General features: G+C 44.0%; 3 protein-coding genes and 1 pseudogene across 4 annotated transcripts in view; 2 read left to right on the top strand and 2 right to left on the bottom strand.

Moving 5' to 3' along the window:
• Positions 1-8,023, top strand: part of LEPROTL1 (leptin receptor overlapping transcript like 1) — a 21,613-nt gene extending 13,590 nt beyond the window's left edge. The window contains exons 4-5 of the mRNA XM_044681117.1: positions 4,642-4,828; positions 6,511-8,023. Coding sequence (XP_044537052.1) covers positions 4,642-4,828; positions 6,511-6,627 — 304 coding nt within the window. The 3' untranslated portion in view covers positions 6,628-8,023. The remainder of the gene's footprint in view (positions 1-4,641; positions 4,829-6,510) is intronic.
• Positions 8,024-11,716: 3,693 nt separating this feature from the next.
• Positions 11,717-21,895, bottom strand: MBOAT4 (membrane bound O-acyltransferase domain containing 4). Its single transcript, XM_044681512.1, has 3 exons — positions 21,777-21,895; positions 14,242-14,466; positions 11,717-12,677 (listed from the first exon to the last, which is right to left on the bottom strand). Exons 1-3 carry the CDS (start codon positions 21,893-21,895, stop codon positions 11,717-11,719), a joined length of 1,305 nt encoding a protein of 434 aa, XP_044537447.1.
• A 2,009-nt stretch (positions 21,896-23,904) lies between these two features.
• Positions 23,905-43,139, top strand: DCTN6 (dynactin subunit 6). Of its 2 annotated transcripts, none has more exons than XM_044680140.1 (7): positions 23,905-23,989; positions 26,089-26,153; positions 36,699-36,804; positions 39,676-39,764; positions 40,462-40,509; positions 42,249-42,391; positions 42,670-43,139. In XM_044680140.1, the coding sequence occupies exons 1-7, from the start codon at positions 23,967-23,969 to the stop codon at positions 42,766-42,768; spliced, it is 573 nt and encodes a 190-aa protein (XP_044536075.1). In that variant the 5' UTR covers positions 23,905-23,966; the 3' UTR covers positions 42,769-43,139. The 2 variants fall into 2 exon arrangements, with proteins under 2 accessions (XP_044536075.1, XP_044536076.1); XM_044680141.1 differs by lacking the exon at positions 23,905-23,989 and adding an exon at positions 24,048-24,183.
• An 11,979-nt stretch (positions 43,140-55,118) lies between these two features.
• Positions 55,119-55,386, bottom strand: LOC123252989 (annotated as a pseudogene).
• Positions 55,387-71,078: the final 15,692 nt, after the last annotated feature.

Raw genomic sequence — 71,078 nt, 5'->3', positions numbered from 1 at the left:
TCTCCAGGATCAAGAGGCATGTGCATAGGGAGGCGGAAAGGTTAGAGGTACATCCCCAATAAGTGGCTATCCAGGCTTGTCTTAAAGAACAGAATGATGAGGAAACCACCACCTCCTGAGACAGCCCTTCTGCTTTTAGGCAACTCTTTGTTGTTCAGAAAGTTTTCTTGATTTTGATAAAGGCATAGGTGGCATGTTAGTCAGATCTGCTTATGACACAAAGCTGAGTGGGAGAGCTGATATATTGGAGAACAGAGGCAACCTGAAATCAGCCTCTGCAGCTAATATCCATTGTTCCTAGTTCTTCCATAAAGCACAAAGCAGAACAAGTCGAATCACTCTTCCATGTGACATCCCTTTGCCAGATACTTGGAAGAGAGCCATCCCTCTGAGCTTTCTCTTAATTGTGCCCAGCATCTCTAGTTCTTTAGCCTGTCCTGATTTGGGAAACTTGTCTTCTCTTCATCCCTGACTGAACTCTTCCCTAAAATGTGAGATCAGGCTGAAACATAGCATTCTACAGATGAGCTGCCTAGGCTCAAGGGCAAAGACAGTCACCACTGCTGACATTTTGGATGTGATGTTTCTCGTTGTGGCCAGAAATCCATCAACTTGTGGGTCATATGTCATTAAGTTTATAGGCCACTAAAACCCCCAAATCTATTTTCATACAGAATGTACAAGAAATTTTTTAAATCTAAATGTCTTTACATTTATCCCCATTAAAGATGCATTGTATCTTTAATGAAGCACATCAATAAAGCTACCTGGATTCTTTGAGAGCCTGCCTCTTTCTCCAGCACTCCTACTCAGGCATACTTAAATGTGCCAGCCATGCCTTTGTGTAATTCATTAATAATAGTGACGAGAATAGGACCCAAAACAGATTTCTGGAGTGCTTAAAAGTGGGAATTCCCAGTTTGACTTTGATCATTACTCTTTGGGTCTACCCAATAAGCCATTCTCAAAACCAAAGATGGGTTGGTGGCATATAAAGAGAGGGCTATTGGAATTCTTTTTGAAGATGGCCAGTGAAGAGTAGAAATGGGAGATCATGAAGAGAGGTTGTTTGATTGCTAGAAGATGGTCCTAGAGAGGAGGGAGGAGAGAATGTAGTCTGAGGCCCAAGTAGAGGGATTATCCCTGGTGGATTCCAAGCGAAGATTGGGTGATAACTTGTGGGGGAGGGAGGCTGGAGGATGGAACAGATAGTTGCTGAGGTCCTTTCTAACTCAGAAACCCAGGGGTTCTGTGGAGGGTGAAGTGTTTGGATGGGTGGGACAAAGTGGAGATGATAGAAGAAAATGTTTCCAACAATTTCTCTGGGAAAGAAAGGAGTGGTTAGGGGTAGACCAGAGGGCTCAGCAGGGAACAGGGAGTGCCTCAGGTAATCTGCAGCTGGTTTCCCAGGCATGTGGACTCAGATCCTGCATAAATTGATAGCAGATCAGGGGCCCGAGAGAGTCCATGGGGTCCAGTACCAACTGCTATCACTATGTAAGGTATTAGACCAACTGAGGCCCACAAATGGTGAGTCAGCCTCATGGAACCAGAGAGGGACTTCAGGAGAATCTGAACATAATGATTTTTCCATCAGTGAATTCTTCAACTGAAATGAGGTATCCCCTGTCTTCAGCATCTTACTTGCTCAATTCAGATATTGACTGGGATGGAAGTGACATTTTGATGTTGAGGGCGGGGCAAGGTTGGAAGGGCACACCTTATTCACATAGGAATTCCCAGGGATTGGCAGGTACTTGGTGCTAAGGGAGATACTGTTGGGGGCTAGACCTGTTCATTGCTATAGCGCAGTGATGGCCAACATTTTAGAGACGGAGTGCTGTGCCCTGCCCCACCCACCCCCAGGCTGAGTGCCCTGCCTGACCCCCCACCTCGACCCTTGCCCTCCCCTTACCCCACAAGGAGAGGAAGGAAGCACTCCCATTGACTGCTGGGCAGAGGGGTGGGGAATAGCTCCACCCAGAGTCCCTCTGGCTTTCTGGTAAAGAACTCTGGGGGGCAACAGCAGGCGTGCCTAGACAGAGGGTTCTGTGTGCCCTCTCTGGCACACATGCCATAGGTTTGCCATCATGGCTATAGGGAATTCCCAGCAAGGATCTCTGTCCACTGATACAGTTTGGCACCTGCTTCAGGACCTAGTCTGAGGTATCCAGAGGTGAAATGACCATCCAGGGTCACACAGCTGGAAGTGAAATTTAGACCCAGGTTTTCTGGGCCCCCACTCTCACCCCAGCCAGCAATCTGTCTATTGCTTCAAGGGGACGGCAGAAAATAAAATAGGATTAACACTGTCCAGCCTCATAGTCTATTGGGTAGATTGTACATGGGACACTTTTTGCCTGTCTCCTGAGATGCATATTAGCAACAGTGTTTGGAAAGGGAAGCTCTCCCTGGGTACCTGAGAAGTTAGTAAATCTTTGTAGAAAGAGAACTGAGAGAGCCCTAATTCTAAATGAAGAATCAGAAGAGACAGGAGTGGGGAGGGGGGAGACACAAGGAGCATCACAGATAGAGGAACAACCTAAATACAGAAGCTTGGTGTTGAGGGGGCTGTCTGGGGAGCAAAGGAAGGAGATCATTCAGCCCAGAACAGGAAGTGGTGGCCAGATCCAAGAGAGTTTCTACTTGATGTGGCAGGAAGCCCTGGGGTCCTGTTGTTGAGTATAAGACTGAAGTGAAAATGAGTCTGACTCCAGGATGTCATCTGTAGAAGAGGCTTGACTTAGGGAAGCCAGATGAGAGATTTGTCCAACATCCTCTCCTGAGATGAGAAAGGCAGACTTGCCTGGTGGGGGAAAGTGCTGACTTTCAGGTCTAGAGATCTGGAGTCTAATGCTACAGCAAACATTTGGGAGCTATGAGGCTATAGGCCTCAGTTTCCTCATCTGTAAGATCTAATTAATACCTGCCACATTGCCGCTCCCATAGAATTCATGGTAGAGAACTTTATGAACCTTAAAAGTGTAGTATAAGGGCAGAGTGGTCGCTCACTGGATAGAGAGAGCCAGACCTGGAGACAGGAGGTCCTGGGTTCAAAGCTGACCTCAAACACTTCCAAGCCGTTTGACCCTAGATAAGTTACTTAACCCCATTGCCCAGCCCTTAACTGCTCTTCTTGGAACCAATACTCAGTATTGATTCTAAGACAGAAAGTAAGAGGTTTAATTTTTTTTTTTTTACGCTAAGAATGCAAACCATTTGTTAGAAGGATCTAGGCCAGAGGGGTCATTTGAGAGAAAGAAGAAGGAAACAATGAAAAAACCAAGTTCCTCAAAACTCCAAGAAGAGTGCACAGAGGACATCCCCTAGAATGGTTAATTAGGGCCTGGAGATGAGGCCGATGATAATCCATGGAGAGAACTTCAAGTCTTTAGCAAAAAGGAGAACTGTAGGGGCAAGGATTCCCATGGGGCTGCAAACTTAGGTTTGCATTGGGTTTTTAATGTTTTGAGAATGATATTTCATTACATTTCCTTTGTTATTGTGTGTGTTTTATTTTATATGTTTAAGACAACATTCTGAGAAGGGATCCATCCATAGGCTTTATTGTCTGATATTGCCTGCCTAGGGGGTTCATGAAAAACAAAAAAGATTAAGAATCAACCTCTGGGAAGGCCTGAGTATTCAAACACTTCCTCAAGTACTAGGTACCTTGGTGAGTCAGTTTCTCAGAGCCTCAAACCTTGTCCTACTGGATCCCATAGGATTGTTCATAGGAAAGCACCTTACAAATCCTCAAGCATTTTCCAAGTGTGGCTTTTTCCCATTAAAGTATTTGCAAGACCTCAGAGAATAGACTTGGAAGCAATGACTGTATGAAGGAGGTTTCTTGCACCTTGGTGAGGACTGGGAAGAATCACAGCCCGGGATGTTCACTTGCTCTTTTGTTGTTATTATTATTATTTTTTAAAACCCTTGTACTTCGGTGTATTGTCTCATAGGTGGAAGAGTGGTAAGGGTGGGCAATGGGGGTCAAGTGACTTGCCCAGGGTCACACAGCTGGGAAGTGGCTGAGGCCGGGTTTGAACCTAGGACCTCCTGTCTCTAGGCCTGACTCTCACTCCACTGAGCTACCCAGCTGCCCCCTATTGTTATTATTTTTTAAAACCTTTGCCTTCCATCTTAGAATCCATATTAAGTATTGGTTCTAAGGCAAAAGAGCAGTAAGGGCTAAACTTATTATTATACTTATCTTATTAAGTGACTTATCCAGGGTCAAACAGCTAGGAAGTGTTTGGCTAGATTTGTCTCTAGGCCTGACTCTATCCACTGAGCCACCTCATTGCCTTTGCTCTATCATTATTTTTTAAATTCCCTTGCCTTTTGGAACTTATATGTAATTTAACACGGAGGATAAAGATAGAGATCTTGGTCATTGAGATCCTAAAGCCTCACTATTTTAGCATTAAAGCAAGAAGTCTTCTCCTGGGTGCAAGGCTTTGGAAAGGCCAAGCAGGCCTCACCTAGAACATGCAGAGAGAGGCCTCTACTAAGCCCTGAAAGGCATTGCCCTGGTTCTTTGAGAGCATCAATGGTATTACAATACCTCTACAAAGGTAGAGGAATGAATGACTTGGATCATAGAACCTTGTGTGATTTTCTCATTCTCTTTCTTTGCAGCCAATACTGGCCCCTGTTTGTTCTGTTTTTTTATATCCTCTCTCCCATTCCATACTGCATTGCAAGAAGATTAGTGGATGACACAGATGCTATGAGCAATGCTTGTAAGGAACTTGCCATATTTCTCACAACTGGTATCGTTGTCTCTGCTTTTGGACTTCCTATAGTATTTGCCAGGGCACATCTGGTAAGTAAGTGTGTAATAGCTTTTGGGACATAGCTTCAGTGTATGATGGTTAAATTAGGATTTTGACTAAATAAGAGAATTATAAAAAGTGGTCACCAATTATTATCCCTTGAGTCATGAAAAAACTATTAGCAGCCTTTAACAATTTTGTTTAATTAGAATATTAGTAAAAAGAGGGAAATGTGGAAGGGAAAGAGGTAAGGAAACTGTCTAGCCTACCCTAAGTGCTGATCCGGTGAAATGAAGCTTGCTCCCAACAGAGTTCCAGTCTCCACATGGGAATCCTAGTCACTCACCAGCAAGCCAGGCAGGATCCAAACAAGGTCCCAATGCAGAAAAACCCTTGTGAACTAGCTCACTGGGGCAGCAGTGAACCCAACAAGAAAGTCTCCAACTCCAAGAAGCTCCAAAGCTTCCAGTCAAAAGGTCTAAGGCTCCAAGTCAAAGTCTAAAAGCCCCAAGGAGCCATCCTCCAAAGGAGAAGATCCCAAGGAGTGGAGATTCCAAAGAAGAACCCACAAGAAGTCCTTTGGACAGGAAGTTCAGGACTTTTTATAGTCCTTTTTCCATATCACTTCCTCTCCTTTCCCCTCTTTACGAAAACCAAGCTGCAGTCTTTCAATTTGCCTAGCACCCACTCTAGCAAGTGACTTGTGAATTCTCATACTTAGTGACTGGTAAGATACTAAGCAGGGGTACTTAAATTTTTTATTGATTAACTTAAAAGTTGCTGATTGATAGACAAAGAGAGTTTGATTCCTTCTTCACAAGTGTATAGGGGGAGGAGGGGGGGAGAGAGCGGGAGAGGGAGAGATGAAATAGGAGAGAGATGGATGGATGCATGCCCAATATTCCTAGGTTGCCACAACCAGAGGCTTCTTCCCTCTGGGACTAGCCTACTACTAATGTTGAACCTGTTGCCAGGACCATCCTGTTCAGTAAGACCCAGAACTCCTGCCCCGTTAGCACAGCATTTGAAAGCCCAGGGTGCCCTCTCTACCCTGAGGAGGCATCAGAGAAGAATGTGGTGGAGGAGAGGCCATCTTTCATGGACAACTGATTTCCATTATCAGTGTCCCCATTAATGCCATCCAAGGATAGCCCTTTTTTCCTTTCTCCTCCCAGCTGACATTTTCCCAATGAACTTTCACAGCATGATCACTTGTTATGATCACATAACCTTCTTATAAGATAGGAAATGCAGATACTATTCTCTCCATTTTATAGGCTGAAGAAATTAAAGTTGGGAGAGGTCCTATAAGGTCACTCACTTAAGAAAGGTCAGCAGAATTTGAACTCGGATCTCTCTTGACTCCCAAAACAAGCAGGTTTTCCATTACACATTCCTTGTCCCAACCACACCAGCTTCTCTCTTTTGTTCTTATTTAAGCCTTGAATAGAGTGTGAGAAGTCTGTCCACAAATGTGGTTTTTCAAGCAAATACCCTTAGAAGCAGAAATAGGGGGTAGGGTTGTTTCTGCTTGTCCCATATGTCATCACTGAGCTCATTTGCCTCTGAGGGACCAAAACTAAACCAGGTTCTCTCATTTCTCATACTGCTGAAGTATACTTCTCTGTCTGTTTGTCTGTCTGACATGGCAGGGTCTGCAGTGCCTGGGGCAGGTGTCAAAGCTTCCTGGCTTCATGAATGAAGTAACTGTGCTCTTTTCTTATCTCCCTAGATTGAGTGGGGAGCTTGTGCCCTGGTTCTCACAGGCAACACCGTCATCTTTGCAACAATCCTAGGGTTTTTCTTGGTCTTTGGCAGCAACGATGACTTCAGCTGGCAGCAGTGGTAAAAAGGAACTCAGTTACCAAACTCTCCTAACCTGGACCTCTTGTCATTCAGTGGCCATCCATGCCAATTAGAGGCTGGACCAGAAGAGGAAGTGGTCAAGCAGGCCCCTGGGCGGCTGGTCTTCTGGGGATAGACTCTCTTCTCATCACTGCCGAGTGGGAGAGCATTTCCACAGGGACTTGCTAAAGGGTTCACAAACTTTTATTTTTTCAAAGCTAGGGTTGACTCCTTGCTTGTCTGCTGAATTGGGATGTCTTAAATGTCGTCCCTGCTCAGTGTTTGCTCCTTAGGCCATGCCCCTCTTTTAATGGAATAAGTACCACTTGAGAAAGCCAAGTTTAGCACTGTACTCAAACAGGCCAAAGTCCTGGGCTCAAGGTCCAGTTTATCCTCCAGAAATCATCTCTGATTCCCACTATGACTCCTGCGTTTGTTCAGATAGGATGTGTTTTTTCCGATAGGATGACATTTCCCATTTCCAGATCGGCATGTCATGGAAGAATCTGCAGCTAGCCATACCTCGACAGGATTCCTAAGTCCTAGTGCCCAGTCCCAGGGTGGAGATTTTACCCATGGGCAGGTGTTTTAAGTCATGAAAAATTATTTTTGGAGTTATTCGAAGGAGTGTTTGTTTCTCCTCTTGATTGTTTCATTGTTGAACTTCTGATCTGGGGTTGGACGAAGATCTTTTATGCCTGGTTTTTATTTGTGTTTCTTGTGGTTATAAATCGATTGATTGAGCTACATTGTGGGGAGCAACTGATGTTGCAATTCCATTTTTAAAGGCCTGTTTCTATTTATACGTAAGAGTTTTGATATTGCCAGCTGCCTTTCATGTTTTACTCCAGGTAAGATGGACATACATGGCACTACTGATGAAAGTTTTATGTTTGCAGCATTTAGAAAGCCCTCCCGCCCCTGTGTCCCTTTTAAAGTTTATTTTATACATAGTATATCTTCACTAAAATAACTTTTCAAATGTAGTTTAATAATACTAGACCACCACCAAGATTGCTATCCTGTGCAGTCAAAGCATTACATTTTTACTCTTTGCAAGTCCTGAAATGATTTCTTAAGTGATTTGTCAGTCTTGCAACTCTTGCGTTGATAATTTTATTGTTTAGTTGATGACAGTTAGAGTTAGTGTTCTGTAAGGTTAGGCCACATGTAACTTAATATTTAAGACAAGTTTCCCGCATACCTCTCAGAGGTCTGATTGCCATCCTGTCAGACATGGGATTTCCTTAGGCATTCATTTCGATGTGTATTCAATTCATGTAAAGTCAATTGGCTGGCTGAATGGCAGTTTTAGACACAAATTTGACCCACAAAATGCTTAGCTGCATCTCTCTTTACTGAGCGTGATCAGACTGTGTGTGAGTGTGAGTGTGAGAGTGTGTGTGTGTGTGTGTGTGTGTGTGTGTGAGAGAGAGAGAGAGAGAGAGATTGATTTACACCATATGATATATTCGATGCCTTGGATGTAGTAGGTGCATCATAACTGTTCAATCGAACTCTCAAAAGCTAGTTTTGATAGAGTTCAAGTTCAACTGACTATTGTGTTAGGCCTTCTTGTTTTGTTTCTTCGTTGTATTGATGTATATACAGAAAAATGGGTTCATTCTTAGACTGAGGTGAATGATCATGATTGTTACTATTTACTTTTTATCAAGTTTATTCCTGAAGGAAATGGGAACAGATGTTGGACACGTTCCGCTTATTCCCATAGATGCATAAAATCATCCTGCATGGTTTTTGCGGCTAGGAAGTGAGCACCCAGGCCATAGGGACAGCTGTCGGACAGTAGACTATGCACCTAGCGACTTCTCGTGTGGCTCCCCTCCCCCACGGATTGGACTCTTAGGACGTCCTTGATCCATGCCAGCCCGAGGATGCCGAGTGCATCTGCATTCGCCAGCGGTGGGGTCTATCTGCTGGAGACCTCACCATGCTCGTGGCCCGCCCAGGCTTTAGTAGAGGACTCCCAGTCCCTAGCCCTTCCCTATTTTCTGTTGTTCTTCCTCCTCCCAGATGATGTCAAGGCAGCATAGCGCTCCCTCCTGTTCATTCACTTGGCCATACTGTCTTTTTTCTACGTATACTAACTGCAGCGGCAACACCATGTCTCAGGGCTTGCCCACTAGGCTTGACATTGTGCTGTCTCTGGTTTCTAGGCTAAGATATTTAACATATGGCTTTTCCATAGAATATGCACTGATAGAGCATTGCTGCCCCAGAGGGAAAACTTTTGATGACAAAACAATAAAGATTTTAAGTACTCATTCTTGTTTGGGGGTCTTCTCTTTTTTAGCAAACATACGACACTGTGGTCTTCATTTCTGCCCTGCTTCTAGTCTTGAGCAAATTAAAGTGTTAAAGAAGCACATGACCCATTGATAAAGAGGCTTCCTAGCTAATGGTAACCTTGCAGCTCAGCTTTGTTTCCCAAATTAAAACGGAAACCATGGTAACAAATGTCTTTGTGGCGGAGACTCCTGATGTGAAGCATTAGTCAGTCCATGGGGGCTGATGAGATTGGGAAATGACATTTTACCGAAGGGAGGCCACAGATGAGTCACAAAAAGCAATTCTCAGAATTAAGCTCAAGGCCTTTTGCTGAAAACTTGCTGAAAATATTTCCTGCTTATATTTTTATGCCGCAGTGCTACACAGGTCTGTCATGTCTTTTGGCTTTGTTTAAGCAAACATCAAAGGACCATTTCTCTGTTTATGCTGAAAAATGTCTTGGCATCACAAATATCAGTCCTGTACTCAGGCCAAGTATGCATTTTTCTTGCCAAATAATCTATAATACATGAAATTCTACATTTTCAAAACTACAGTTGTTTTCTTTTGGGGAATATTCAGACTGTAACAATCAAATCTTTGTGTTCACCTAGAGAAGCCCTGGACGAAAAGGTCTGACCAGGTAACTTTTGCAGGCCATCTTAATTTAGCACCTAGTCTTTATGTTGTCATACAAAGAATCCCAGAACACTCTTAAACCAAACACGAGAAAAGCAGTAATAATGTTGGATGAAAATTGATGTCTTCCCTTGAAAAACAACAAAACAAATTTTAATCATCTAACAAAGATTTTAAGAGGGAGAAAAATAGGTCAGCAATAACAACCAATATTACTGAACATATCTCGACCTTCCATCTTTGCAATGAAAGGAGGAAAGTTGATTTTATTAACTTTCTTGTGTAGTGGGCTTCATCCTTATAATTAAAACAGGATTCATTCTTTTGTTCTTTCCATTTATTTTTTTGTCTTTTTTTTAAACCTTTTCTTTTAAACCCTTACCTTCAATATTATGTATTGGTTCTAAGGCAGAAGAGCTGTAAGGGCTAGGCAGTGGGGGTTACATGACTTGCCCAGGGTCACACAGCTAGGAAGTGTCCTGTCTGGGCCTGGCTCTCAATTCACTGAGCCACCTAGCTGCTCCCTAAAACCTATTTTTTAATATGTTAAACATTTCCCCATTACATGTAAAGAAATTTTCAACAACCATTAAAAAAAATGTTTCAAATTCTTTCCCTCCTGCCCTTTCTTGATATCTGTTATACCTGAGAAGTCACATAAAACATTTCCATATTACAAGTTGCAAAAGTAAATGCAGACCAAAAGAAAAGTTCAAGAAATATAAAAAATATGTGCTTCAATTTGCCTTCAGACTCCTTCAATTCTCTCTGGAAGCATTTTTCATCATGGGTCTTTTGGAATTGTTCCTTTTGCTATGGACAATGTTCTCCTGGTTCTGCTCACTTCACTTTGCATCAGTTCATAGAACTCTTCCCAAGACTTTCTGAAACCATCTTGCTCATTATGCTGTCTTTGTGTATAATGTTTCCTTCCAACTATGTGGCTGCTTTAGTACAGATAAATCTCAGGCTTCTCTGAATTCTTCATATCATTGTTTCTTATAGCAGAGTAATATTCCATTATATTTGTGTACCGTAATTTATTGAGACCTTCCTTTTAAAAAGACTCCCAGAAATGAAAGTTTCCAAAATGGGAGCCAGTAGGCCCCAAGTTATGAAAGAATTATTTCAAGATAAAGTGGAATGTTTGGAGTTGTTACACATCATACAGCATAGCATCAACATTACCAGTGACAGTCAGGTTCTCAGACCAGCCCCAGTGAGCTCATTTAACCTGTCATATCACCAAACAGTATTATTACTGGCGTTTATAACTTCTCTTTTGTGTATGTGAAAATACTCTCAGACTCCTGAACTGATGAAATCATGGGTTCTGGAATGATGAAGCACATTAGGAAACACTACTGATTTTGTTTTTAAAAATATCATCTCATATTTTGTTTCAAGTCACATATTCAGTCTTGAGTCATTATAAAAATTAGATATGGAAACATCCTTAGAGATCACCGAGTCAGAAACTACAAACTACACCAACTCAGGTCAAGGAAATGTTCAGGCCTTTATCTGTGAGAAAAGGTTGGGTTAGGAGGGCTTCCTGCTTCTCCGATCTCCACTCCAAGGACAGTCAGACCCTGGGGTGGTCCCAGCTTGGTCTTTGTATTCCTACTGAAGCTCACCATCCCCACATGTTGGGAAGATCAACAGTGCAGCTTTGGAAGCTGCCCAAGATGGTGGCAGGAGATGAGGAGAGAAGGAAGACGAAGGAGGAGCTGAAGTTAGTGAGGAAGGTAGGGGAGGGTCCGACAGGCCATGAGATTGGGGCGAAGACTCGATACTCCCACCACACCCTAACCAGATAACCTTTCAGTGGCAAGACCACCATGATCTTGGGAAGCTCCACCTCCCCTATGGGCATCTTCTCCAACTCGGCCTGCCTACACGTTGTTTCCCAAGCCACACAGCATGCTTGCCCACCCCGACTCTGTTCCCAGACCTATGTTTTTGCCCTTCTGTTTATTTCAGTGCTACTACCTCACTTTCTTGCTTCCAGGTCTGCCTTCAGTCCCCCGCTCTCAATCCACAGGGTAGCTCCCTCTTCAACACTTTGTCTTGTCACTTATTGTGGAACAGAATGTCCTATCTGGTCCCCAGCTGGGCCACAATGCCCCTTAGGGTTGGGATACCAGCACCAGGTCAAGGCCTGTTTAGTCGGTCAAAGTGGCTAGGGAGGCTTCTGCTTGCTTTTTTCTCCTTGTTAACAGGACTAGGGAAATACAGTAGACCAGAGGGAAGAGGCTGTTGTAGGAAGCCCCCAGGAGCCTGAGCGTAGAGATGCTTCTGAGCTCCACGGCCAGCAGGATGTAAGCGATGATGAGCTGTGTATGGGCCCAGGTGATGGCCCTGTAGAGCAGCCTTCCCAGCCAGGATCTGAGCAGCACGCTGGCATAGCCATGAATCAGGTAGTCAGCTTCCACCATCAGCGCCCAGCACAGGAAGCCAAAGACCTGGCCAGGATGGAGCCCGTGCCACCAGGCGGAAAAGGCAAACGTCTGCAACAGCGGCCAGGCCTTGGCCCGTTCAAATACAAGCCTTCGGAGCCACTTCGCAGTGCTCTGGTTCCAGGTCCTGGTGAACAAGGAAAGCTTGTGAGTTGTCTCCAGGGTCCAGATGTCTGCATCCAAGACATCTCCTTCCCCATGGACAGAAGGTCTGGAGTCCAGCCCGAAGCCTGCCGCCCAGAGGAGAAATTCATCCAGGATCCAGTGAGAGTAATAGGTCAGTTTGAAGAGCATGGCGGTGGTCCACATGACATAGACACAGCCAAATCGATGGCAGCTGGTCAAGCTGGCACTGGCCTGGAGCATCCCCCTCACCAAGGTTTTCAGCAGCTCCAGGCCCAGGAGTAGCAGGCCCCTCCTGGCGGCAGGGCGGAAGGACAGCGGCCTCCACAGTGGGTCTGGCCTGCTCACTTGAGCCTGAAATCTCCTGAAGGAACACAGAGGGCCACCCAGAAGTGCCGGGAAGAAGAGGAGGTAGCTACAAAATGACAGCATGCAGTGGCTTCTCCATGCTTCCTTCACCATCACTTTCCCCTCAGAGATGTCTAGAGAGAGCCAAGTAACCCTCTGGCTCAGGAGCATGAGGGAGGAAAGGGTGATGCAGAACCTAAAGGAGAGGGAGAAATCAGACCCAGGAAAACTCTCGCCCCTCGTTCTTCTCACTGCCTCCAAGTACAGACTGGTCATCTCCAAAGAGGCAGGATGAGGCCAGCAGGCTGAGTGACACAGACCAAACTGTCTGATCCACTGCGAACAGCAGACCCAGCTGAAAGCACGCTGGTCATCTGAAACTCGGAGCTTCATCCATTAGCTGTTCATTAGCATGGCAAACCTTCAACAACCAGAGGCTGAAAGATAGCCCACTCTCCCTCTAGAATAACAGCCTCCCTATGCAGTTAGCATCTCTAGAATTTAGGGCCCGAAGGTGGCTGGCAAGACCAGGAAGAAGTGACTCCCTCTCTTGTCAGTCGGGCCTTTGGAGTGTACAGCCCAGCACCCGACATGAGAAAGAAAACCGCTCTATTCCTTTGTGTCCAGATTTTCCCCCTGTGTATTTTTCTGGATTTTGGTAACCACCGATATTTAGAAATAACTTCTATTTTGAACATTTAGAAAGATACTTCTAAACAAAAGTAAAACCATCAGTGAGTAAACAACTTGGGTAGAAGCTGGATTATCCCCCAAAGAAACACTGGCTTTGGTCAATAAAAACAGTGTGCCCCCTTCCAAGCTGGCATCCCAGGAACAAAGATATGGTTAAAAATTGGCTAACCATGCTTTCCTATGAAGTCTGCAGGACTGTATCATCTGTTTCAGGATTTACTTCTGATATTCTAGCACAGTGCCAGGCACGTAAGGCACATAGTGGGCTTCTGATAAATGCTTGTGGGTTGACTGAGTGCTTCTATACTGGCAGATTCAGTGGACTGAGCTTTCTAGAGGCTCTAGACCTGTGAGTCTAACCACTAGTCAGTGGGCCTGTGACTGAGCTCTTCCCATTATCCTTTCCTAATCTGTAGACTAGTGTGCCATCCGTTGCTGTTTTCTTCATCTTCCCACATCAACCCCAACTCCAACCTCCAGCCCTGGTCCTTCCTGTTTAGTTTGTTTTTCTGCCTCCTACTCAGCTCATTCTTCTGACACACTCTCCTCCTCCCCCTCCCTGCAGTCATTATATAGTACTTCCTTCCCAGAACCATAACTAGGGCAGGGCAGTGTGGTCTTTGTCCCAAGGTCCTGGGAATGATGACAGCTCCAGGTGCTTTCTTCTCCCCACCACAATCACATGCCTGGCTTCTAACCTACCTTCTTTGCACTGTGCCTTCCCCTCAGCCCCCTGCCAGCCCTTCACTAGCAGAGGAACCTTATTGGGTCTTAGAATAGACTTCTTTCACTTTCTCCCCACTAGTCTTTCAGTAGCAGAGAAACCTCAAGAGATCCTGGGACAGACTTCATTCACTTTCTCCCCCTCAAAAACTTCCCTCCTGGTTTCTCCTGCCCCCATCCAGGGAAATAATCCCTAGTTATGCCTCCATTCTCTCCCACTGCCAATCCCAGGTAGGTGTGCTAACCTGACCTCCCAGGAATATTGGCTGGGAAATAGGCAAAAAAACAAAAACAAAAACAAAAAAACTGAACAGATGGGCTGGGGGCAGCGGGGCCCTCTTTACCTCATGCAGGGAGGTTCTTGAAGGTAGTACTCAGTATAGTGGAGGCCCAGGTGGCAAAGGGTTTGCCAAGTCATCTGGAAAGAGAATGCCCAGCGGTGAACCTTTTCTGGGCCGACAGACTGGAAGAGAGCCACAGCACAGAAAGCAGGGATGAAGATCAGCATGGCATACTGGGCCATAGCCAACCAGGCAAGCAGACAGCCTCCCAGGAGAAGGAAGATGTGTCTGGAACAAGAAAGGGATCCCTGGCTCATTGGTCTGCAGAAACCTCTGGTGGGAAGGGCCTAGAACTCTATTCAAGACAGGCACTCCTTAGATAGGTTCCTAAGTGGCACAATGGATGTTAGAGGCAGGAAGACAAAAGTTCAAATCCTGCCTTTGACACCAGTTGTATGGCCCTGAACAAATCATTTAATAATAATTTTTAAAACAGCATTGAGGCAGCAAGGTAGCTCAATGGATTAAGAGCTAAGCCTAGAGATGGGAGGCTCTGGGTTCAAATCTAGCCTCAAATATTTCCTAGTTGTATGACAAGTCACTGAACTCCCATTGCCTAGTCCTTACAACTCTTCTGCCTTGAAACCAATACAAAGTGTTGATTTTGTGGATGAAGATGAGGGTTTTTTTTAATAGCACATATACAGCACTTTACAATTTGCAAAGCACTCTACAAATATATCATTTGCTCCTCATAACTCCAGAAGTAGGCACTATTATTCCAAGTTTACAGATAAAAAAACTGAGGCAGAAAGGAGTTTAAATTACTTGCCCAATTCTGAGGGTCTTATGAGAAAGAACACTATCCACATCCAGAGAAAGAACTGTGGGAGCAGAAACACAGAAGAAAAACATATGATTGGTCATATGAGTCGATGGGGATATGATTGGGGATGCAGACTCTAAACAATCACCCTAGTGCAATTATCAATAATATGGGAATAGGTCATGTAAAACCCAAAGGAATTGCTCATTGGCTCTGGGAATGGGGGGGGGAGGGAAAGAACATAAATCATGTAACCATGGGAAAATATTCCAAATTAATTAAATAAAAAATTTAAGTATAAAAAAATAAATACATAAATTAAAACGAGATAAACATAAAAAAGTTAGGAAGGCTGCAAACTTTATTTCTTTTTTTCTTCACCAATAAATACTTATAAATTAGAAAAAAATTACTTGCACAGTGTTACACAGGGTTACATCAGAGGCAGAATGTGAATTCAAATCTTCCTGACTCCAACTCTAATGTAATGTAATGTAGTAGAGTACACTGTGCCCCTAGTTGCTTTAACTTCTCTCTGCCTCAGTTTCATCATCTGTAAAATGGGAATAATAGCACTTATGTCCCAGAGGGATCCATCGAGCTCAAATGTGTAAAATGCTTTGCAAACCTTAAAGCACATAATAAATATTAGTTATCATTATTATTGGAGTACTACTTACATTAACACACATGTATGAAATAGCTACTATGTGCCAAGTACTAGACTAGATGCTGGGGATATAAAAACAAAAACATCCCTTTCCTCAAAGGACTTCCTTTCTACATGGGCAGGTTACAAACTGCTCTTTCTCTAACAACCCTTCCAATTAGGTAGCGTATCATTCTCTCCAGATAATAGAAGAGGCTCATCCTAGGAAGCATTTGAACTTAGACTTGAATCCACACCTCCTGCCTCCAGATCAAGGGCCTTCCCCCTAAATTGCTGATGCCTTGATATCTGGAGAATCCCCTTTTTATTTGCTCTAACTGAAAACCTCTTCATTTCCCGTAAGGATTTTGAAATACGCTGTTCAATACGAGGGCAGGGACAAATTCATAGTTTGTCTTCACTAAATGTTCCAAATCCTGCTTCCACAATACCCCATTGCTTCCCCTTTTCTTCCCACATGCTGAGAGAAACTGAAAATGTCTTGAGGTCCTAATCCTCCCCGTCATGCCTTTTAGCAGCAGATGGCCAACCACCACCAGGTTTGGGGAAGTTTTCTAGGCAGTTTATCAAGCAGAAAAGAGAAGGCGTGTCATCTGGCTCTCAGGGGATTAGAAAGGTGCTCTATGTAGACAGTATTCCTAGATTAGAGCTAGACCTGTGACAAAATCACTCATGCTAAATCACTGAAAGACAAGATGGAGAGACCCTGCTTGGTGATGGTTGTTAGGTGGATTTGGAATAATAAGTCCTAGGGGGTCATGCCAACTTAGAAGGAGGGCCCATGGGATCTGTCCTCGGCTCTTTACTATTTCAGTGACTTCAACAAGGCATGAATACCATACTTATTAATTGGCATAAGATGCAAGCCAGGGGTACAGGGTGTGTGGAGAGTCAATACATTAGAAAACATTCTAAGTTTCCAAAAAGAGAGTGACAGGCACAAACTTGGGGTTAATTCAAAGATAGTGTCTACCAATAGATGTACACATGCTGTTGGAAAAGGTCTAATTCACTAGGGCAAGATGAAAGAAGTGTGACTAAAGAACAATAAATCATAGTAGAGTGCCTACTATGTGCCAGGCACTGCGCTAGGTGCCGGGGATACAAAAACCAAAGCCAAATTAGTCCCTGCTCTCAAGGAACTTGCATATCTAGCATGGAGGACAGCTTGTGAATAGCCAGGAAAGGAGAGGGGGGAGCACCTTGTGCAAGAAACCTCAAGGAGGCTAGTTTGGTGGGGCCGTTGAGTGCATATACCTGGAAAGTAGATTGGAGTCTGAATGAGACAGGCTCTAAGTGTCAAAAAGAGACAGGGGGGGCAGCTGGGTAGCTCAGTGGAGTGAGAGTCAGGCCTAGAGACAGGAGGTCCTAGGTTCAAACCCGGCCTCAGCTACTTCCAGCTGTGTGACCCTGGGCAAGTCACTTGACCCCCTTTGCCCACCCTTACCACTCTTCCACCTATGAGAAAATACACCAAAGTACAAGGGTTTAAAAAAAAAAGAGACAGTTATATTTGATTCTGGAGGTCCTAAGGGTCTTTGTTGTTCAGTTGTGTCTGACTCTTTGTGACCCCTTTGGGGCTTTTCTTGGCAGAGATACTGGGTTTGCCATTTCCTTCTCCAGTCATTTTACAGATGAGGAAACTGAGGCAAACAGGGTTAAGTGACTTGGTCAGTATCACATTAAGCGTCTGAGGCCAGATTTGAACTCATGAAGATGAGTCTTTCTAACTCTAGGCCTAGTACCCTATCCATCATGCCACATAACTGTCCCTCTAAAGATCTCCAGGAGTTTGGGTGCTTTTCTTTTTTATAGTTTTAAAGCTTAATAGTTACTCGCTACATTTATTGCCAAGTGTCCAGAGGTAAGCTTTTCTTGGTTAGTTTTTTTATCTAAGTTTAAATTAAATTTAAATTTTGTTTGTTACCTTAAAATATAGTTTACTCCCCTTCTCCTCCCCTCCATCAGAGAAGGCATCATTTGATAAAAAGATATACGTGTATATATAAAACTATGTCTTCCTTATTTCTGTTTATCAGCTCTTTCTCTGAGGTAGACACACAAGTCATTCTTCAGACAATATTTCTATGGCTTTACATAATGTTCTCTTGAAGTTTTTACGGTAATGATATAATCAGACCTGTGCTTTAGGAAAAATCCATGACTGTAATGGAAAAGAGCAACTGGAGCAAGGCTGGGAGACCAAGACAAAGGCTAGCGCAGTAGTCCAAGGCAGACTCATGGAGGCTGTGGGATAGGCAGAAGGGGATGGATACCTAAGATGTATAGTGGAAATAAACTATGACCTGGCAACTGATTGCATATGTGGGATTGAGGGAGAGTGAAGAGTCAATAATATCTGAGGTTCCAAACCTAGGCGACACAAACAATGGAGTTGCCCTTGAAAGAAATAGGGTGGTTTAGAGAAGCGGTGGGCTTGGGGGAAAAGACGAGTTCTCTTTTGAGCATGTTTTATTTGAAATTTCAACAGAACACACAAATCACTAGCATGTATATAGCACTTTTAGGTTTATAAAGTGCTCTACAAATATTACTTAATCATCACAACAACCTTGAGAAGTAGGGGCTATTATCCTCATTTTATAGATGAGGAAACTGAGGAAGACAGAGTTTAAGGAATCTATCCAGAATCCTACAGTTAGGGCTTGAGGCCAGATAGGAAATGTCTAACAGGCAACTAGAAACATGAACTTAGAATTCAGAGAGCTTTTGTGAATCAATAGTGTGATAATGGCAGTCAAGAATCTTTAGCTACACTGAGCAACAATGTATTAATCAACAAGCATTTTAGTACCTTCTATGTACCCAGTAGGGGATACAAAGAATGAAACAATTTCTCTTTGTAAGGCGCTTATATGTATTATAAACAAGTTAGAGGAACAAGAAAGAAAATACCTTTCACGACTATGGACAGGAGAAGAAGTCTTGACCAAACAAGACACAGAACAGATCACAGGGGATAAAATAGTTATTACATCAAATTGAAAAGTTTTTGTACAAACAGAATGCAGCTAGAAGAGAAGCAGAGGGCTCAGGAAAAATTTTTTGCTGTATATTTTCTTCAATAAAGGACTTCTATCCAAGGTATGTAAGGAAATGAAATACATAAAAATAAGAGCCATTCACTAATAGAGAAATGGTCTAAGGAGATGAATAATAGTTCTCAAAAGAAGAAATAAAAGCTATCAACAACTATATGAAAAATGCTCATTAAAAATAAAGAAATGCAAATTAAAATAACTTGGAGCTTCCACCTCATAACCACCATATTGGCAAAGATGAGAATAAAAAGGGAAATGGCATTTGAGGGAAATAGGTACATTGATGGACAGTTAGTGAGAGTTGTCTAGCCATTGTGGAAAGCAATTTTAAAGTATGTTCCCAAAATCACTAAACTATGCATCCTCCTTAACCCAACCATGACACTAGATTAATACCTCCAAAAGGATAAAAGAACCTATTTTGCAAAAATAATTATAGTATTCTTTGTTATTGCAAAGAAACAAAGTTGGTGCCCATCAAATGAGGAAGACTGAACAAATTATATGAATTGAGTAATGAGTTGAGGGTATAGAGAGGTGGCATTGGGCTATTATTAAATGGGAGAGACTAATAATTAGAAGTATCCCAAAATGGAACTGGGAAATATAAGAAAATATGTAGGGGAATATAGGCAATCAGGAAATATAGGATGTAATGACTTTCCATTCACTAGAGGTCGTCAACTACCACAATGGATTGCTTCGAGATTAGATAACTTTTAGGGGTCAGACCAGGTTCTCCCTCAAGTTCTTCAGGTCTGTGCTTTACAACTTATAAAAATATGCCCTCATATCCTGTGTGATTCCAAGAAATATTATCTAACTCCTGGGAGTCAGGCATCTACCTGTAAGTCACCATGTCACTCCTCCAAGTGCTTCCTTTGACTAAACCCATAACTGATTGTCTGCTATCCTGGTGTTTATTGCCTGGGAATGTCTCCACATTCCCCACACTCCTATGGGGAATAAGCTTTTACTTCTTTGTTTCCATGGTGACTGGGAGGGAACCCTGCAAGAACAATAATTTATCTACACAGTTACTGAGGCAGAACCTTACCAGGTTCTTTCTTTTTTGGGTGCTAAGGAAGAGCTTCAGAAGGCAGCCAAGTACCACCACAGTGCCTAGCATATTGGGCCTGGCATCAGAAAGTCCCAGGTTCAAATCAAGCCTCAGACACTTCCTAGCTGGGAGGTTGTTGGCTAGTCACTTTATCTCTGTCTGCCTTGGTTTCCTGGTCTATAAAATGGGAGTAATCATAGTACTTGCCTCCCAGGATTGTTGTGAGGATAAAGTGAATATATATACATACACATACATGTATGTTTATACATAAATGTATACATACACTGAGAGCACACTTTGCAAACCTTGACTGGCTAGTTAGATGCTATTGTTATCATTTCCCTCCATCAATTATCACCCTTAAACCTCTGAAAAACAAAAGGGCATCCCTAGCACAGGTCAGAGATGGGTTGTTTCCTGTGCAGAAGGAGAAGGCTTGGATGGTCAGTGCAAACTGCCACACCATCATCTCTCTAATCCTGATAGACTTGGAGAGTCAGTCATGGCACCCTTCCCCCTTCCTTCTGAGCTGGCTGCAAAAAGTGGTCTTTAATCCCAGTTGGATGTGGTAAGTCTTGTGCTGGGTCTTCTTTCTCCTTCTCAGTGCATATGCTGGTGTACCACTCGATCACTCACTCAGACAGGCCTTTCTTTGTCTTCAAATTGGAAGAGTTGGAAAAGGATGGGAGAAACTGATGAAGGCTCATGTTAGAGCTCCCAGGGCCTTGAACAAAGAGCCCATGTAAGCACTGCTGTTGGGAGTGGTCCCAATCACTGGGGTGGGGAGTTGCTGAGTCATAGGGAGCCACAACAGCTCTCAAAGACTGTCTCCTAAAGTTGTCAGAGGGAGGGAGGGAGTCACTTGTCTAGACAAAACAGTCCTGGGCCCTCAGAGTCAGAGGCAACTGGCTGGGAAGTGACAGTGAGCCAGAGGATCTCTCAGAAAACCTGATAGCCAAAGGTCCTGACTCCCCAAAGAGATCAAGTACAGAGAGTAGTTCTGTAGAGCAAAGAGGCTGTGGGCTTTGTGGGGGAATCCATCACAGCTCCATGAAGTCTGTCTAAATGATTCTCCAATTTAGAAAAACAATTTACAAGAAATTGGTGGTGTGTGTGGCGGGTGCATTTGCACCTCATAAAGGTTCCCTTTCTTGGCATTCCTCAACTATCATCTTGTCACTCATGGCCTCGAGCAAGAAAGGTTGTCTCTCTGGGCCTCAGCTTGCTCATCTCTAAAATGAGGGCAGGGAGGATTGCACTGAATGGCCTCCGAGATTGCTTTCAATTCTTAAGTCTCAAATCTAGTGATCTTTTCCCCAAGTGTGTTCAACAAGCCAACAGACACTTCTGAAGCACTTAACTAGGCTCAGTGCCAGGAATAGCAAAGAAAGGGAAAATAGTCCCTGCTCTCATGGAACTCACATCTAATAATGTTCTTAGATCTTCTGCTAACAGCACTCATGGCAATTCAATTCAGTATCCATACCTGAAATCACCCACTGTGGGCAAGCAACTAGATGGATGAAAAAACACCCATTGTCTAGACTCTGATGGACAGCTGGAGGGCCAGTGCATTGAGTTAGAGCATCCACATGGGACAGGCCCTTTAAATGACAATCAGTTGGGCCCAGAATGGTGTGGGAGGAAGAAGGCAGGCAGGGTGGCATTTAGAAAATCATGCAATGAGTAGAATGTTCCCCATCTGCTACAAAAGTTTGCCAGCTTCCTTGTCAACACAGATGTTCTCCTGCTGTTGCTGCTGTGTGATTCCAAGCCACAAAACTCCACCATCTACTTTATAGGTCACAGAGGTAAAGCTGAAAGAAACCTAAGAGGTTGCCTAGTTCAAATTTCTTATTTAACAGAGGAGGAAATTGAGGCTCAAGGGAAAATGATTCACCCAAGGACACACAGCAAGGTGACACCCAAGGTGGCAGCCTTCACAAACATGAAAGGAAAAGAAACTTCCAAACTTACCTGGCAGTAATGGAGAAAAAATCCATGGCACAGAGAAAATTAAAGAGAAGAGCAAAGGGAAAAGCCACCCCTTGGTAAAGGGTTACAGGGTGAAAATAAAACAGTGGCAGTCCATCCATTAGGAATTGAGGAAATGGTCTAGTCCTTCTTGAGGTCTTTTCCTCTTACCTCTCCACAATGGAGACACCCCTAGTTTGGGTCTCAGGGCTTTTTATATGGTTCAGGTAGCCAGGCTGGAATACTAGAAATAATCAAGATCAGTAGGATTTTCTGTACTGGGGAGCCTAGAACATTTGAGGAATTTCACTGCTTAGCAATGGAAGGGGGAAAAACAGCTGGCTAGTTTCAGCAGCTGCCAGCTGGGCTCATTGCAAACACTGCTTTATTTACCTTTCCTGTAAGCACACTGCCATATTTCCTTCACTAGGCTGACATAAAATTGTAACCAAAAACTTCATGTAGGGACACAACTCATAATATGTGGAGTTGAAGCAGTAACTGAGCATCTTCTTAGAAGGAAGGCAGACAGGGAGGGAAGAGAGGCAAGGAGGTGGAGTGAGGGTGCGTCAGGAGAAATATGAAGATCCCTAGTTCCTGATGAACTCTTGGCAAGAACCTTTCTGTGTCTGGACTTGAGTTTCTCATTGGTAAAATAAAGTTCTCTCTGACTCTGGTATCCTGTGACTGGGTAGCCATGGGGAAGTTAGGGATATGGCATGAATAAGAAACCCAGAGGTAGGGTCAGAAATGTAGTATCAGGACCTAGGACAGCGCTACCCTGGCAAGATGGAGAATGAAACTCTTAAAGAGAAGGGGTCTTGTCAGGATCACCTCGAGAGCAAAGACACTAACCAGAATTTAAACCCCAGACCTGAGTCTAGGTCCAAGGCTGCTAACTTAATTGAAACTGCCAGACAGAGTAGTGACAGCTCCTTCTACAGGCAAACAGTTCAGCTGAAATTTGGAGGATGTTGTGGGTAACCAAGAAGCTCCCACTTCCCCTTAGCTCCACCTGGGCATGGGAGCTGCCTGAATCTATTTCCCTACGCAGGGGAAGGAGGTAGGATGGAGTAACCCCAACAATCAAGAATTTTTAGCTCAGTCCTACCTATCGACAGGATTAATATTAAAGCAACTGGCCAAAGCACTGAAAACTAAGGTTTCTTTGACTACCAGCCCTTGGTCCTTCTCAAAGGCAGAAAACCTTTTGATGTCTGCTTCCTTTCCAGCTGAGGGCTGGATGAGAGGAGAGCAGGAATCAGCCTTTGCTCATGACTTCCAGCAGAGCTGACAGTGTATACAAGCTGCTTCACTCAGCTGGGTTAGAGAATCAGTGATACATGAGTGCACCTGTTTGCAGACCCATGACCAAGCAGAACAGGTGTTCTACAGGGAGATCCTGAGCTATCAATCCATTCATCCATCACTTCCAGACTGGGAAGCCACTGGAGGGGTTTCTTCAACGGGAAGCAGGGTGAAACCTGCCCTAGGGGCATGAGATAATGGGATCCCCAGACCCAGAGCTGGAAGGGGGCTCAGAGGCTGACTAGCCAAGCCCTTCATTTGACCCAGGAGGAAGCCTAGTGGTGGGGCAGAGGCTTGGTCCAGGGACTCCTGGGGGAGGGAGTGGCTGGCAGGAAGAGGAATCTTCTACTCCTGGGACGGAGGGGGAACTGAGGCAGAGATCAGGCCCTGGGGCCTCCCAAGGATCTCCAGAAGCGAGCCAGTAGGCAAGGAGAGGAGAGGAATCGCAGGGACCCTCACAGCTCTCTAGGTGGATCTCAGGGATGGAGAAAAGAGGGAACCCGAGGCACTGTGAGGGGCAGCACCCCGGAGTCACATGGGCATTTGACTGGCCATCAGAGCCTTCTGAGGTTCGAGACAAGAGTCAGAGGGAACTCGAGCTGCTGCAGCAGGAAGGAAACTGAGGTAAGGGAAATACATCAGCTAAACCTTCGGCTGGAATTGTCTGCGCATGCGCACTTCCCCGCGCACAATGTAACGGAGAACTCGCTCCGCCCCCACGAGGCCGGCGCCCTAGATCACACCGCCAGCCAGGCTGAACAATAGAGCCCGGAGTTCACCACCGCGCACGCGCCCTCCTCTCCGACCCAGCAGACTAATCGAGTGCAGAGCGGGCCCCGCCCCGACTGGACGCGACGGTTGCATCTGCCCCAGGAGTAAGGGAAGATGACGGAGAAGATCTCGAAGGGGTGAGTCCTTCCAGCGTAGGCCACCCGCCCCACTCAACTCTCCACCAGGTGCCCCACGGGTTGTAGCGGAGCCAGACGGAAGATAGGGCCGAGTCCCCACTAAGACCCTACCCTTCCGCGGACCAGGAAAGCTGTGGGTAGGGGTTTGTCTCCGAACAGGGCGGGGTCTCAGCAATGCGCATGCGCCTTCCCAGGTAGGCTGACTTAAGTATGTATGCATGGTCAGGGGCGGACCCCTAGGAAGGGAGTTGCCCCGGGGCCCACCCCCATCCCATCAAGCTCCTCCCTTGGGAATGGGGCAATATGTGAGGACTGGGAGATAGGGCCGAGGAGAGACCACGGGAAAGGGAAACTCGGGTACCCTCAGCTGTTACCCTCTTCGGATCTCTGATCTAAGGAGACTGAACCAGGCAAATAAGAGCTTGCACTTAGTAAGCGCCTGCTGAGTGCCGGGCCTCTGGCACTTCCCTAGCTAGGAACCCTGCTGGCCGAGCCATTTTTACTGGCTTGCTTCAGTTTCTTCATCCTGAGGGAGACTGTCCTTGCGCTTGGTACCCGCTGGTGAGCAACACTACTCTCGTTGCCCCCCACTCCGAAGCCCTCCCGAGAGTTACCACTTTCAGTGAAATCGCTGGCCCTAACCTTAGCTCTGGCCTTGGTTCCATTTGACAGATGTTGAGACTGAGGCTCAAAGAGTTCCCAGCTTCCCAGGACCCCAGAGTTGGTAAATGCCCGAGGCTTCAGCACTCCCCTCCAGGAGAAGTCAGATGGGGCTTTATCCATCTAGCTTACAGGGGCAAAGGGAGGCACTGCTAGAAGGCTTGGCTCTCTTGCCGAGGATTCCTTCTGATGTGCTTTCCATGCTGCCCTCCTGGGCACAGAGTCATTGTGAAAGGGCTTGGGACTGGGGAGCTGAGATCCAAACTAAGCAGCCCCTGCCCTCAACAGCCTCTTTCTCAGAGAGAGGAAGGGATGGGGAGAGCTTGGGGACATTTGCCTGGGCCCTGAAAGAGGCAGAGGAGCTAAAGGGGACATTCAGGCCAAACCTGGGACGCTACTTGGGTAGATACCTGGAGGTGAGATGTGAAAGTTGAATTTAGGGGACAGCCCAGGGCTTCTTATTTAAGATGAAAGTATGCAAAACAGTGAAAAAACTGACACCTTGACAAAGTACTGAAGTGGTTTTCTATTAAAAAAAAAAAAAAAGAATAAATGTGAGATTTTGTGATTATCCTTAAAAATATTAAGCATGTGGGGCAGCTGGGTAGCTCAGTGGTTTGAGAGTCAGGCCTGGAGATGGGAGGTCCTAGGTTCAAATCTGGCCTCAAATGCTTCCCAACTGTGTGACCCTGGGCAAGTCACTTGACCCCCATTGCCCACCCTTACCACTCTTCCACCTATGAGCCAATACACAGAAGTTAAGGGTTTTGTTTTGTTTTTTTAAACCCTTACCTTCTGTCTTGGAGTCAATACTGTGTATTGGCTCCAAGGCAGAAGAGTGGTAAGGGTAGGCAAAGGGGGTCAAGTGACTTGCCCAGGGTCACATAGCTGAGTAAGTGTCTGAGGCCAGATTTGAACCTAGGACCTCCTATCTCTAGGCCTGGCTCTCAAACCACTGAGCTACTCAGCTGCCCCCGAAGTTAAGGGTTTAAAAAAAAAATATCAAGCATTAGAAATTCAAACTTGCCACTTTCTTTTCAGAGGTAGATACTACCTCAGGTATGATTGGGCCTGAAACCTCAATTAAGTTGATATAGAACAGAAAGGAACCTTAGGTTTCCAACCCACCCTCTTCTGAAGCTCTTCCAGATTGGTCATTATGGTCAGCCCTCACAGAATGGGCCCCCAGAGTCCCAGGGCTGCCAGGTCTGGGGTATACTTACTGTGGATCTGCTCCTCTATGGCATTTGGATTGTGTATCCCTGCCCCAGCTGTGCATAGCTCTCTTGGCTGAGGCTGGCAGAGTAGGAGGGTGGGTGATGAATGGGGGATCCATCCCAGAGAGCCCAGACCCTTAAAGCTTGGGTCAGTTTGCTCATTTCCTTTTTTTCATTTTTCTTCTGATTTGGCACGAGTCTGACCTGATATCTCTTTTTCAGTGTGAAGATTGCACCGGGGGCAGTTGTGTGTGTGGAGAGTGAGATCAAGGGAGATGTCACTATAGGTAAGAGGCCAGTGTGTGGCTGTTGGGGCATTTGGCTGGTCCTGTTCTCTGGCACTGAGGATGCCAGTGTGCTGGCTTTGGGCTGGAGGGAGCTCAGAAGTTGGCAGATGCAGTCCCTTTCAGGGATGAGGAGGACACTGAAGCCTGGGAGGGAGAGTGACTCAGGTCACAGTTGGCAGTGCCAGGATGGAGGCCCTGGGTCTTCTGACTCCAAAGCCAGCCAGCACCAGATGGTGATTCAGATCTCTTTCTGGCAGGGGAGCCTCAGAACTCATTCAGCATCCTTGCTAGGAGGAAGTGATCCCTTTACCTGATGAAATGAGCTGCTGTGGGGAAGACCCTTCTCTTTATTGACCCTTTTTCCACTGCAGGGCATCATTTGATGTTCTAATAGGTCAGGTTGGAGCTGTCCTCATTATCCACAGCACCTTTATACCTTTTCCTTCTTTGGTCTTGATATTGACCTTTGCTGTCAACATTATCAGATGGTCCTATCACCTCCAGTTTCTCCTGACTACACTCAGTTTCAGACCCATAGGAGTGGTGTGCTGTCAGGGAGAGGCATACTACCTATGTCCAGCTCTCACGGGGACTCTGCAACAACTCCAGCCCATGCTTCTCCTGCCTGCCTGTCCCTCTGCCCCCATGAGCCATGGGTGCCCAAGACAATGAATAGGCCCAGTGCTTTAAAGTTCTCCTCATTGGGTATTCTGGTGTAGGAAGGAGTCTGTTTGGCTTCACTTCAAATGAGTTTGCTATACAAAGCCAGAAACTGTTAGTGTAGAGTTTGCAACAAGAAGCATCCAGAATGGAACAGCTAGATAACTCACTGGTTAGAGAGCCAGGCCAAGGGTCCTGGGTTCCAATCTGGCCTCAGACATTTCCTAGCTGTGTGATCCTGGGCAAGTCACTTAACCTCAGTTGTCTAGCTCTTACTGCTTTTCTGCCTTGGAATCTGTACTCACTATCAATTCTAAGATAAAAGGTAAAGAGTTAAAAAACAAAAACAAAAACGAAGATACAGTAGCATCATGCAGGCTGCTGAGAAGCCAAGAAAGGCCCAGAGAAGGGACATGGGATATATTAGTGTAGGACCTGGAGTAGGTGACTCCTGGAGACATTGCTAAACACTTTACCTCGGGCTCTGTGAAAGGACAAGAGCCCCAAGAGTGATTGCTGGCACCAACAAGCAGCCCCTCCAGGTGAGACAGGAACATTGCAAACCAGAAAGATGAGACACTTATTGCCTGTCAGGGAGCCAGGCCCTCTCTGACTCCCCCTGGTTCTGAAGGTGAGACAGGATAAAGAAGGTGTGGGCAGGTTGGCAGGCAAGCTCTCCTCATCACCCCCAGGAGGCAGTGGCTAGTCCATCCCCAGGTTGGAGATTTAATTTCTAATTCTTGTGGTCATCTTTAGTTACATTTCATCACTACTTCCGAATTATTTCATGTCTTAAGTCTTTCTATTTATTTGCAATTTTTTAAAACCCTCATATATATGTACATATATATAAATATAATATATCTCTACATAGAATATATAATAATCCCTTCAAACATTTTGCTCCCAAGCAGGTTATAAGCCATTTATTCTCTTCCCTGCAGGGCAATGTCACTCCAGATCTAAAAATTGTCCCATAGCAGAGAGTAGAATTGGAAAAACTTCAGAAATGGCCATTGTTTGAAGACAGTTTCTAAAATGCCCAAATAGAATGGTTTTACTTGATGGGGGAAGGAGGAAAACCCCCAACTTTTCCTGACCCCAGGATTCATTTTGTTGATTTTGGTCGCCCTGGGATTGGGGTGGGTGGTTAGGCAAAGGATGAACTTCCTCTGCAGTGATCCTTGGCCCCGAGAGCTGTGGACAAGGAGGCCTTTTCACCATCCTCGAGCAGGCAGCACTGAAGACTTTGGCAACAAATAACCTATATGGTGCTGGGAGGTCTGGGTGATACTGGCTGCATCACACTGAGAAAATCTCTTCACTGCCCTCAGCCTCAGTTTTCTTGTCTGAAAACTGAGGATGATATTAGCACCTACCTCCAAAGGTTATTATGAGGATCGCACAAGATATTTGGAAAGCATCTGACATGTGGTAGGTGCTCAAGGGATGCTTTTCTTCCCTTTACCTTGAATGGAAGGCCAGCTGTTATCATTATTTAGCTTAGGGTGCATTTGTTTCTGACCTATTGTTAGAAAAATAACAGAAATACTTTGCCTTGTTCTCTATGTGGAAGAACACACATTCTTTTTTCCCCCTTTTTCTTTCTTTAAAACCTTACCTTCTGTCTTAGAATCAATATTAAGTATTGGTTCCAAGGCAGAAGAGCAACAAAGGTTAGGCAATGAGGGTTAAGTGTCTTGCCCATGGTCACACAGCTAGGAAGTGTCTGAGGCCAGATTTTAACACAGGATCTCCCATCTCCAGGCCCGGCTCTATCCACTAAACCACTTAGTTGCCCCCAACAGATTCTTTTTAAGGAGGAGAAAGAGGCCGCCACAGTGTAGCCTGGATGGAGCTGCTTGAAGATCCCTAGGGACTGGCCCAGAGGGAGTGCTTTAGTCAGTGCTGATTGGGCTCTGTCATCTCTGTACACTGGTACTAGCTAGACCCAAAGTCATGGTAACATGCTGGGTCATTCCTGGCACTCTTGGCATTTGGTTGGTATCTAGACAACTGAGAAAACCTTTCCACTGTGTGTGATTAGTTTGTTTGGAAAAAAAGATTTGTTTCTAGTGTTGCTTGGCATCATAGTACTTGGCCTACTGTGGCCAGCTGTTTGCTGCCAGAAGATAGTCAGAAACGTAAATTACAATCTTTTTGTATTTTTTCATGAAGCAGAGCTGCCAGGGATATTGAGAGTCTTCTAGCCTTGTCTAAGTATTTGACTAATAAAGAAATGAAGGCCCATAATGGCCTCAGCCAGGGTCAAGCAGCTAGTAAATGACAGTATTAGAACCCAGGTGTTCAGAGACTCCCCCACTCTACCCTGTGAAATGGTATTTTCAAAATTATTATTTAAAGTATCCCTTTAATTAGGAACCTTACAGCATGGAATTACTAGCAAACAAAAACCAGAAATGAAGCAGTGGCCTTCTGTTACACACAGCCAGGTTGGTTATTTCATCGTGGTTTTTAGGCTCTCAGAGAGTTGTTGCTTTCTGTTTGACCCCTTTTCATGGAGTCTAGCTCTTGGACGTAGCCTTTCTCTTTCCATCCCAAGTCATTAATGCTCCTCACCAGCCTACCTTCCCAGCCATCCTTCCATTTGGAGTCACATTTCTGTTTGTTTGGCTTCATTTCCACCAAGTTCTCTTACATTGATGCTTTTCAAGGTACACTATGACATTGTGGCCCCAACAGAAAGGAGACCTGCTCTTTACCTAATAAGGGTGATGTGGAGTCAGCTGTCAGGAATGCCTGTCCTGGACCAAGGCCTGCCAGCCCTGGAATAAGCAAGTGCCAGCCCGACACATTTCTCCAGCAAGAGAGAAGCCCAGTGGCATTTCAGCATATCGGAGAAGAAAATTGACCCCCTGCCTGTGAGCAGCCATGGGGGCTCACCTACAACAAACTCAGGAAACTGTCTGGGGCTAGACTTTCCTGGAGCTCCCCAGCACCCATCCCTGCTCTCAAAGCATGCTTTTCGCCTTCCCTTATTGGGATCTGGACCAGAGCTGAGTCAGCACAGACTCTGCTCTAGGGCCTGTAAACCTTTTAGAAATAGTTGTATAACTATTTCAATACTGTTGGTCTCCCCCAGCAATTCTTTCTATTTTATTCATTTAAAAACAGGATTCTGAAAAAGCATCACCAGGCCTCACCAGAACACCAGTGGGGTCCAGGATTGAGGAAAGATTAAGAATTGTTATCCAGTGCCAGTCAGGACTGATGTCCTTCTGACCTCTCTGGGGCCAAGGAAACATGTATCCACCATGCCACTAACACCCACCCACAGAGAGCTGAAAATCAGGGATGGGGCATGGTGGTGAGCCCAGGCAGGCACCACTTACCCATATATTTGCCAATTGTCTGTACCCATCTTCTGATCCCCCCAAGGCCAGCCCCCTCCTCCCATAGCATTCAGGTGTCCCTGGACAAAGAAGGCCCTGGCACTGTCCCCCCCCAACTCTGAACCAGGCTGGCACAGTGTGTCCAGAGGAAAACGGCAGCATTGGGAGCTGGCAGTGAGATAGGAGTGTACAGGTTTAGAAGGCCCTTTGTTTTGCAGTGAGATGATTCCTGATCCTTTGTCTTTCCATCTCTCTACCTCCTCAAGAGAGCCATCCCTTGGAGAAAAGACCCTTTCCCAGAACCAGTTGTCATGACTACCAGCCCTGACATCACCAGCTCCTTCCTTCCTTCCCACAGCATTTACTTGGGAGATTTCAAGGCGCCTTGGGGCTGTGCCTTCTTAGGGTTGTGGTTGTGGCGTATAGGAGAGTGTGTGTGTGTTATCTCCTTTCAAACAGAATTAGCTTTAGAATGCCACAGCTGCTCCCACATCTGAGGCTGCCTCTCAGCCCCTTCTGTCCTTTCTCTGCTCCAGGAGCAGGAGATCTCTTTCCCCTCCCAGCAGGGCTGCTCAAGCTGGACACAGGGAATCCCTGAACTTACCTTGCCAACCTTCCTTTGATCCAAGCTCTCATTTCCTTTCCTCCCTGGAGCATCCTCCTTCTCCGCTGCAGTGGGGAACCCCAGAGAAGCCCCTGGGTCTAGTCTCCTTATTCTGCAGGAGGCATTTCCTGCCCCTGAAGGAAGGAAGGAAGGTCAGAGCCCTTTTTATTTCCAGGCCAGGGCTCAGGAACCAAGGGACCTTTGCTCCAGGTAGCAACTTCCCAGAGACAGGGAATGAATGAATGAGGCGTTTTAAGGCCTTCTGAGCTTCCTGGCTATTTGTGTCTGACCTGCAGTAGAGTCTTCTGGGTTCATATTGATCAGCCACAGTTGGACACACTATCCACTGCTGACATCATGGTGGCATTTTGGTCCTCTTCCAGTGTGGGGGCAACAACTACTAGCCTACTGTGAGTGAACCCCTCGGTAAGGGCTAGAAGTATAAGTAGCAGAGGGAGACTGGCTCTGCTCTCAAGGGCTCACTTTATCATGGGAAATGGAGATTTAGGGCACAAATGGATGTAGTCCTACTCATTCCAGATAGATCCTCACACCCAAGACTCCCACTGTCCAAATACATCCCCCTTCCCCTCCCCCCCAAACTCTACTTGTCCCTGGTAACAAAGAAAAAAACTAAAAGTAGAAAAACCAGGTCAGCAGAACCAGCTAAAGATCAGTCTCTGCCAAAGGCGAGGCAGTATTCCATGCTGTATTCCATTGTCCCCCACCTCTGCCAAAAACAAAAGAAAGAGTATTCAGGGGGTTGCTTGTTCTTTCTGTTGACATTGTTTGTCTCGTGGTCTCTGGGTTTGCCTGGATCTGTGTCAGTCCATACAACTTTCTAAGGGATGTGCTTAAAACCTGGGTTTAAACTGGTTTTGTTACTCTGCTCATATGTGCCCTTTGGAAGCCTCTCTGTGACTTGGGGACAGACAAAAGTGACTCTGGTCTCCCGCTCCCCAGCCCAGCTAGGGGGATGCATTGGGAGGACCTTCCCTTTCACTAAGGATGCTTGCCAAGGCCCAGAAGCCTCTGTGGGACACCCACAGCTGAAGTCAGCAGTGGGTTCACAAGGCCACATACATCAAAGCTCCACTCTTCTTAGTTGGTCCTATGGGCATCTGGGCAGAGAAGGTTGTGGCTTCAAGGGTAAGATCTTCTTATGGCCTTAGGAAGAAATGCCCCTTGAAGAGGCAGGAGGGCGCACCCACACCCTGCCTTGACCTTCGGCCTGCTGTAGCCTGCTTTTCCCCTGCCCTGTGATCTGTACACCTGGCTCCTGTTGGGAGAGCTGCGTCTACTCTCTTCCTCCAGGTTTACTAGGGGAGGGACCAACCTGATTCAACTCTTGGGTTTGAGATTGTTAGAATTTTATTTTATCTTTTTTTCCAGACTTAACAAGTTAGACAAGCATTTTCATTTGCACAGTAGATCAGGAGAATTATACATGAAACTATTAAACTCTTATTATGGACATCCTGCCCTTTAAAATATGTAGTAATGCCAATGTGTAACTTTTTTTTTAAACCCTTACCTTCTGCCTTAGAATCTATACTAAGTGTTGGTTCCAAGATCATAGATCAGTAAAGGCTAGGGAATTGGAGCTAAGTGACTTGCCCAGGGTCACATAACTAGGGAATATCTAAAGCCAGATTTGAACCCAGGTCCTTCCAACTCCAGGGCTTGCTCTCTAGTCACTGAGCCACCCATCTGCCCCACAACATGTAACTTTCAAAGCTGCTGATCTGTGGTTCTTTCTGGCCTTCCTTCTGTTTTTCTCCTGTGCATTAAAAAACCCTCTAATAATGACCTTTTTTTCCCTTTTCTGTTTTTTATTTTATTTTTATTTTACTTAATTGATTAATTAAGAAAATTTTTACATGGTTACCTGATTCATGTTCTTTAGTGATTGTTTAGAGCAGTGGTTCCCAAACTTTTTTGGCCTACCGCCCCCTTTCCAGAAAAAATATTACTTAGTGCCCCCTGGAAATTATGAAACTATTTATTAAACTCAGAATAGAATGTAATACAAAAAAAAAGTGTGGCCATCACCGCCTTCCTGGATCGCTGCAGCACCCACTAGGGGACAGTAGTGCCACTTTGGGAATCACTGGTATAGAGTCTACATCCCCAATCATATCCCCATCGACCCATGTCATCAAGCAGGTGTTTTTCTTCTGTGTTTCTGCTCCCACATTCTTCCTCTGGATGTGGATAGCTTTCTTTCTCATAAGTTCCTCAGAATTGTCCTGGATCATTGCATTGTTGCTAGTAGAGAAGTCCATTATATTCTATTGTGCTACAGTGTATCTGTCTCTGTATAAGGTTCTCTTGGTTCTGCTCCTTTCACTCTGCATCACTTCCTGGAGGTCATTCCAGTTCACATGGAATTCCTCCAGTTCATTATTCCTTTTCCAGCAGACACCACAATTTGTTCAGCCATTCCTCAAATGAAGAGCATACCCTCATTTTCCAATTTCTTGCCACCACAAAGAGCATGGCTATAAATATTTTTGTACAAGTCTTTTTCCTTATTATCTCTTTGGGGTATAAACCCAGCAGTGATATGGCTGGATCAAAGGGCAGTCAGTCTTTTAAAGCCCTTTGGGCATAGTTCCAAATTGCCTCCCCGCAATGAAAAAGCTCCTATGCCAGGCACAGTCAAGCACAACAAAGTCTCATGTCACAAATCCAAAAATGTCTGCCCATCAGGCCCCTGGAGTCCCTCCCTTCTCGGTCAGGGGTGGGCACCCTGGTTCCTTAGGATGTATTGATCTGAGGGCTTAAGACTTTCAGAGGAGTCATACTGTTGTTGTGGTTCTCCTGGTTCTGCTCAAAGCCTCCCAGTTTCCCTGAACCCCCTCCCTTTTGTTATTTCTTAGGGTGCAGGATTATCTCCACATTCAACCTTAACCAGTCAGTCAACAAGCATTTATTATGGCCTTACTATGTGCCAGACTTTGTATTAGAGCTGGGAATACAAATATCAATAGACAGAGATGGCCCCTGTTCTCAAAGAACTTCCCTTCAAATGAACAAGATGACCCACAAAAGGAAATGCAAAGTGGAGATGGGGTGGGGAAGGGAGCTGGAGGCCCCCAGTGACTGGCCTGGGAGAGAAAGTTAGGAACAAGGCCTGAAGGGGAAAGAGGCCTTCAGTGGAGGAGACAGTCAGAGAGGGGGCCATGGGAGTTTGGGAATTCCAGGGCTGGAGGGATCTTCCAGCAGGAAGAGGAATCTGGGCCTGTGGTGGAGAATATCCCTGGGAGAGCAGCCTGAGGAGGAATGAAGGTAGCTCATTTGAATTCAAGGAACCACATGTGGTGCTGAGGACACCAAAAACATGGAAACATTTTCTACTTCTTCATTCACCAAAGGACTCTCATAAGTAAAAATACTATCTCAAATGCAAAGACAGCTGCTGGTGCCAAGTGGAGAGAGTACTGGGCCTTGAGTTCAAATCCAGCCTCGGACACTTTCTAGTTGTGGGACCCTTGGCAAGTCCTTGAACCTCTGTCTGCCTCAGACTCTCTTCTGTAAAATGGAGATCATAATAGTACACACACACACACACACACACACACACACACACACACCGTATTTGGAAAGTACTTTGTAAGCCTCCAAGTGCTATAGAAAAACACCAACTTATACCCCTGTGACAGTAGAAAGGTCTTGGATTCAGAAAACCTGACTATGTAGAAAGAGTGCAGAATTAGGAATCAGGCAGTTAAGGAAAATAATAAATGGAGGGGATATGGCAAAACTGGTACACTAATGGAGTTGTAAATTGCTCCAACTATACTGGAAAGCAATTTGGAATTATGCCGAAAGGGCTTTAAAAGATTGCCTGCCCTTTGATCCAGCCATACCACTGCTGGGTTTGTATCCCAAAGAGATTTTTAAAAATGGGAAAGGCTCTGTTTGTACAAAGATATTTATAACCACGCTCTTTGTGGTGGCAAAGAATTGGAAACTAAAGGGATGTCCCTTGATTAGAGAATGGCTGAACAAATTGTGGCATATGATGGTGATGGAATACTATTGTTGCATAAGGAATGATGAACAGGAGGATTTCTTTAAGAACTGGAAGGACCTCCATGAACTGATGCAGAGTGAAATGTGAAACACTGTGGAATGATCCAATTTAATAGACTTTGCTACTAGTAGCAATGCAAAGATCTAGGACAATCCCGAGGACCTGTGAGAAAGAACACTATTCACAGCTAGGGAAAAAACTGTAGAAGTAGAAATGCAGAAGAAAACAATTTGATTCATCACTTGTTTATTTAGGTATATGATTTGAGGTTTTGGTTTTAAAAGATTACTCTATTACAAAAATGAATAATATGGAAATAGGATTTGAGTGATCATACATGTATAGCCCAGTGAATGCTTGTCAACTCCAGGAGGTGGGAGGGAAGATGGGAGGGAGACAACAAGAATTATGACCATGGGAAAATTTTTTAAAATAAAATTATTAATGGGGGCAGCTGGGTAGCTCAGTGGAGTGAGAGTCAGGCCTAGGGACGGGAGGTTCTAGGTTCAAACCCGGCCTCAGCCACTTCCCAGCTGTGTGACCCTGGGCAGGTCACTTGACCCCCATTGCCCACCCTTACCAATCTTCCACCTATGAGACAATACACCGAAGTACAAGGGTTTAAAAAAATAAATAAAATAAAATAAAATAAAATTATTAAAGAAATTTTAAAAAAGAATTAGGAGTCAGCAACTCTGGGTTAAAATTCTCACTTGTTCCCTGTATGGCCTTGGGTAAGTCAGTTTTCTTTCCTTAAGCCCATTTCTGCGTTTGTAGAATCAGGAGACTGGGATGGACGATCAATAAAGTACTTTGTGGCTCTAATCCATGATCCCTTGAGTCATGGCTCCATCCCTCAGTGCCTCAGTTTCTTCAATTGTAAAATGAGTTGGGGTCCCTTCGGTTAAGACATCCAGGCAGATGCAAATATATCCATTGAGTGCTTGCCCTCCTGTCCAGATTCATCTTCCTCTTATAAAGGCTGAGTCAGACCATGAGATTCCTTAGGTCCCCTGCTTTGTTTGTCCAAACTCCAAAGGAACCTTATGTTCAGGACCTCCTTCCTTCCACATCCTCTGCACTTCCAGCAGACCGAACCCCAAGGGACATTCCATGTTCTCCTGCCCCCATGCCTTTCACACCTGCCCTAATTCCTTGTGCCTGAAACTCCCAAGTCCATGCAAGTTGTAGACCTTAACCCCTTCAAGAGCCAGCTCGGGGTGCCTCTGAGAGGCTGCCTCTGACCCCTTCCCTCCCCATCATCATGCTCTAACAGATCCTAGTTACCAATTTAGAGTCTCCTGGGGACTCTAGCTCAGGCCCCTCAGTTTTTTAGAGGAGTTAACCAAGGACCAGTCAGGAAAAGGATTTGTCCAAGGTCTCACAGGGAATGAGCAGTAGAGTTGGGATTTGAACCCAGGTCCCCTACCTCTCCACTGAACCATATTTCCCCCACTAGATAACTCACTCCATGAAAATATAGTCTCTATTGTACTAATCTTTTGTATCAGTCCCTGGCACTGCTCTGCACGCTAGGTAGTTAATAGATGTTTGCTGTTGGTAAACAGCAGGGTGTAGTGGGTGACCAACTTTACCTACTTCACATTGATGCTAAAGGTCCTCTCCAGCAGCGTGTGATATGCCGAGTCACCTTTACAATTTGGTTTGACATTGAGTCAGGCACCTGGGGGACGCCTGCAGCATGCACTTTGAGACTTGGTTATATTGGCCTCCTTTGTCTTATTCCCACCTTCAGTGGAGGAGGTAGCTCCCAAAAATATTTGTTTGGCCAAAGGATATTGATGTTGTTTCTTCCCAAAGTGTGCGTGTTTGTGGGTGAAACCCCTGAACTTGGCCGGTAACAATGTTCTGTCCTCGTTCCCCCATAGGCCCCCGGACGGTGATTCACCCAAAGGCCCGGATCATTGCGGAAGCTGGACCGATAGTGATTGGGGAAGGGAACCTCATCGAGGAGCAGGCGCTGATCCTCAATGGGTGAGTGAGAGCCTCCAGGATGGGCCACCTGTAAGCTGAGCACCAGGATTCTCCTGTGTGTGCCTGCCCAAGGGGATGACCATCGGCCAGAGCACAGCCCACCTCTGTCCCCCAGGGATACCTTTTGACAAGTTAAGATGAGCAGCCCTTAATCCACCTTTATGTCCCCAGAGAGGGGGAGCCTTTGAAGGAATCTAAGGAGGAGTGGGATGAGCTTAGAAAGAGAATTCTGGGCAGAAAGATTTCCCAGGTTGAGTGGGTCTCTGCCCCTTTGGATTTTTTTCAAAACACAAGCAGTTTTAGTTAGAAGTGAATGAATAAATGAACAAATAACAAAAACGTGCTTGCATTTTGAGAACGAATGAGCTGGGCCCAGAGCACAGAGCAGAGTCATACCTGATGCATCTCATTTTTGGGTCTGAACCATTTGAGCAAAAACCATCACAGGGTCATAGAGGATCAAAGGGCTATTGAGTCCAGTTGCCTCCATTTGCAGAGAGGAAAGCATGGAGGGATGAGTCTCAGCTAAGTAACAAATGGCCAGGGGTCCCAGCTGGGGGGCCAGACCTGATTGTCTTGAGCTCGTTTCCTCTTCAGCTCACTGTGCTGGTGGGACAGAGAGAGCCTCCCCTGGAGCTTCTCCCACTGCTCCACACTGCCTCTCCAGGGCTCCTGGTGGGGAAAGGGGAATCTGCATGCAGCCAAATGCTTCCCACTCCCACTTTTCAGCTCTTAATACTATGTTTTAGAGGGTTTGAGGATCGATCCATGTGAAAAATCTTACATGTTAGAGAAGGAGCTTGCTTCACTAGAGGATATGTGAATGAGAAAAAGATGTAAGGTCTTCTCAGAGGGGGACAACTCCCTTCCTAAGCAGATTGTGATCCTTGTGTCTCCCGGGCCAGCCCTGGGGCCTCCCATCTAGCTAGTAAGTGTCAGAAAAGGAGTTGTGAACCCCAGAGCCTCCCATTGCTTGTGTCTGCATGGGCATGTCTCTGTGAGTTCTTTTTTTTTTTTAATTTTATTTAATTAATTAATTAAGAAAAATTTTCCGTGGTTACATGATTCATGTTCTTTCCCTCTCCTCCCCCCACCCCCAAACCTCCTGTACCCAACATGTAATTCCACTGGGTTTTTACATGTGTCATTGATCAAGACCTGTTTCCATATTATTGATAATTGCACTGGGTTGATCGTTTAGAGTCTACATCCCCAATCATATCCCCATCAATCCATGTGTTCAAGCAGTTGTTTTTCTTCTGTTTCTGCTCCCACAGTTATTTCTTTGGATGTGGATAATGTTCTTTCTTATAAGTTCCTCAGCCTTGCTCTGGATCCTAGCATTGCTGCTAGTAGAGAAGTCCATTACATTCTATATTACCACAGTGTATCAGTCTCTGTGTACAATGTTCTTCTGGATCTGCTCCTTTCACTCTGCATCAGTTCCTGGAGGTCTTTCCACTTCACATGGAATTCCTCCAGTTCCTTATTCCTTTGAGCACAATAGTATTCCATCTCTGTGATTTCTTAATGAACCCAACTCTGTATGCTTGGGCATTGTCAAGGTTGGGGGAGGCACTGGGCTAGGAGGTGGATGGCCTGGGTTCGATTCCCAGCTCTGCCTTGGAAGGAGCCAGTGGCCATAAGCTGCCAATTCGGTCTGTTGGTCTCCCTTCAAAAGTGGAGGCCCTGAGGATGGGAGGCACCTTGTCTGCCTACATCAGAGGTCCCGGTGCCTGTTCACCTGCTTCAGAGAAGCAGTTTGTTGGACATGGACCCGTGAGTCTTGAAAGATGCCCAGTTTTGATGCTGTGGATACCAATTTTGGTTTTGCTTTCACTTGATATTTTGTTAAAAGTTTTTGTGCGTGTCTTAGAAAGCTTTGGTGCAGTTCAGTTCCTGACCCTGTTGCAGACAACACACAGCCAGCAAACATTCAGAAAATTGGCTTCTTATCTTAGTTCCATGAGTTTTTCACATACAAATTGGGACTCTTTGTCCTGAGCTTGTGTTTTTCTGTCAAGTTTACCCAAGTAGCTACTCTTTTTTTTATTGCTTTTCATCATTCTTTTTAATGTTCCAAATTCTCCCCCTCTCACTTCCTCCCTCCCTCACTGAGAAGTTGAGGAATGTGGCACCTCCTCCCCCACCTTAGAATGTGAAGTCATGTAGAGCATGTCCGTGTTAACCAGGGTGTACAAAAGAAAGAAAGTGAAGAACTGTCCCTTTCCATCTGCACTCAAGAGTTCCTCAGCCATCTCTCTGGAGGTGGCCCTTTGGAATTGGCTTAGATCTTCATCTTGTTCAGAGCAGCTGAGCCTTGTGCCACTGACCATTGTTACTGTGGATGAGCATCAGCTCATCCAGGTTTCCCAGGGTTTTCTGACACCTTTTCTCACAGCCCAATCATATTCTGTCACAGTTGTGTCTGTACCACAGCCTGTTCAGCCATTCCCCAATTTGATGGGTTGCCCTGCAGTTTCTAGTTCTTTGCGACCATAAAGAGAGCTGCCATCAGCGTCGTACGTCTGCATCCTTTGCCCTTTTCTTTGATCTCTTTGGCCTACGCATCCGTCCTGGGTCTGTACCATTTTGTAGCCCTGCCCTCCCTTCCCTTCCCGTCTATCTCACCCTTTAGGGTGTTGTCCAAGGACTTGTTTCATTCTCCTTGCTGGAGCTTTAACTATTCCTCCCTCCCTCCCTCCTCCCCTCCTTCCCTCTCTCTTCATTTGGAGATTGGAACACTTGGATCTGGAAGCAAACGCTTGTGTGATTTGATACTTGCTGTGGGTAAACATCTGGGATTCAGCAACCTGGGGGGAAGTTGTATTCCGTTGATGTTCTTCAAAAACGTATTTATCTTTCTTTCAGTTATCCTGAAAACATCATCCCTGATGTGGAGAACACAGAGCCCAAATCCATGATCATCGGCACCAATAACGTGTTTGAAGTTGGCTGTTGTATCCTTTGCGGCACAGCGGCCTTTCTCCTGTCGCACTCCCGCCTGCCGTAGGGGATGGGTCGTTGCTACCTCCCAGTCATCAGGCTGGGGTCCTCGGGCTGGCTCAGGGAGGCCCAGGCATGCTGGGCTCCAGGGGTGGGCCTGGGGGACCCCCTTCTCCCGGGCAGGGACTTGTTGGGTCCAAAGCAGCTGGGATGGGCTTTGGTGGGAAGCAGCCCGGCCAGCGCCTCCCTTGTGCTCTGGCTCACAACCTTGGCCAAGAAGACACCCTGCAGCTGCTTTGTCAGCTCAGTGACTTGCGTTAATCTGCTGGGGCTGGAGCTGGGGGTGGGGGCACAGCTGAGCAGGGTGGGAGTCGAGGGGGCTTGGCACCGGCCAGACCTCGCTTCTCTTCCTGCTGCTTTTGGCCCCTGTGAGCTGGGAGTTAGGAAGACCCAAGTTCAAATCCAGCCATAGTCACTTCCCAGCTGGGTGATCCTGGGCAAGACGCTCCCCCTCTGCCTGCCTCAGTTTCCCCATCCATGAAATGGGGGTAATGCCGGCCCTCCTCCCAGGATGGTTAGCAGCCCGCCTCGCTGTGCCTCGTGGTGAGGAGCGGCGCTCCCCGTCTGGGCACCCGTCCCGCTCCACCCCCGAGCCCACACCAGGCGCGCGTCGCCATCTCCACGTTAGCATTGACTTAGCCTCCCGTGCAGACTCTGAGGCCATGAAGATGGGAGACAACAACGTCATCGAATCCAAAGGTGAGCGCGGCTGCCCGTGCTCCTTAAGCGGCCTCCCCGGGGCAGGCCGACGCACGAAGACCCGCCCTTGCCCGTTATCAGGCCGTTGAGCAGCGGTGCCAGGGTCCTGCGTCGCTTTGGCCCGGAAACCAAGGGCTTGTGCCAGAGATGGGGGCACTGTAGGACGGCTCCACAGCATCTGCTTGGAAATGTCCTGGAGCCGGAGGTGCCGGGAGACCCGACCCTCAGGGAGGCTGAGGCAGGCTGAGCGCCCAGGGCAGGGCCTGGAGGGGCCAGGGAGGCGGTGGGGGAGGAAGCTCCCCCTCTCACATCAGCCCCGGGCTTCTTCCAAAGCTTGACCCCAGGGTGCCCTGAAGCGGAGCTCCCCCCATTCTTCCTTTTCCTGCTGTCTGGCAGCACAGCCCCCTTCCGCCACATTCACGGCCCATCATTCCCAGGAGAGGGACTCCCCCTCAGGGCTCTGCCACTACCAAAAGAGCTGCTGGAGCCCTGAGGGTTTCCCTTCTTTTTTGGATCCCCTGGAGGATGGGCCTGCTCTGCTTGCAAATTGCTTTCCAGAATGTCTGGACCAGTTCACAGTTTGGCCCATAATGCATTTATGTGCCTGTCTTTCCACAGTCCCTCATGTTTCCTTTTTCAAAAATTGTCCCTTTGGGGGCAGTTGGGTAGCTCAGTGGATTGAGAGCCAGTCCTAGAGACAGGAGGTCCTGGGTTCAAACCCGGCCTCAGACACTTCCCAGCTGTGTGACCCTGGGCAAGTCACTTGACCCCCATTGCCTACCCTTACCACTCTTCTGCCTTGGAGCCAATACACAGTATTGACTCCAAGACAGAAGGTGAGGGTTAAAAATATATATATCCTTCATGACATGACCAGATTTCAGCTGACACAAAGCTCACAGCAGAGAAATCTTGATCTTTTTTCTAATTTTTTTTTCAGGCTGTTGTAGAAATTCATGACTCTGTATATGCTTGAAACCATCATCTTCTGTTCTGGAGTCAATACTGTGTATTGATTCTAAGGCAGAAGAGCAATCAGGGCTAGGCCATGGGAGTTAAGTGACTTGCCCAGCAAGGAAGTGTCTGAGAGTGGATTAGAACCCAGGACTTCCTGCCTCCAGGCCTGGTGCTCTAGCCACTGGGCCACCCAGCTGCTCTGATCCATATGATTCTTGAGGACTTGTCTAGTTTTCTGATCTTAACCTTGTTAATGCCCTTTCTGAGTCTAGAAGTGGGAGGGTCCTTGGAATTATCTAGTCTTTGTTGTTGTTCAGTGGTTTCAGTTATAGCTGACTCTGTCACCCCATTTGGCATTTTCTCAGCAAAGATCCTTGAGTGGTTCGCCATTCCTTTCACCGGCTCATTTTACAGCTGAGGAAACTGAGGCATACAGGGTTGAGCGACTTGCCCAGGAAGATGAGTGTCCCCAACTCCAGCTCAGCACTCTCTCCGCCCTGCCACCTTGCTGCCCTTAAACAGAAGTCCAGGAAAGGGGAGGGATTGGCCCAGGGTCATCCAGAGACTTGAGCCAGAGCTCGGCTCTGGTCCTTTTAGGCCAGGCTCGGGGGGGAGGCTGTAGGCACCAGAGTGCCCATGAGGTGAGCGGGGAGAGTTCCATGTGACTGAGTGGAGCTGCTCATGCAAGCGTCGGGCTGCACGTGGCCTCCCTCCATGGTGGGCAGAGGCCCCCCGCCCCGGGGCCCCCTCGCCTCTGCTGACGGCCTGTTCTTCCCCCGCAGCTCACGTCGGGAGGAACGTGATGCTGACGAGCGGCTGCATCATCGGGGCCTGCTGCAACCTGAACACGTTCGAGGTGATCCCCGAGAACACGGTCATCTACGGGGCCGACTGCCTCCGCCGGGTCCAGACTGAGAGGCCCCAGGTATGTCCTGCTGTCCCCGTGAAGCTGCTGTCCTTTGTGGGACCTGTGATTACTGAGAGGGCAGAGGGATGGCGCAGCCTGCCGTGACTCCAGTGGGGGCATTCAGGGCCTGCCACCAGGGTTTCCTTCCCCAGGGTGGGCTCTGAAGGAGCGTGTGTGCCGGGCCACGGTGGGGCAGCTGGAGCTCGGGTAGTGGACCTCACAGGGAGGCCTGGTGCAGGCCCAGAGGCTGGTGGGATGTCACTAATCGGTTGTTCCTCATGTCTTTTGTTTTCTAGCCCCAAACCCTCCAGCTGGATTTCCTGATGAAGATTTTGCCCAACTACCACCACCTCAAGAAGACCACGAAGGGGAGCACAGCCCCTGCCAAGAGCTGAGCTGGGGCCTCAGGAGGGCCTGGGTGGGGGGGGCATTTCCTCTCCCCCACCCTCCACACTCACACTCCCTCCACCTCCATGGCTCCCCTAAAGGCCCAGCTGTGTCCCAGACAGCTCCTCTGCCCCCTCCTCTACCCCCTGCTCCCAGCCTGATCCGAGCATTTGCCGGGAGGACAGGATGCCTGGGGGCAGCCGAAGCTGGTTTCTTTGTAGCCACCCCAGGCCTCTGGGGTCCCGTGTGCCACCGGCCGTGCAGCCAGAGGGTGTCCTGGCCATGCCCTTCCCTCTCTGCCTCCCTGGCACCTTCGGACCCCTTCTTGTAGCAGGTGGCCAGTACAGAAATAAAGACGCCACACGGCGCATTGTCTCCACCCACAGTCCTTGGGCTTGTTTCTTCCTGCACAGCCCCATCCCTGCCGTGTGAGATGAGTGCCACCCCGTGCACCACCTTGGCTGCCTGGCCACAATGGGGCCCCCTACAAGGCCTCATCCCCACAGGGCCCTCCTCCTTCAGGGTGGGCTGGTGCTCCTTGTAGAAGCAGCCTGTACCCCCCCCCCATGCACCTCCCACGATGCCTGGGCTATGGGGCCCATTCAGGGCAGGACCCTGTCCCAGCACTGCTACACCCACCAAGGAGACAGCGAGACCATTTCTGGGCCCAGGATGCCTCTGTCTTTTCTTCCACTCAAACCCATTTGAGATATTGGCTAGCTCTGGGGCCCTCCATCTTACAAGAGCTCAGACTAACTGGTCTCAGTAGTGCCTTCTAGCTCAGTCATCTGTGGAGGCCCCAGATCCTCTCAGCCTCCATTTCCTCCTTGGCCCAGGAAGGGAGGCAAAATGATCTCAGTTCTAAGGAGATAAATGGATTTGGGCATTAATGCCTAAAAGAATAATTTCTCCCGGTGAGATCAACAACATCCCATATTTGTGAAACAGGGCCTGAGGAGCTTTAAGGAGCACAACCAAAGACATCTTAATTCATTTACTTTATGGCCATGGAATATGCAATTCCCATGAGGTGTTATGGCCTTTCATAACCTGCCACCAGCCTGGCTTTCAGCCTCAGCTTCTCAGCGTCCCCTTTCTCCCTTTTAGAGTTAAAAAATTAAGGTTGGATTATATATAAGAGAAATGTGGTCACCAAAATTAATATATATCAAGTCAAAATGACTATAGTAGTTTTATTTACAAAATAGAGGGAACGAGTAAGGTAGAGAAATGAGAAAGAAGATAGAGTAAGAAATCTAGCTTAATGAGCTAAATATCTGCTCCAGCAGGGCCAGAGGTAAATTAGGTATCACCCACGCGACCTCCGAGAGGGAGGTTTATCTGGTGTTCGTCTCTCTGGAAGTCAGGAAAGGAAGGTCAGCTTTTTCTACTCACCAATCCAAAGTAAAGAGCAGTCTCACCAAATGATCTTCCACCAGCTTTCACAACCTCGAAAGGGCTCGAACAACTCCAGCTCCAACTCTCACTCTAACTCACAGGAAGTTGCAGCTACTTTTAAAGACCCTTCTTTGCGTCACTTCCTGTGCCTTTCTCCACTTTACAGGGGCCAATTGTAGTTTTTGAATTTTCTTAGGACTGCCCGGGGGCAGTCAGTCATTTCTGGGTTGTCACCCACTTTAGCACATGGGTTGCGGACTTTACTTTTAAGTGTAAAGTGGGGAGGTATATGCTTCTGGTGATTAAAAGTAAGGAGGGGAGAGTTAATCCCATCTTCACATCCCCCTTTGGGCCTTGGGTCTCTAATCCCCCCTCCACCCCACCTCTAGAAGGTCCGCAGCTCTCTGTAGCAATGCTGATGCCAAAACATTCCTTAGAAGGCATACAAAGACAATATAGAAGTTGAGAAGGAAGCTCAGACAAGTCAGACAGTTCTGAAAGTAGCAGGCAGAAGTTATAGGTTTTTTAAAGCAAATTTGTGGTAGGAAATGTTATTAATGGTTTCATCTTTTTTTGTGTTAGCTGTCTTTGGGAATTCTCATTTATCATTGCTTATGCCATGACCATATTCCATGACATTCATAGACCATTCCCCAAACAATGAATTCCTTTTTTATCCCCAGCTTTTTATTATCACAGAGAGTGATGCTGTGAATATTCTGGCATGTGTGAGTCTCTCCTTAGCAACAATGGCCTTGGTAGGACACAGTCCCAAGATGGGATGTATCAGGTCTAAGCCTCCTTGCCCAGAGGTGGAAGTAAAGGCCCTGAAAGATGAGTCGATCCTAGGCAAAATGGCACTCTTTCAAGGGCAGAGCTGAGACATAAGCCCAGGTCTTCAAGCTCCCAATTCCAACTCCTGTTTAAAGTTTTCTTAATCTCTCCTTCTGTCTCTTTAAGAGACAAGGGAGCAGAAAGATTTCTCAGTAAGAGCCTTTTAGCCGACAGGCTTCTGTGTAAGAGTTCTGAAGATTCTGTTACTTAGGAGACAAGGATCATATATAAGGAGCAACGTTAAGAGTTGAAAAGCTTTTTCTATGGATTTCTACAGAAATCCATAGGTCATCTGTCTTTGTCTCAGACTGATGGACTATTTGACAGTTGGGATTAGGAAACTGGGTTGAAGGAGGTTGTTGGTGATTAATGGTTATTGATTAGCATACGTAGATAGATAGTGAATAAATATCTAGATGAGCAGTGTAGTTTAATTAGGTCTGTTTTGCCAGGCAAGAACCTGCACAAGAAGGCAGTTAGATTTAGGGTTTCTTAGACATTTTAGTATAGGATTTTGATATTAGACATAGTTATAAGCTATTAGAGTGATAATCTCACTTTCCTCCCTCCTATTTCCTATCCAAACTTCTCAAAATAAACTAAATGTTGGTGTTTTATCAACCTACTCCCCATACTTTTGTCAAACTCCTACTCAAAAATTTTAACCCTTCACACTCCTCTACCATGATTAATCAAAGTACTTGTGGTCAGTGGGGAAAGTATGGATTTAAGGTCAGAGGATCTTGGTTCAAATCATTCCCCCTCACTCCCTCACTTTTTGCCTATGTGATCTCAGGCAGGTCCTTTATCTCCCTGGTCCTCAGTTTCGTCCTCTATAAAATTTTGAGTTATACTAGGTAGCCTCTGAGGTTCCTTCCAATTCTAGTTCTATTAGTTGAAGAGAGGAAATTCAGGAAAGGTGTTGGAGTGAAAGGTCCCCCAGAATCAGTGCTTTTTCCACCCCACCCTCAACACACACACTAAATACTCAAAAGTTAGTTCAGAAAACTCAGCAATAACTAGAAGTAAGTGGAATAACCTCCCAAAAAGCCATTCTTGCAGGGAAAAAACAAAACAAAACTGAAGACCAACTTACCAGCTCATTGTGGGACTCCCTGTCTCTTCCTGCATACCTCACCCTGGCCATTGGACTGCCTCCAACCCTTGTGGCTATAATCTGAGGCATCCATTTTGCAAAATGATCCCATTTCAAGTTCCCCAGAATATCCTAACTTCAAGCACCTAGAGGTTCTGTCGCTTCTACTCTCCTTTCCTGTTCTTCCAGGCTAGAACGCAAGCTCTACTGCAAAGCCATAATCATCTAAATTACTTATATTAGGATTAAATAGATTTGGGGTTTAGTGAGCTAAGGACAGAGTGAAGAGAGTGTCAGAATACTTTTAAGGCCCAACTTGGAATCTTGGGCAAAGTTCTTGCAGGGAATGCTGAGGAACTGAAAGTGGTTGGAACTTCCAACTGCCAAGAGTCTCTGAAGGAAGCTTTCCTCGGAAAGGCTGGTTGGATCCTGTTCTCTGGATCTACTTTGGAAAACTGGGAAAACCAAGAGTGACAGTTGAAGAAGGAAGCAGAAATAAGTTTTGGTGAAGATCAAGAGAAAGAAGAGAAACCTGTCTTTTTCTCCCTCTGAGCGGCTGAAGGTAGAGGCAGGCCTTTTGAGGTCTACCAAGGCCCAGAAGCCTGATCTAGCCTAACTAGGCTGAGAAAGTACTGGCAGTTGGAGGAGTGAACTGAATAAATACAAGGAGGCAGTGAATTTTAAATTTTATATAAGGATACTAATTAGCATAGATTATTTAGTATAGATTTTGGGTTTAGTGATAGATAAAGGAGTTGTAAGTTAGGCTCAGGGAAACCTGAGCAAGAAGCAGATTCTCGCGAATCAGAGGGGAATTGGGAAGAAGTTTTAGACCCCTTAGATTTAGGGATCCTATCCTCAACCTGTTATTTATCTATCCTTACCTTTCCTAAACCTTTAATACCTATTAAATAGAGGTTTTGTTTTGTAAATCTGTCTCCAAGTAGTATCTGTCAGTCTTCCCCGAGCAGGGCCCACACTGTTACATAGACCTCAGCTCAACCCCAACTGGAAATCAACTGGTTTTAACAGCAACACCAACTGAAGCCTGAAAAAAGATACAGTATCTCACTTTAAACCTTACACTTAGTATTGGTCAAAAAGCAGTCAATCAATCAATCAGTCAGTCAATGGAGTTGATGAGCTCCACAACATACAAAGAATATAGTACCATGGTGTTTGTTAAAATTCAAGACCCCAAATCCTGTGGGAAAGACTTTCATTTCCTGAGAAAAACTGCTAAGAAAACCAGACAACAGTCTGGCAGAAATTAAGTATAAACCAGCATCTCACTATATACCAAGCTGGGAAGATGGTGGCTTAGATGGAGCCTCAGACCTCCATACCCTTCCACACCGAGATAAAAAACAAAGCATTTCAAGGGGAAAGAAAACTAAATCTAACAACAGGAAAGAGCTGGGGCATCCTCCTGCTGTACTCGGCTCAAGAGGTACACCAAGAAAAAGGCCTGAATTCTTGAACTGTTGGGTTGGAGGGTAAGGAAGAAAGGGGATCCCAGGACCCCTCCCCCACGTGCTATGCTGAGTCTCCATTGGCTCCTAGAATCTCTGAGTGGGCAAACTCACTAGTCCAGAGAGAGGGCCTTGATGGCACAGCTGTGCCGGGCTCAAGGCATTGAACACAGATGGCAGGGAAGTGACTGGAGGAGAAACTCAGAGATGGCAGCCTAGATGCAGTGAAAATGCTCCATCTTGCCCCCCCCCCCCACACACACACCTTCTCTCCAGGTTTTGGTATCAGGACACATCAAACTCTATAGATCAACCTTGTCCTGGCTTAATCCCATCAATAGGACAGATAAGAAGTCTTCAGAGGGCAGGGAAGCTCCAACACTCCTCCACCATAGACTGCAGAGAAAGTAGCTACAAACTTCTGTTGCCAGCTGAGGAAGATCTTACATCAGAGCTCATTAAAACTATCTGCTTAACCTAATCAATCAGCAGAGCAGAGAAAGAGCCCATTCAGGACAAAATAGCCCAAATCCAAAGATCCAGCAAATAGAGGAGCAAGATTACAGTCAATTAAAGGAGGGAAAGCAGGAAAAAAAATATGAGTAAACAACAGAAAAAGAAAAAAGAAATTACAATTCTCAGCTTCTTTCCAAGAAGTGAATAAAGTGCAAATGAAACAGAAGATCAAGGAACTCTAAGCAAAAACACAAAAACTCCAGCAAATTGGACACAGGCTTTGGAAAAATTCAAAATACAATTAAAAAAACAATTAAGAGAGGCTGAAGACAATTGGAAAAAGGAAATACATGAATTAAAACAAGAAAATAGTGTCTTGAAAGCCAAAATTGATCAGCTTGAAAACGAGGCAAAGAAGGTGAAAGATGATCTTCAAAGAAAATCAGACCAGAAGGAGAAGGATGACAAAAAAGTCAGGGATGAAATTCAGTTTTTAAAAATTAGAATTCAACAACTAGAAGCAAATTACTTCACAAGGCAGCAAGAATCTATAAAATGAAATCAAAAGAATGAAAAATTTGAGGAAAATATGAAACACTTCATTGGCAGAACCTCAGATCTGGAAAACAGATTGTGAAGAGACAATTTAAGAATTATTGGTCTAGGGGGCAGCTGGGTAGCTCAGTGGATTGAGAGCCAGGCCTAGAGACGGGAGGTCCTAGGTTCAAATCTGGCCTCAGACACTTCCCAGCTGTGTGACCCTGGGCAAGTCACTTGACCCCCATTGCCTACCCTTACCACTCTTCCACCTATGAGTCAATGCACAGAAGTTATGGGTTTAAAAAAAAAAGAATTATTGGTCTACCAGAACATCATGACAAAAGAAAAAGCATGAACAACCCCTGTCTTCTGGGGGAATGGAACATGCACAAGATTTGGAAACCCTAAGACCTGGGTTGAAATCCTAGAGCTACCATCCTGTGTGTTCTGGCCTGGTTCTGACCAAAGCTGGCTTAGACTCCAAATTGGAAGGAAATGAGACCCACACAGAGTATCTAACACAATTAAAAAGATATTTGCTTCATGAGCACATGAAAAATATGCTCAGAGAGCATGGTGCCCCACTTTGACTCATGTCATTCCATTCCAACTCTGAATCTGTGTTCCTAGGTCAGTAAAAAGTAATTTCAAGAGGAAAATCCAGCTAATAGTTTGGGGCAGGAAAGACTTAAGACAGGCACCCACATTATGCCCTGAGGGAAGCAAGGGACTCTTCAATGTAGAAGTGAAGAAGGGCATTTTCCAAATAGAGAAAGACCTTGGTTTTCTGGGGTGGCTGGGTTGCACAGTGGTTGGAGAGCCAGAGAGTCCAGGGTTCAAAACTGATCTTAAACACTTCCTAGCTGTGTGACCCTGAACAAGTCACCTAACCCCCATGACCTAACCCTTACCACTCTTCTGCCTTAGAATCAATACCTGGTATGGATTCTAAGACAGAAGGTAAGGAAAAAGAATGACCTAGGAATTCTAGAGGAAACAAGTTCCCCGTTCCCTGACAGAAAGGGAATGCACTCAGGGTTCACCATGACATCTGCCTTTGGGGACATGGTCAATACCGGTTGTTTGCTTTTGTTTTGGCTTGACTAGGAATATTGTTAGAGTGTTCTGGGGCAGGGGTGGAGGGTGGGGGTGAGAGGAGGGGTAGGAGGTAGGAAAAATAAATGTTTCCCAGGGGGGAAAAAACCAGCCCATTATCAGCAAATGCCATGTTGTTTCCAGGTGACAGTTGGAAGGCTAGGGTGCTGTGAGGAAGACTGTGGAGGGCCTGGAATGTTGGTCATAAGATGGTTTTTATTCTGTCCTGGAGACAAGAGGGAATCAATGAGGGGTTTTGAGTAGGGGCTGCCTGGGAAGATAGTACACACACACACACACACACACACACACACACACACACACACACACGCACTATCTCTGTCTCTGTCTCTGTATCTCCTCCCCTCGCCTCTCCATCTCCATCTCTCCATCTCTCTCTGTCTCTGTCTCTCTCTTACTCTCCTCCCTGCCTCTCCCTCTTTCTCTTTCTCCATCTCTGTCTCTGTCTCTCTCCCTCTCTTTCTCTTTCTCTCCCTTTCTCTCTGCCTGTCTCCTGCGGGCACACACAGTGATAGGCCCACACAATCTGTCTCACATTGTGATTCAGCAGCATGTGTCAAGAACATTGAATAAGAACAGAATGCCCAAGGCCTGCTTTCACCTGTGACTAGCTGTGGGATATTGGACAGGTCACTTAACACCTCTAACCCTCAAAATTTCCATCTTGGAATGAGAATCCTAGCCCTGGTGCCCTCAGTGGGTTATTCCAGCCTGCTGCTTGAGTTTGGGTTTAGAAAAGTGGACAAGACCAAGTTGATTCTCCTGCACAGATGGGCAGGCCAGGGGCCTCAGCTCTCCCAGAGTCTATGGAAGCTGCTGTCCCAGAAGCCTCTCACCTTGCAGCAAGTGGAAGGGTGGGAGCATCCAGGTAAACAGACTCTCTGGAGTCTCCACCAGGGACAGAGAGGATTGAGTGCTCGACCACAAAGGAGACTTAGAGATGGACCAAGCCAAGCCTTGCATTTTACAGATGAGAAAGTAGAGTTGAAGAAATGACTGGAACCCTGGGCATCTGGCCCCAAGCCCAGCTTTTTTCACTGTTCTACACTGATAAAGAACTCATGAAGCCTGGGAGAGAGCATGTGACCACCCCACTCTTCCCTCTAATTTCTCTTTCTTCCTAGCTTTTCACTTTCAGGGAACCCAAGCCCAGAACTGGGGTACTGTCTTCAGGACCCGAGCACTCCTGGGTGTTCTCCAAACCCTGCCATTACAGACATAATCAGGTAGCCAAGAAGGAATTGTGGCAAAGTTTTTCTTTCACAACTCTAAACCTGTCTTGGCTTTCCCAGGGGCACCATGGCCACAGCTCTCTGGACAGACAGAAATACATTGGTCAGGGTCTGGATCATCACCCATGCGAGATGGCTGATGGACCACAAGGGGGCACCAAAGCAAGCTAAATCACTCTCCTCTCCATGCAGTATAGCAGATGAGCCACAAGACGGCGCCAAAACACTGCCCCCCCAATGCAGTACAGCAGACGAGCCACAAGACGGCGCCAAAACACCGCCCCCCCATGCAGTATAGCAGATAAGCCACAAGACGGCGCCAAAACACCGCCCCCCCAATGCAGTACAGCAGATGAGCCACAAGACGGCGCCAAAGTAAACTAAATCATCCCTTCATGCAATGTGGCTAAAGAACCACAAGAGGGCACCAGAGTACGCTAAATAATCTCCCATGCAGTGTGGCTGATGAAACACAAGAGGGCACCAAAGTACAGTAAATCGCCCATGTAGTATGGTTAATCAGCAACAAGAGGGCAGCAAAGTATGTTAAATGATTTGCCCATGCAATATAGCTGAAGGCATTAGTTCCTTGGGGTGTAATTGCATAGTGAAGATTATGGGTTACCTGGAATCTCCTGGGCAGACACCTACCAACAGTGAATTGATTTGAATTGAACTTGATTCTCTTTTTTTACTTTCAATCTTATTAATTTCTCCTTTAATTTTTAGGATTTCCAATTTAGTTTTCATCTGGGGATTTTAAATTTGTTCTTACCCTAATTTTTTATGTTGCAAACGCAATTCATTGATCTCTGCCCTTTCTATTTTGTTGGTATAGGCACTCAGAAAAATAGATTTTCCTCTGAGTATTGCTTTGGCCCATAGGTTTTGATATCTTTTCATTGTCATTCTCTTTAATGAAGTCTGTAATTGTTTCTATAATTTCTTCTTTGACCAACCCATTTTGAAGAATTAGATTACTTAATTTCCAATTAACTTTAAATCTGCCTTTCCATTGACCCTTGTTAATTTAATTTTTTCCACTTTATGATCTGAAAATGTGACATTTATTATTTCTGCTTTTTTGCATTTCTTTACAATATTTCTATGCCCTAGTACAGTGATGGGCAAACTTTTTAAAGAGGGGGCCAAAGGAAAGGAAATGCTCATCTGTCAGTCTGTTTCTAAGGCAACTCTTTCAAAGTTTCATTGTATTGTATCCTACTCATTGTATTTGTCAGATTAGGAATAATGTCACACAGCATCTGGAGAGAACATTTCAGGGGGCCGCATCTGGTCCATGGGCCATAGTTTGCCAATCACTGCCCTAGTACATTGTTGATCTTTGTATATGTACTGCTGAGAAGAAGGTATATTCATTTTTATCCCTGTCCAATTTTCTCCAGATATCTATTAACTGTAATTTTTCTAGCACTTCATTTACTTCTATTACTTCTTTCTTATTTATTTTTTGGTTCGATTTATCTAGTTCTGAGAGGGGAAGGTTAAGATTCCCCCACTAGTATGGTCTTACTATCTATTTCCTCCTTGAGCTCCTTCAATTTTTCCTTTAGAAATCTAGATGCTATACCATTTGGTGCATAATGTTATTAAAAAGTAAGGTAATCTCTGGGCAGGTCTCTGGCAATTTGGGTGTAAGGAGGGATAAAGGGGAAATAGGTGATAATAAGGTAAATGGAGGAGGAATGAAGGTGGTATATAGGAAGGTAGTAGGTAGATAAGGGAAATGGAGTATACAGGAGGGCAGCTCAAACAGGTTTGTTCACTGAGGCTTGAGACAGAGGATACAGGGAGAAATTAGGTTAGTAAGAAATATTTAGATCAAGGCTGGGGTTTTTCACTTCTTAGTTTCTAACGTCCCTTGAAGGAGGAGTTGAAAGGGCTCCTCCCTGCCAGTGAAACTGATGGCTGCAGGAAGTCTTGGGTAAGGACTTCCTACCAAGATGGATGCCTCCAGTTCCCTCAAGAAATAAAAGAAAATTATTCCTTCCCTTCTTTAGCCCTTACCTTAATCTTCAATGCAATGATTCACCAGAGGCTTTGAGTAGGTAACAAGGGGATTTATTAATGTCAGGTTAATCAGAGGGAAATAGGTTCAGGTTTTTCTAACTGCTGCTAGGGAAAGGGCTGATGGTGGGGGATGGGTTGCAGGAGAAGTTTAGACTGAGAGAGCCTGCTCTCTCAGTCAGGAAGATTTGACTGCCCTAAAGTAAAGTATTTAACAAATTACTAAACTAGGGGTGATTTATTTGAGGATGCCCTACTTGCCTACAGAAACTAAATTCACAATGTTCAATCACCAAGCCCTCCCTTCCAGGGCCCAAAGGGAAATTCAGGGGAAAGGGAGGGATATAAATGAAGAGAGATCAGGGAGAGGTCCAGAAAAATCGGCTAGGTTCAAATTTCCCCAAGACAAAATAAGCATAGGCCAATGCTGAACCCAAAAGGCCAAAGCACAGCCAAAAGGCCAAAGCCAACAGGCTAAGCCAAAGCTCAAAAAGCAAAAGCCTCCAGCCAAAGCGAAAGCCAGAAGGCAAAAGCCTTGTCAGTTGGTACTTCACCTCTATTTATAGCTTCAAGCTCTAACTGACTTTCTCTGAAGATTCTAAGACCTCTAACTGACTTTCTATGACCGTTTGAAATTACAGAAGCAAAAGGTTTCTGTTAGTCACCTTGCATTACTAGTATGGTCTTACTATCTATTTCCTCCTTGAGCTCCTTCAAATTTTCCTTTAGAAATCTAGATGCTATTCCATTTGGTGCGTAGATATTTAGTAATAATATTACTTCATTGTTTATAGTACCTTTTAACAAAATGTAATTTCCTTCCTTATCTCTTTTAATCAGATCAATTTCTACTTTGACTTTGCCTGGTATCATGATTGCTACGCCTGCTTTTTTTACATTACATTATAAAGGTGAAAATTAATGGTTGGATAATAATTTTATGAAATTATGTGGTCACCAATATTTATTATATCTTGAGTCAGAAATTTATTTACAAAATAGAGGGAAAACAATAAAATAAAGAAATGTGAAAGAAGTTAGAGAAAAAACCTATACTAGTCCTCAGCTAGGAGGGTTGATGGTGAGTAACCACCATGGCCTCCTCCAAGATGGAAACTAGTCTCTCCAGAAACTAGGAAAGGAGTCATCCCTTTTCACTCACCCAACAAAGTAGTCCAGGAGTCAGAGTCTAAGTTGAAGTCAAGCTCCAAGCCCATGATCTTTAGTCTCCAGCAAAGCTCCCTCAAAGAATCTTCCCAGTCAGAAGACAATCTCCAGAAGGCAATCTCTTCAGACTATCTTCTCAAAGACAATCTCCTCTGAGGAAGTTTGGACTTGCCTTTATGGTGACTTCTTGTCTCCTCCCCTCTTTACAGGGGCCAATCACAGTTTCCAAATTGTCTAGCACTGACCAGGGGACAGTGTCTGTCAGATCAACTTCTCTCCTTCTGAAGGTCAATTTCTCATCAAAAAGGTTCACATTTTCCTGGTTGGACAGTTTCTGAGGGTGTGAACTCTTGTGTGAATTTTTAAAAGAATTAACAAGTTTCTGACTAATTAAGTAAAAAAAAAAAAAAAAGGGTGGAGCTCTCCAACTATCTTGCTGGTTTCTCACCTAACACTAAATAGGGTGTTCAATCTTTTGTTGATTCAATTTAAAAGGTAGACAAAGGAGAGTTAATCCTGTCTTCAGTCTAGTGACATACTAAGAAGGGGTATTTAAGTTAATGTTAACCAAAGTGTCAACTCCAACTAGGCAAAGAGGATAAAGGATTCCCTTTTCACAATCTCCCATAGTCTCCCCAATGGATAATTTTAAACTACAATAGTTAGAGATAAGCAGGAAATAAAAGAGATAGAGAGAGAATAAGAATGAGAGAGAGCAAATCAATGTTTGCTAGGCACATTGACAATTGTAAGTTAAGTTTTACAAGGATTTGCAAGAAGCCATGCCTATGGGCACAGTTTGCAGTTGGACACTTGGAATCTTGGGAGATTTCTGATGTCATCCTGGGGCATGAGACCAATCATCAGTTGGGCTGTGCCCTATATAAAAGAGGCAAAGACTGGAACCAGAGACTCATTTTGGAGCCAGGGATCCAGGGTGGAGGGAGGAGAACGTGGGTTTAGATTACTTAGTTAGGTAGATTTATCTATCTTAATTGATCAATAGCAACAATAACAATTCACTTAGTTTCGTTGTCTTGGTAGTAACATTGCTGCATAGCTCTGTATTTTCTAAGGAAGTACAAGGCTTCTAGTTCTTTTATTACAAATTCTCCTTGTAAAATAAGTTCTTTGATCTTCTCTGGGTCCTCCACATCTTTGTTTTTAAGGAATGCTGCCTTCAAACATCTTTTAAAGTAGATATTCTTTTGGATAGTCTCTTCCAACATGCAGCAGATTTTTATAAAGAGTCAAAACTTCTCCTCTTAATGAGCTGGCCATTTTCATTTGTCACTGAAAATATCCACTGTCTTAATACATAGGTATTTACACATACCTTCTGCCGAAAACACCAACCTGCTGAGGCTGTAAATCTCAAGTTGTCCAGTGGATGCTCCTCCCCTAAGAATGAATGGGAAGGTCTATGTCTTGCCCCAAATTTGGCTGTTACATCTGCCCTATGATTGCCTAGCGACACTGTATCTACTAGCTTACTATGGCTTCTGCAATGAACAATTGCCACTTGTTTAGGTAACTGGACAGCTTCCAGGAGATCACTAATTAATTTTCCATATGCTATCTGCTTTCCATTGCTTGTTATAAATCCATGATGTCTCCAAATTTCCCCAGTGCTATGGACTACTCCAAAGGCATATTTTGAGTCTGTCTATATGGTAACTGGAGAGCCTTTGTGAGGCTTAAGATTTCTGCCCCTTGAGCACTGATGTTGGATGGTAATGCTGCATACCACAGCGTCTTATCTTGTGTTGTTACGGCTGCCCCCATGAACCTAATGCCATCTACTAAATATGAAGATCCATCTGTAAACAGTGTCATGTCAGAATTATCCAGGAGAATATCAATCAGATCCTCTCTGGTTTTCTGCACTATCTGTAGAATGTCATCACAGATATGGATGCATTCACCTTGTAATGGTAGGTCTGGCATTAAGGTAGTTGGGTTGAGATTCTCTCATCGATGAAATGATAGATTCTCATTCCCTAGCAACACGGCTTGGTATTGTGACAATCTCTGTGATGTAAAAGCTTGTAGAGTTGTATTCCTCGATGTAGTTTCAATTCGATGTGGGGAATACACTCTTAGAAGTCCTCCTAATACCAAGTCTGAGGATTTTCTAATCATCAGAGCCACAGCAGCTATTGCTTTAAGACACACAGGCATTCTACAGATTACTGGGTCCATGATGGAACTATAATAAGCTATTGGTCTTAATTTGTCTCCCAGAGTTTGCATGAGAACGCTGGAAGCTATACCCTTGTCTTCATGAACAAACAGGTGAAACGGTTTGTCATGGTCTGGAATGCCCAAGGCTGGGCTTGACAAAATTGCAGCTTTGAGTTTCTTGATAGCATGCTTGTGCTCTTTTCTTAGCTTTAATGGTTCTGTGACAATGGACCTAGTAAGTTCAGTCAAAGGTTTTGCAATTAGGGACCCATAGTCTACAGTAGCTAGTCATTCCTATTATAGCATGGAGTTGTTTCTTTGTCTTTGGCATGCTTAGCTTCTGAATATCAGCTAGTCTCTTCTGGGAGATTTTCCTTGAGCCTTTCTCTAGGATAAATTCCAAATACTCAACTCTAGGAAGGACCCACTGCAGCTTTGATTTTGTGGCCACGCTTGCACAGTTCTCTTAGCAAGTGTGCACTGTCTCTTTGGCATATCTTGGCTATTGGTGACATTAGGAGCAAATCATCCACATAGTGAATTAACTTGCTGTGGGTAAAGGTGATCGATTCAAGGTCTCTCTGTAGGATCTGGCAAAATATGGAAGCTGACTCTGAAAAACCTTGTGGAAGATACCTCCATAGGATTTGCTTCTCTTCCCAGGAAAAGGCGAACAGCTTCTTACTGTCTCTGTGCAGTGGGATGGTAAAATACACTGAACAGAGATCCACAACCATGAACCATCTGGCTGTGATTAGTATCTCTGCAATGATGTTGGCAGGACTTGGTACAACAGCGTGACTCTTTTTTACAAAGTTATTGACAGCCCTCAGATCCTGGACGAAGAAGGTAGCATTCCTTAAAAACAAAGATGTGAAGGACCCAGAGAAGATCAAAGAACTTATTTTATCAGGAGAATTTGTAATAAAAGAACTAGAAGCCTTGTACTTCCTTAGAAAATACAGAGCTATGCAGCAATGCTACTACCAAGACAACGAAACTAAGTGAATTGTTATTGTTGCTATTGATCAGTTAAGATAGATAAATCTACCTAACTAAGTAATCTAAACCCACGTTCTCCTCCCTCTACCCTGGATCCCTGGCTCCAAAATGAGTCCCTGGGCCAGTCTTTGCCTCCTTTATATAGGGCACAGCCCAACTGATGATTGGTCTCATGCCCCAGGATGGCATCAGGAATCTCCCAAGATTCCAAGTGTCCAACTACAAACTGTGCCCATAGGCATGGCTTCTTGCAAATCCTTGTAAAACTTAACTTACAAAACAAGCCAATTAGGGAGCAATACCCTGTGGCATACAAGTTTACATTCAAAATATTTGTGTTCAACCCCTCAAAGTTCAATCAGTTATAATCCAAATTTATGCTGGACCTTCTGGTGCTGTGGAGGTTTCTTCAGACATCTTCATGGCACCTTCTTCAAACAATTCATCTTCTAGATTCAAAGAGTTATCGAGCTCTCTTTCCTGAAATGTTTCTTTCTCAAAAGATTTTTTTAGTTTTATGACAATTATACAATTCCTATGACAATGATGTAGTCCCCCCGAGGAGGGTGTTGCAATCCCTATGACAATTATACAGATGGTGCATAATATATTCTGCTCCAGCCTTTTACCTGGAATCTGTGTGTGTCCCTTGTGTGTGAGTCAAATGTGTTTCTTATAAACAATATATAGTAGGATTCTGGTTTTTAATCCACTCTGCTATCCAATTTCGTTCAATGGGTGAGTTCATCCCATTCACATTATGGATTATGATTACTAACTGTGTATTGGCCTCCATCTTATTATCCCCTTTAGATCCTGCTCTATTCCATTTCACTCTTCCTTCTCACCAGTATTTTGCTTTTTGTCACCCTCCCAGTTCCCCCTCCTTTCTATTACCCTCTACTTCCCTTGTCTTGTTCCCTTCTAATTCTCTGTAGGGTAAGATAGAATTCTATGCCCCACTGAGTATACTCATGTTTCCCTTTCTGAGCCAAGTTACAAAGAGAGTAAAGTTTAAGCATTGCTTGTCACCACCCTTATCCTCACCTCTCTGTATTTTTTATTTTTCTCGCCTCTTTATGTTATATAATTTACTCCATTCTTTCTCTCCCTTTCCTTTTATCTCAGTGTAACCCTCTCTTTCAGCCCTTGGTTGATTTTTATATGTCATTCATATGCATACATATCATATAATATATATACATATCATTCCATATCATCACATTTACATATATCACATCATCATATACATCATATCATTTACACATACATCATATACACACATACATTGTAATCAGCTCTCATGAAATTACATTTTTAAAAAATGTGGCATTTATGGCTCTCATGGCCAAAAAAGGTTGCTGACCCCTGAATCAGGCACACCCTTGATTGCTGTGTCCGAGAGCTCCACCCTTAGTTTTGGGCAAAAAGATCCCAGGGAGGTTCCCCCTCAAAACTGAGTCCTCACCTTAAACTATGGATTGTGTCCTTGCCCAGACTGGGATTCCTGACCAAAAAGAGAGAAAGAAAATTATAGACCAATTTCCTTAACAAATATTGATGCAAAAATATAAAATAAAATTCTAGCAAAGAGACTACAGAAATGTATCACAAGGATAATTCACTTCAACCAGGTGGGATTTATAGCAAGAATGCAAGGCTGGCTTAATATTAGGGAAACTATCAACACAATTGACTATATCAATAACCAAACTAATAGAAATAACATGATTATCTCAATAGATGCAGAAAAAGCCTTTGACAAAATACAATGCCCATTCCTTTTAATAACACTAGAAAAGGGGGCAGCTGGGTAACTCAGTGGATTGAGAACCTGGCCTAGAGACGGGAGGTTCTAGGTTCAAATCTGGCCTCAGACACTTCCTAGCTGTGTGACCCTGGACAAGTCACTTGACCCCCATTGCCTAGCCCTTACCACTCTTCTGCCTTGGAACCAATACACAGTATTGATTTCAAGATGGAAGGTAAGGGTTTTAAAAAAAAACACACTAGAAAACATAGGAATAAATGGCCTTTCCTTAAAAAAAGTAGTATCTATCTAAAACCATCAGCAAGTATTATCTACAATGGGGATAAGTTAGAAGCCTTCCTAATGAGATCAGGGGTGAAGCAGGAATGTCCATTATCACTACTATTATTTTATATTGTACTAGAAATATTAGCTTTAGCAATTAAAGAAGAAAAAGAAATTGAAGGAGTTAAAGTAGGCAATAAGGAAGTCAAACTATAACTCTTTGTGGACAATATGATGATATATGTAGAGAATTCTAGAAAATCAAATAAAAAACTAGGTGAAATAATTAGCAAAGTTGCAAGATACAAAATAAACCCCCATAAATGATTAGCCTTTCTATGTATTTTCAATAAAGATCAGCAGCAAGAGTTAGAAAAAGAAATTCCATTTAAAATTGCTCTAGACAATATAAAATACTTGGAAATCTAATTGTCAATACAAACACAGGAATTATAATAACAATTGCAAAATACTTTTCACAGAAATAAAGTTATATCTAAACAAATTAATTGCTCATGGATAGGTAGAGCTAATATAATAAAAATGACAATCCTACCTAAATTAATTTAATTATTCAGTACCATAACAATCAAATTACTAAAAAATTTTTTTTATAAAACTAGAAAAATAATAAAATTCATCTGGAAGAACAAAATATCAGGAATATAAAGAGAACTAATAAAAAAATGTGAAGGATGAAAGCCTAGTGGTACTGGATTAACTGTTCTATAAAATAGTAATCATCAAAACTATCTGTTACTCTATAAGAAACACATATGAGGCGGGTGGACGTACACAAGTTTAAGGTTAAGGACTTGAGCAAAATTTTTTGGGTGTCAAATGAGAAAAAGAAGGCAGGAATGGCTATTGTGATTTCTGAAAAGCCAAAGTAAAAATAGATATGATTAAAAAAGACAGGGAAGGTCATTACATCCTGATTAAAGGCAGTATAAACAATGAGGAAATAACACTGCTCAATATGTATGCACCAAGTGGCATAGCATCCAAATTCATAAAGGAGAAACTGGCAGACCTCAAGAAGGAAATAGATAGTAAAACCATAATAGTGGGAGATGTAAATATTCCTCTTTCAGATCTAGATAAATAAAACCAAAAAATAAATAAGAAAGAGGTAAGAGAGGTGAATGAAGTCCCAGAAAAATTAGATTTAACGGATATGTGGAGAAAAATAAATAGGGACAAAAAGGAATACACCTTCTTTTCAGCTGCACATGGTACACTCACAAAGACTGACCATGTAATAGGGCATAGAATCATTGCAAACAAATGCAAAAGAGCAGAAATAATAAATGTAACCTTCTCAGATCATAATGCAATAAAAATAACAATTAGTAAGGGCACCTGGACAGGCAAATCAAAAACTAATTGGAAATTAAATAATATGATTCTCCAAAACCAATTTGTCAAAGAAGAAATCATAGAAACAATCAACAATTTCATTGAAGAAAATGACAATGATGAGACATCCTCTGTGGGATGCAGCCAAGGCAGTACTCAGGGGGAAATTTATATCCTTGAGTGCATATATTAACAAATTAGGGAGGGCAGAGATTAATGAATTGGGCATGCAACTCAAAAAATTAGAAAGCGAGCAAATTAAAAATCCCCAGATGAAAACTAAATTAGAAATACTAAAAATCAAGGGAGAAATTAATAAAATCGAAAGTAAAAAAACTATTGAATTAATAAATAAGACTAGAAGCTGGTACTTTGAAAAAACAGATAAAATAGACAAAGTACTGATCAATCTAATAAAAAAAAAGGAAAGAAGAAAACCAAATTGACAGTGTCAAAGATGAAAAGGGAGACCTCACCTCTAATGAAGGGGAAATTAAGGCAATCATTAAAAACTATTTCACCCAATTATATGGCAATAAATATAACAATTTAGGAGATATGGATGAATATTTACAAAAATATAAATTCCCTAGATTAACAGCAGAAGAAATAGAATACCTAAGTAATTCCATATCAGAAAAGGAAATTGAACAAGCCATCAAAGAACTCCCTAAGAAAAAAATCGCCAGGGCCTAATGGATTTACAAGTTTCAAAGAGCAACAATACTATACAAATTATTTGATATGATAAGCAAAGAAGGAGTCCTACCAAATTCCTTTTATGACACAAATATGGTACTGATTCCAAAGCCAGGGAGATTAAAAACAGAGAAAGAAAACTACAGACCAATCTCCCTAGTGAACATAGATGCAAAAATCTTAAATAGAATATTAGCAAAGAGACTCCAGCAAGTAATTAAGAAGATCATCCACCATGATCAGGTGGGATTTATACCAGGAATGCAAGGATGGTTCAACATTAGGAAAACCAGCCACATAATTGACCATATCAACAGTCTAACAAACAAAAATCACATGATTATTTCAATAGATGCTGAAAAAGCCTTTGACAAAATACAGCATCCATTCCTGTTGAAAACACTGAAAAGTATAGAAGGACCTTTCCTAAAAACAATAAACAGTATATACCTAAAACCATCAACAAACATCATGGGCAATGGGGATAAATTATAAGCCTTCCCAATAAGATCAGGAGTGAAACAAGGATGCCCATTATCACCTCTATTATTCAACATAGTACTAGAAACACTAGCAGTAGCAATTAGAGAAGAAAAAGAAATTGAAGGTATCAAAATAGGCAAGGAGGAGACTAAGCTATCACTCTTTGCAGATGATATGATGGTCTACTTAAAAAATCCTAGAGAATCAACTAAGAAGCTTGTAGAAATAATCAACAACTTTAGCAAAGTTGCAGGATACAAAATAAATGCACATAAATCATCAGCATTTCTATATATTTCCAACACATCACAGCAGCAAGAGGTAGAAAGAGAAACACCATTTAAAATCACCCTAGACAATATAAAATACTTGGGAATCTATCTACCAAAACAAACACAGCAATTATACGAAAACAACTACAAAACACTTTCCAAACAAATAAAACTGGATCTCAACAATTAGAAAGCCATTAATTGTTCATGGGTAGGACGAGCTAACATAATAAAAATGACCATTCTACCCAAATTAATTTACCCATTTAGCGCCATACCTATCACATTACCAAAAAACTTCTTTACTGAATTAGGAAGAACTATAATAAATTTCATTTGGAATAACAAAAGATCAAGAATATCAAGGGAAATAATGAAAAGAAATGTGGAGGAAGGGGGCCTAGCAGTACCAGATATTAAACCATAATATAAAGCAGCAGTCATCAAAACAATATGGTACTGGCTAAGAGACAGAAGGGAGGATCAGTGGAATAGACTTGGGGTTAATGACGTCAGCAAGACAGTGTATGACAAACCCAAAGAGCCCAACTTTTGGGACAAAAATCCACAATTTGACAAAAACTGCTGGGAAATTTGGAAAACAATATGGGAGAGATTAGGTTTAGATCAACATCTCACACCCTACACCAAGATAAATTCAGAATGGGTGAATGACCTGAATATAAAGAGGGAGACTATAAATAAGTTAAGTGAACACAAAATAGTATACCTGTCAGATCTCTGGGAAAGGAAAGATTTTAAAACCAAGCAAGAGTTAGAGAAAATTACAAAATGTAAATTAAATGGTTTTGATTATATTAAACTAAAAAGCTTTTGTACAAACAAAAACAATGTAGTCAAAATCAGAAGGGAAACAACAAATTGGGAAAAAATCTTTATAATAAAAAACTCTGACAGGGTCTAATTACTCAAATATACAAGGAGTTAAATCAATTGTATAAAAAATCAAGCCATTCCCCAATTGATAAATGGGCAAGAGACATGAATAGGCAATTTTCAGGTAAAGAAATCAAAAATATCAACAAGCACATGAGAAAGTGTTCTAAATCTCTAATAATTAGAGAAATGCAAATCAAAACAACTCTGAGGTATCACTTCACACCTAGCAGATTGGCTAAAATGAAAGAAGGGGAGAGTAATGAATGTTGGAGGGGATGTGGCAAAATTGGGACATCAATGCATTGTTAGTGGAGCTGTGAACTGATCCAACCATTCTGGCTGGCAATTTGGAACTATGCTCAAAGGGCTATAAAAGAATGCCTGCCCTTTGATCCAGCCATACCATTGTTGGGTTTGTACCCCAAAGAGATCATAAATAAACAGACTTGTACAAAAATATTTATAGCTGTGCTTTTTGTGGTGGCAAAAAACTGGAAAAGGAGGGTCTGCCCTTTAATTGGGGAATGGCTGAACAAATTGTGGTATATGCTGGTGATGGGTTACTATTGTGCTCAAAGGAATAATAAACTGGAGAAGTTCCATGTGAACTGGAGAGACCTCCGGGAACTGATGCAGAATGAAAGGAGCAGAGCCAGAAGAACACTGTACACAGAGACTGATATACTGTGGTAAAATCGAATGTAATGGACTTCTGTACTAGCAGCAATGCAATGACACAGGACAGCTCTGAGGGATTTATGGTAAAGAACACTACCCACATTCAGAGGAATGACTGCAGGAGAGGAAACATATAAGAAAAACAACTGCTTGAACACATGGGTTGAGGAGGACATGATTGGGGATGTAGACTCGAAACTACCACACCAATGCAACTATCAACTATTTGGAAATAGGTCTTGATCAAGGACACATGATAAAACCAGTGGAAATGTGTGTCGGCCATGGGTGGGGGGGAGTGCGGGGGGTGAAGGGGAAAGTAGGAGCATGAATCATGTAACCATGTTAAAAATGAATATTAATAAATGTTAAAAAAACTATCTGTTACTGGCTAAGAAACAGAAGAGTAGATCAATGGAATAGATAAAGGATAAATGGCCTCAGCATTCTAGTGTTTGATAAACCCAAAGATCCCAGCTTTTGAGATAAGAATTCACTATTTGAAAAAAGCTCTGGGAAAACTGGAAAACATATGGCAAAACTTAGGTATAGATCAATATCTCACACCCTATACCAATGCTGGCAAACCTTTTAGAGATTGAGAGGCCAAAATGCAACCCTCATGCCACCTCCTTACCCCAGACAGAGGAGGGAGGAAGCATTCCCATTGGGCTGCTGGGCAGAGGGGTGGGTGATATGAGAAATTTTCTCAGCTGTGGTGACGAGAGGGAGAGGAAAAGCCCCCTCTGTGTGTGCCATGGGCTCACCAATGCAGCATATCAAGATAAGGTCAAACTGGATAAATAATTTAAACATAAAGGTTGATATTATAAATAAATTAGGTGAATACAGAGGAGTTTATATGTCTGATCTATGGAGAAAGGAAGAATTTATAACCAAACAAGAGACAGAGAACATTACAAGATGTAAAATGAATAATTTTGATCATATTAATTTTAAAAGTTTTCGTACAAACAAAACCAAGCAAGATTAGAAGGGAAACAACAAACTGGGAAAAAAATTTGTAAGAAATTTTTCTGACAAATGTCTCATTTATCAAATATGAAAAGAACCAAGTCAAATTTATAATAATCCAAGTCATTCTCCAATTGACAAATGGTTAAATGATATGAATAATCACTTTTCAGATGAAGAAATCAAGGCTATCAATAACTATGTGAAAAATTGTTCTAAGTCTCTCTTGACTAGAGAAATGAAAATTAAAACAACTCTGATGTATCACCTCATACCTATCAGATTAGTCAATATGACAGTAAAGGAAAATGATAAATGTTAAAGGGGATATGACAAAATTGGGACCCTATCGCATTGCTGATGGACTTGTAATCTGATCCAACCATTCTGGAGGGCAATTTGGAATTATACCCAAAGGGCTATAAAACAATGCGTACTCTTTGATCCAGTATTAACCACTACTAGATCTGTATCCCAAAGAGAAAAAAAAAAAAAAGGAGAAAGGACCTACTTGTACAAAGATATTTACAGGTTCTTTTTGTGTGTGTGTGTGGTGGCAAGGAACTGGAAACTAAAGAGATGTCCCTCAATTGGGGAATGGCTGAACAAAGTATGGTATATGGTGGTATATGATGAACAGAATGATTTAAGAAAGATCTGGAAAGACCTTCATGGACTGTTGCAGAGTGAAATAAGCAGAACCAGGAAAATACTGTATATAGTAACAGTAATATTGTGAGATGATCAAATGTGATAGGCTTAGCTATTATTAGTAATACAATGATCCAGGACAGTTCTGAGGAATTATTGACAAAGAATGCTCTCCGCCTCCAGAGAAAGAGCTGTTGGCGTCAGAATGCAGATGAAAGCATGTGATTTTTCATTTATGTATATGGGTATATGTTTGAGGGTTTTGGTTTATAAGATTATTCACTTACAAACATGAGCAACATGGAAATGCTTTACATGATAATTCAATGTATAACCTAGAAAATTTTTAAAAGAAAAAATGAAAAAAAGAAATATACCATAATTTGAGGATAGAAAGAGCACAAGCCAGCAAGAAAGAAGAGAAGGCTTCCCAGAGAAGGTAGCACCTGATCTAAGCCTTGAAGGAGCACAAGATTGTGAAAGTTGGCATTGGAGAAGGAAGGCAGTTCAGGCATGGATATGAAAGTAAGGAGACTAGAAACAGAACATCAAGGGGTGATGGCATAGATAAATTGATAGATGATAGACAGACAGGCAGGTAGTACTTTTATTAAGCACTTACTATGTGCCAGGGATAGGCAGCTAGATGGTGCAATTGATAGAGTATTAGATTTAGAATCAGGAGGACTCATCTTCCTGAGTTTAAACCTGACCTCAGACACTAGGTAGGCAAGTCTGTTTCACCCTGTTTGCCTCAATTCCTTATCTGTAAAATGGGCTGGAGAAGGAAATGGCAAACCACTCCAGTATCTCTACCAAGAAAATCCAAAATGGGGTTATGAAGAGCTGGACATGACTGAAAAATGACTGAACAACAACATGTGCCAGGCACTGTGGTAGCTTTGAAAAGATAAAGATATACTCATAAAGAAGGCTGAACTAAATGACTCCAAGGCCTCTTCATCCCTCAATCTATGGTCTTATGAACTGGAAGGTAATGTCTTTCCCAGCTTCTCACAAATTTTTATTTTTATTCTTAATATTTTTATTAATCTTATTTTGTTTACTTTATTCTATCTAATAATAATAATTCCCATTTCTGTACTATGTTAAGGTTATTCAAGGTACTTTTCTCCCAGTTCTGGTAAACATGGTAATAGCTGACACTCTTAGAATGCCTTCAGGTTTGCAAAGCACTTTACTCACACAATCTCATTTGAGTCTCACACTACCCTAAAAGGAAAGTAGTGCAGGTATTATCTCCATTGCACAGATGGGGAAACTGAGACTCAGAGAGTGGCAGCGTCACTTGTCTGAGGTCACTCAGTCAGGAAAGTAATGAGACCAGAACTGTATGTAGGTCTTCTCATTTTAAATCCCATGCTTTTTGCACCTGCTAGACTCCCTGTCCCAGGACTCTGAGAAAGCATTATAACAGACCAGCAACTTATTCAGAGCTCTTCCTTGGTCCTGGATGGAATAGGAGTATGGATCCTCTCCCACTCTCTAAAAGCCTTGTTAGATAAGAACATTCTCTGACTACATCACCCTCAGAAATGGGGCTTACGTGGAGAGGAGATGCTCCATCTTCCACAGTTAACCCACCTGGCCCTGCCAGAGCTCCAGCCTTCTCAGAACTGCCCCTTTCTGGGACCTAGACCTGATTGATGTGTGCTTCTCCTCAGGGTTACCTCTCAAGACTTGCTTCTGCTGTCATTCTTGGACCTGTCCTTGCCATGGGGTTTGCTAGGCTTCTTAGCCCCCTCTGTATATATCCCTGTGACTGTGACAAGGTAAGCCTGACTGCTCTTCTCCTTTCATACCCTTGTTCCTCCTCAGGCCAACTCTTAATTCTGGGTCTTAATTCCTATATTACATGGGTCACTTTCATGTCCCCAGGGTTTTGGAAACTAAATTGACCAAGATCAGAAGTTTCCCTGGATTTGGGCTTTCTTTACCTAGTCTTCCCCTGTTCATCTTCCTACCCTCCTATTGTAGCCAGGTAGGTGGTAAAATGACTAATGCACTGGCTAGGGGTAGAAGGTCAGGAAGACCAAAATTCAAATCCTGCCTCAAATACTTACTAGCTGTATGACCCTTGGCAAATCATTTAACCTCTATTTGCCTCAGTTTCCTCATCTGAACAGCAGAGCTAATAACAGCACCTACCTCCCAGGTTGTGAAGATCAAATGAGATGATATTTGTATAGTAACTGGCACAGAGCCTGGCACATAGTAGGTGCCTAATAAGTACTCTCCCTTCTCTTCCCAATTCCTTCACTACCTTATTTTTTCTTCCTACTTTTTCTCTTTGCCCCTTTTTATTTTTCTATCTACCCCTTATACTCCCCTATTCCTCCTCAGCTGCTTCAGTTTCCCTAGTCCCTCTTTCCATTAGATGGGCATATATTGCAAAATCTAAGTTATCCAATGCATAGAGACTCTATAGAGCATTCTCAGGGCAGTGAGTTTATTTTTTAATTTTATCTTTATTTTATTCCAATAACACATTTGCACATATGTTTTCCAAAGTTATATGATTCATGTTGTCTCCCTCCTCTCTTCCCTCCCTGCTCCTGGAGTTGACAAGCAATTTCACTGAGTTATACATGTGTTATCACACAAAACATATTTCCATATTATTCATTTTTGTGAGAGTCGGTTAGAAAACCAATTCCCCCAAATCATATACCCAAACAAGTGATAAATCATATATTTGCATTTGCATTTCTACCCCAACAGTTTTTTCTCTGGAGGTAGAGAGCATTCTTTGTCATAAGTCCCTCAGAATTGTTCTGGATCATTGTATTGCTGTTAGTAGCAAAGTCTATCACATTTGATTGTCCCACAATGTTTCAGTTACTGTATACAATGTTTTCCTGGTTCTGCTTATTTTACTCTGCATCAGTTTATGGAGGTCTTTCCAGTTCTTTCTGAAATCATCCTGTTCATCATTCCTTATCACACAATATACCACAATTTGTTCAGCCATTCCCCAATTGAGGGACATCTCTTTAGTTTCTAATTCTTTGCTACCACAACAAGTACAGCTATAAAAATTTTTCTAAACCCTTACCTTCCGTCTTGGAGTCAGTACTGTGTATTGGCTCCAGGGCAGAAGAGTGGTAAGGGTAGGCAATGGGGGTCAAGTGACTTGCCCAGGGTCACACAGCTGGGAAGTGGCTGAGGCCAGATTTGAACCTAGGACCTCCCGTCTGTAGGCTTGGCTCTCAATCCAGCTATAAATATTTTTGTACAGTTAGGTCCTTTCCCATTTTTTATCTCTTTGGCATACAGACCTAGTAATGGTATTGCTGGATCAAAAGGCATGTATTCATCTATAACCCTTTGGGTACAATTCCAAATTGCCCTCCAGAATGGTTAGATCAATTCACAACTCCACCAGCAAGGCATTAGCATCCCATTTTGCCACATCCCCTCCAACATTTATCATTTTCCTTTACTATCATATTGGCTAATGTGACAAGTATGAGATAGGAGCTCAGAGTTGTTTTAATTTGCATTTCTCTAATCAAGAGGGATTTAGAACATTTTTTCACGTGATTACTGATAACTTTGATTTTGTCATCTGAAAACTGCCTATTCATGTCCTTTGACCATTTATCAATTGGGGAATGACTTGGTTTCTTATAAATTTTGCTTAGTTCTTTATATAGGCCAGTGAGTTAGCAGACCTGTGTTCAAGTGCCAATTGGGTCTGTTGCTGCTTCTCTTTGCCTGTGCCCTTAGTCACCAGTTCTGATAAATGAGATGTTGGAGCTGCTATCTAGCCCTCAGCCTCCTGGCTTTAACTGAGGGACTGACAATCAAGTTGGGCACAGATTTGGCCTCCAGATGCCACCAGGAAGCATCATCAGATTGTATTAGGGGCGAGCAGTAGCCCCACCACACCTAGAATCCTCAAGTAGGAATTGTTCCAACAGATCCACACCCCATCCAACCTTTTCAGCTTTGGTCTTTAGCAGTTCTACTCAAACTGGTTTTGAAAGGAAATGAGTCAAGGGTGTGAATTATCTTGAATATACTGTATTGACAATAAACTGCACACATCTTCTCCCAGATTAGCTCATCCTCAACCAGCAATCACTGGGGGGGGAGGGGGGGAACCAATCCAAATCTCCTTTCCCTCTTTGGGTTTTGGCTTATTGGTATTCAGCCATGCCTGATTCTCCATGACCCAACTTGGGGTTTTACTGGCAAAATTACTGGAGTGGTTTTACAGATGAGGAAACTAAGTCAAATAAGGTGAAGTGCCTTGTTCAGGGTCACATAACTAGGAAGTTTTTGAGGCCAGATTTGAACTTTTGTGTCTTTGTTCTCAGCATTCCTTTAACTCAGAGTCTATCCCTATAACCCCATGCCTTCCCAACCACTCCATCTATCACAATCCTCCCCATACTGCAAGGCTTGGCTCAAACCCCAGTTCTTTGGAGACCTTTCCTAACTAGCCTGCCAGGAAAGAGCAACTCTGAGAGCAGCCATGTGGTCCAGTGGAGCAAGCCCTGGACTTTGGTCTGTACACAGGCCTTCTCTTCTCACATCTGCCATTTTACCATTTTGTGAATAGGCAAATGCCTTCCTCTCTTGGAGCCTCAGTTCCTTCATATGTAAGCTGGTGATGATAATCCTGGCACTGCCTTCCTTCCAATGCTAGTGTGAAGATCAAGCAAGATAACCAAGGTGAATGCATCCTGTAGCTAGACAGGCTCCTGGCTTCCTCACTATATGGAGTCCCAGAGTTAAATGTGAGTTCATCTGCTTATTGCTTGTGGGCAAGTCCTTTCCACTGTCTGAGACTCCCTTTGGTCCTCTATAAAAGGAGACGTTAAACTAGGCGATATCAAAAGTCATTGCAAACTCTACAGCTAGGACCCTGTGCTCTCCCACAGTACCTCATACCCTTAGAATGGAAGCTTCTTGGGGTCAGAGCCTGCTTTAGTTTTGTCTTAGAATGTCCAGTGCTTCTTGACACAATACAGGGAGACTTGGGAGCTATTGCGGGTTCAGTTCCCACCATTACAAGAAATCGAATATCACAATAAAGTGAGTCACGCAAATGTTTGGGCATCCCAGTGCATATAAGTGATGTTTACGCTATCATCTATTTTAAAATATACTGTAGTCTATTAAATGTGCAACAGTATTATGTTTAAAAGAATGTGCATACCTTAATCCAAAACACTTTGTTGTGCTCGCTTTGGCAGCACGTGTACAAAATACTTTGTTGCTAAAAAATGCTAACCATTATTGGAACCTTCATTGAGCCTTAATCTTTTTTTTTTTTTTTTGCTGGTGGAGGGTCTTGCCTCTATGCGGGTGGCTACTGAGTGGTCAGGATGGTGGATGCTGAAGGCTGGGCTGACTGTGGCACTTTCTTAAAATAAGACAACCTTGAAGTTTGCTGCATGGATTGATGGAAGATTTCCCTGTAGCATGCAGTGCTGTTTGATGGCATTTTCTTTCCAAATTTGAGCCAATCCTCTCATTCCCGATGCTGCTTTGGTAACTAAGTTTATGTCCTATTCTTCAGTCGGGTTGTGTCTCAGGGAAGAGGGAGGCCTGAGAAGAGGGAGAGATACAGGGAACGGCCAGTCGGTAGAGCAGTCGATTAGGTTCACCATTGTAGTGTCCCCAAACAATCACGATAATGACATCAAAGATCTCAGATCACCCAAACAACTGTCGTAATAAGGAGAGGTTTGAAATGTGGCGAGAATTAC

The sequence above is a fragment of the Gracilinanus agilis genome, chromosome 6, assembly GCF_016433145.1.
Source record: "Gracilinanus agilis isolate LMUSP501 chromosome 6, AgileGrace, whole genome shotgun sequence".
In the NCBI taxonomy this organism is placed as follows: domain Eukaryota; kingdom Metazoa; phylum Chordata; class Mammalia; order Didelphimorphia; family Didelphidae; genus Gracilinanus; species Gracilinanus agilis.
Note: the sequence above shows the minus strand (reverse complement) of the source record. Positions and strands in the feature narration are given on the sequence as shown.

Coding starts and splice junctions, on each gene's coding strand:
- DCTN6 (XM_044680140.1), top strand. CDS start 23,967: ATGACGGAGAAGATCTCGAAGGG. Junction 36,805..39,675: donor CAGGCGCTGATCCTCAATGG/GTGAGTGAGAGC, acceptor TCTTTCTTTCAG/TTATCCTGAAAACATCATCC. Junction 42,392..42,669: donor TCCAGACTGAGAGGCCCCAG/GTATGTCCTGCT, acceptor TTTGTTTTCTAG/CCCCAAACCCTCCAGCTGGA.
- MBOAT4 (XM_044681512.1), bottom strand. CDS start 21,895: ATGGATGGACTGCCACTGTTTTATTTTCACCCTGTAACCCTTTACCAA. Junction 14,467..21,776: donor TTTTTCTCCATTACTGCCAG/GTAAGTTTGGAA, acceptor TTCTTGTTCCAG/ACACATCTTCCTTCTCCTGG. Junction 12,678..14,241: donor CAAGAACCTCCCTGCATGAG/GTAAAGAGGGCC, acceptor CCTCTCCTTTAG/GTTCTGCATCACCCTTTCCT.